The following is a 60,948-nucleotide window of genomic DNA, read 5'->3' as shown; positions in this document are numbered from 1 at the left end:
GGCAGTGCCCTGCATGTCCACTCTCAGTTTCCTGGCTTGGGAGACTGATTTCTGCCGAGTGAACGCTCATGTATGTACAGTGCTGATTTAATCTTTGGCTGACTTGCTGATAGCACTGACAGAAGGGCAAGTTTGAGCCATCTGCAGTGGTCACGTTCTGGTGGACAACTTTGCTGTAGGGTCTGATCTGAGATGGCCAACTCATTTCACACAGATTACCCAACAGCCTCCAGACAGAGCAGTGCTGGTTGTTATGGACCTGGGCTGCATTCAAGCTGGCGCTTAAAGCATGAAGGGCTCCATATGCCAGTGTGTCCCCTGAGCCATCAGGTGACATATGGTTTCATTCTCAGAAAAATGATGCTAAGCTGATCTGAAATTATGTATGCAAAGGCTAAAGGCGTCTTTTGCCGTACCTCACGGGAGCTTTTTACAGATATTTATATCACAAGGGAGAGATCCATTGTGTGGAAATTATAAATCCCATCATTCATTTAGTATGCCTATTCAGGTTAAAATGAATGAGCGTTGGTATCCTCAAACAAGTGAAGAAGCCTTTAGGCCTTACAGTAGGTTAGCTTAAGTTTTTTTGTGAGTGTTTTTTTTTTTTTTTTTTTTGGTGTGTGGTTGTGTGTGTTGTTTGTTTTTTGTGGTTTGAGGCTCTTATATTTTTTGTTTTCTTTTTTATGTTGTTTCGTTTTCGGGTTTTTTTTGTGGCTGGTGAGAGTAAAGATGTTTGCTTTTTTTCTTTATTTCATTCAGCTATGTAAATTGCTTATGAAAAATATGTTTATTAATTTAGTTTTTATCTACAGCTGCCATATCACCTGCAGAGAATTCTTGTATAATCTAGCCGGCAACTCCTAAATTCACCTTTGCTGCTTTTAGCTGATAGGCACAGCTGAACTCCTGTTTTTGTACTAGTCCAAACACATTCAGAAAATCTTCTGAGCAATTTGTCAGAGGTGGCTGGGATATGCTATCTACAATTGAAGATCATGTTGACATTGCAATTTCTTCCAGACTATGAATAAAATTTAAAATATTAAATTCTCTTTTCCCATTTGTGTGAGTCCTAGTATCTAGACAACACAGAGATTAGCTTCACTTAACTTACATTTCACACAGTCCAGCAGAAAGAAAATCAGCAGACTCTTTTCCCTTCCCTCACCAAACATTTTAGTAATCTACTGAAATTGGGTTTTAAGTATATATATCTTTAGAATAATGTGACTTCATGGCTAGGTCTTCGCTGCCAGTCTGAAAGACACCAAGTGGGGAACAAACCCAGGTTCATCTACACCTATGGCTAGATTTGCAAGGCAAAAATTCTGTTGGAAGAAAACAGAAGATTAGGAGAAGGCTAGGATCTCTACTCACAAAAATCTGGTTGCAGACTAGATTTCCAAGCCTTTTGTTAGCACCAGGCAGTTGCTGCTGCGCTTACCCTTACTAGTTCTCACTTAAAATGCTTATGGCATAGTCATTTAAGTCAGAAATATGGCACAAAACCTGAAGCAGGCCTGGTGAATTCACTGAGAGTTTTGTGGTGTTTTTATTCTCCTCACATTTCCTTCTTCTTAGTAAGCAATGTAAGTGCAGATACTACAGTGGGCATAGGAGACATGTCATTATTATCAGATGTGGGTCTACAGCTGTTGCACCAAAGAAATGTTACTTCTGATGCCCCTAAACTTTTGTTGTAAATATGTCCCCAGAAGAATAAAATAAGATTGTTAAAGGAGGGAAGCTACATGTGAGGGCATGCCTCAAGAGGAAGCAGAGAATGATTGAAGTTTCAAGAGAAAGCTATAGGAGAAAAAGTCTTTTATAAACCACAGAGAAGCCTGGAGCATACTCTGTGGGATCTGGAGGAAGAGATAAAACCAAGGAATAAAAATGTGTTCACTCATAGAATGATGTAAGCTACGAGGAAAAGAATAAATGGTAGTAAAGAAAGAAATTATGTATCAGATATCTACTAAAAATCAAGGTGAGACAGACTAGGAACTGATTTTTGAAAGTGATCCTGTCTATTTATACACTGTCAGTATATGTATGTGTATATACATACATCTATCTATATATATATATACACACTGATTTATAAGCAGCATAAATAGAAATGGTGTTTTTAGCCTTTATTGCAAGTAAAAGTAAAGAGCATGTGTTTTAGTAATTCATTTTTGTAAGCATATTATGAAATACCACTAAGTCCAAAATTTGAGTTGAAAATTTTATGCCACCATGGACAACTAAGCAAACTGAAAATCTGGCTGCTGGAATAATTCTGAGGATTAAGTGTATGAAATAGCCCATATCCAGTGCCTTTTGCTTTACTTTGTTTTTGTGCCATGTCACTCTTTTATTCCTTTTTCTACTCTATGCTAACATGTATAATTAACTGCAGTTTTTTCTGTTTTGTTTTTTTTCCTGGAGCAATCTACAAAAGCTACCACTCTGTGTTTATGTAGCTCTCTTTATCATAACCATGAAAAGAGCTGCTACAGAAGCTGTCATGAGCTGGTCAGGGGTCAGTGCTAATTAACAGAAGAACTTCTAAGAGGAATAGTGTGACTCTGAGATTAAGGCTGGGATGTTTGGACAGAAAAGAGCTGGGCAACACTTTACTTCTTTTAGTGTGAAAGCTCATAAAGCCACAGAGGAGGAAGCTGCAGTAGTAAAGATGAGGAAATTAAATGGATGTGTTAGGATTTCAGTAGTGATGCTCTTCAGGCAATGACCCTCCCAGTCTGCTCCTTGGTCAGTGATAAAGGAGGAGTCAGGGGAGACAGCTTAAGGATCAAGTTCAAGGTTCAAAACTAGGCCATTTTTTTCAGTTGCTTTCTGTATTTGAGTAGTTTCTTTTAATTTTAAGTGTAAATCAGCATGCTTTCCCTTAATAGAAATGCTGAAGATATTGCACAGAAAATAGTGAGGATAAATCCATAAATTTATCTGTTCATGGGAGACAGAGAGAAGTCACTTATGTCATTGCCTGAGTGTGATAGTGGAACCCTGGAAAAAGTTAAAGATAGAATCTAAAATGTTAGGCTTTGTGCTTTCCCAGATCAACTGCACCTGCGTAAGCAGTATGATAAATTATATAATTGTTAGATGTGATGATTGTTTAGTAATTAAATGTAATTATTATATAACCATAAGAAGAATAGTGAGAAACTATGTTGGAAATTCAGAGAGGGGCTAAATTTATGTATACAATAGAACAATATAAGTTTAATAATTAACATGAAAGTTATGTAACGATAGAGTATAAAACATGATCATTTCAGATGTATGGTCGGAGTCAGATTTGGATTGAATGTACCCCGATTCCCAGAGCTCTTAATAAAAAGCACTGCATATAATCCTCTGTGATTATGTGTTTTTGAACGCTAACATTTTGGCGACCTGAAGATGGGACCCTTGTGTGTGCTGCTGAGCGAGATCGCGACTCGATCACGCTCCAGCCGGCACCGAGGGATTCTCGGGGAGCCCATCGGCCGCGACCGCTTCTGCCGCTCACAAATGTCCCCGGGAGAAAGGTAAGGTGCTTTTTACTTTGGTTTGGATACCTGCCAATAAGACGCAGCGAAAGCTACGCTTGGTTGGGCTAAAGGAATTCCTGTTGGTGTAAGCCTAGGCGCTGTTCCGTAAGACAATCGCGAAAGTGTTGCGGGTCGGCATTTGTGGTATTTTTGAAATGGAGAAACTTAAAGGGATTTTGGGCAGTAACACCCCTATCCTGCATAATTCTCCTTTGGGGTGCTTATTAGCACATTGGAAACAAGGTAACTTTGGGGAAGGATTATGGAAAACTAAGTTGATTGATTATTGTAATTCATGGTGGCCAGAATATGCCTTGGAGAACGGTGAAAAATGGCCAAAATGCGGTACTCTGCAATATATCACTATTTCGCAGTTAATGTCATTTTGTAAACAAGAAGGAAAATGGGATGAAGTCCCATATGTTGATCTGTTTTTCTACTTACGGGGAAAGCCAGAATGGTAGAATGAATGTGGATTATTAATGGTTAAAACATCTGCAAAGTGTGGGGTTTGTGAGGAACGTTGTTTAGAACACTTGGCGTTAAGAGAAAGCTTGAGTAGGGAAAATTATACGAATATTGATTTACAAGTAGCTCCAATAGGAACAAGAGAACCTAACCCTATCCCACCTGTTTCATCTGTCCCTATCCCACTACCTGCTCCTCACCCACCTACCCCTGAACCTGTCTCATCTAGTACACGTTTCCCTCTTTATCCTCCTCTCCCATCATCACCCGATCCCTCTTCCTCAGAAGATGAACAAAACCTAACTGTGATAGAAAGGGGATAGAGGTATGTGAGTGAAAAAGATAGCAATGGTAATGAATCAGTGACCCCAATAGCCCATAGAACCCGGGGTTGGGCAAAGCTTGCTCCAATTGTGCATAGAGATGGCATAAGGAAACAAAAATGGACTGTGATTGCCCCCTTGCGACAACGTGTTGGAGTGGAAAGGCCAGTATTTGTAAAAGTGCCTTTTTCCCCGGCAGACTTAGTCATTTGGAAACAGTCAGCCGGAACTTATAGAGAAAATCCTGATAAAGTGGCATGCGTAGTAAAAATGGTTATGAAAACTCAAAATCCTGACTGGGATGACATACAAGTAATATTAGATACTCTGATGGATTCTACTGAAAAAGAAATGGTACTTAAGGCAGCCAAATAGAGGGCAAGAGAAGATATTAGAAATGGGCTGGTAACAGGGAATTTAGATGTGAATTTCCCGATTGAGAATCCAAATTGGGACCCTAATTTATTGTGTGATATGAGGAGATTATGGAAATACCAAGAGTGGATCCAAATAGGAGTTCAGAATGCTGTGCCCAAAACTATAAATTGGTCCAAACTATATGAGGTTCGACAGGAAAAGAAGGAATCTCCCACTGCGTTTTTGGAGAGGCTTAAGGAGGTAGCAAGGAAATATACAGACCTTCAAATGGATACAGAGCAAGCAAAGGTTCAGCTCGCTCTCATATTCTTGGGTCAATCACAGGATGACATTCGTAGAAAATTGCAAAAATTAGAAGGGGAAGAATTAAGGAATTTGGATAAATTACTCAAGGTCGCTTGGAAGGTATACAACAATCGGGAAAAAGAAGCTAGTAAAAGGCAGCAGCAGAATCTTTTGGCAGTAATACAGGGGAGAGGGAACCCTCTCCCAAATTTCAGGGGGCGTAACAGGAATGGTCAGGGTAGAAGACCAGTTACCCAGGGGTTAAGCCTGAATCAGTGTGCATATTGTAAGCAGGAGGGGCGTTGGAAGTGAAATTGCCCAAGTTTGAATAACCAGCTTGACCAGGGCAATCAGTTCCAGCAGGCTACCAAGGAGATGGTCCTGGGGGAGTATACCAGCTGACTAGACATAGAACCGGGAGAACAAGTTAAGGAACCTGTTGTAAATATACAGTTAGGGCATAAAGAGGTCAGATTTCTAATAGATACGGGAGCTACTTTTTCTGTATTGAATGATTTGCCAGGACAAATTGGAGACAAGGAAACGACAATAGTCGGCGCTACAGGGAAAGAGGAAAAACGGCCTTTCCTGCAACCCCTAGATTTGTGTTTTGGAAACAAGGTTATAACACACGAATTTTTATATGTACCTGAGTGTCCAATTCCGCTTTTAGGGAGAGATTTGCTAGCAAAACTTGATGCGGTAATAACCTTTGAAAATGGAGAGCTTATAATGAAAATACCTGAATCAAAGATGGGACAGATATTAATGATTAAAGAAAAACCTGTTCCCTCTATCCCTAGAGAGGTAGAAGATGCAGTGATTCCCTCTGTATGGGAGACAGATATACCAGGGAAATCTAAATTGGCACAACCAGTGCATGTAGAGTTAAAAGAAGGGGCAAGGGCTGTACAAGTCAAACAATATCCCATAAAACCAGAAGCATGGGCAAGGAATAGTAAACATTATTGAGAAATTCTTGAAATACCGAATTTTAGAAGAATGTGAATCAGAATTTAATACACCAATATTTCCAGTAAAGAAGCCAAATGGTGAGTATAGATTAGTGCAGGATTTGAGAGCAATAAATAAAATAACAAAGGATATTTATCCAGTGGTAACAAATCCTTATACATTGCTAACATCCATAAAGGAGATATATAAATGGTTTACTGTAATTGATTTAAAAGATGCCTTTTTCTGCATCCCCCTTGACAAAGAAAGTAGGAAACTGTTTGCCTTTGAGTGGGAAAACCCAGGGAACAGAAGAAAGACCCAGCTCACCTGGACATGACTCCCACAAGGCTACAAGAACTTGCCGACCCTATTCGGAAACCAGCTGGCAAAGGAACTGGAGATTTGGACTGAAAATGGGCAAGTACCAAGAGACCAATACTTATTGTTGCAGTATGTTGATGATATACTAATAGCTACAGAAGAAAGAGCAACCTGTATAAAGGTAACCATTGAGATTTTAAATTCACTGGGGATGGGAGGCTATAAAGTATCCAGAGGAAAGGCACAAATCGCACAACAGACTGTGATTTACCTGGGATGTGAAATTTCACAAGGGCAACGAAAACTAGGTACTAACCGTATCCCAGCTATTTGTGATATTCCAGAGCCCCAGAATTTACATGAGCTGCGAGTCTTCCTCGGGATGGCAGGATGGTGTCCATGGATCATGGACTATGGACTGATTGCGAAACCCCTGTATGAAGCTCAGAAGACGTAGCCATTCACGTGGGGCAAACCACAGAAAGAAGCCTTCCTAAAATTAAACGAAGCACTGACAACTGCTCCAGCATTAGGGTTACCTGATTTGTCTAAAGATTTTCAGCTGTTTGTACATGAAAGGCTGCGTCTAGCACTAGGAGTCCTGACACAACATCTGGGAAGCTGGAAAAGACCGGTGGGCTACTTTTCCAAACAACTCGACAACATAAGTGCCGGGTGGCCCCCATGTCTGCGGGCAGTTGCAGCTACTGTGATCCTGATACAAGAAGCCAGGAAACTTATTATGGGAAGGCACATAGATGTCTATGTACCACACATGGTAACCACTGTCTTAGAACAAAAGGGGGGCCATTGGCTATCTCCCAGCAGGATGATGAAATTCCAGGTAGTCCTGACTGAGCAGGATGATGTCACATTAAAAACAACTAACCTTTTGAATCCAGCTTTGTTCCTAGGTACCACAACTGAAGAAGGCCCATTAGAACACGACTGTGTAGAAGTAATAGAGTACACCTATTCAGCAAGAGAAGACCTGAAAGACGTCCCACTAGAGCAGCCGGAGTGGGAGCTGTTTACAGATGGGAGCAGCTTCATGGAAAATGGAATCAGATACGCTGGATATGCGGTAACAACAGTCAATACAGTAGTGGAGGCAAAGGCATTACCACCAAATACATCTGCCCAGAAGGCAGAACTGGTTGCTTTAACCAGGGCACTAGACTTAAGTGAAGGGAAAAAGGTAAATATCTGGACTGACTCAAAATATGCTTTTGGAGTGGTGCATGTACACGGAGCACTGTGGAAGGAAAGAGGACTGTTATCTTCTCGGGGTACGCACATTAAACATCAGGATGCAGTCCTGCAATTGATAAAGGTAGTACAAAAACCTGAACAAGTAAGTGGCAATCATACACTGCAAAACACACCAATCAGGAAACTCCAAAATCTGTGAGGGAAATCGAAAGGCAGACTAGGCAGCCCGACAGGTTGCTCGAGAGGTACAAACAACAATGGCATTGATACCTTTGAAGCTTAATGTATCCCAATTCAATTTGCCTCCAAAACCAAAATATTCAGTAGAAGATGAGAGAAACTGGCACGTTTGCTAAATGCACAAAAGAATTCAGAGGGATGGTATGTAACTGCACAAGGACAAATAGTGGTACCCCCCTTGATAATGAGAGAGGTTCTACAAATTAAACATAACGAATGTCACTGGGGAGCAGAGGCATTGGTAAAATTGCTAAAGCAGAGTTTAATTTCAGTACGGATGTTAACAATGGCAAAATCAGTAATGTCAAAATGTGATATCTGCTTGAAAAACAACCCAGTGGCCAGGCGACAGGCACAGTTAGGAAGAATTCGGATAGGAATAAAGCCAGGAGACTATTGGCAGGTAGATTTTGTAGAGTTACCAAGGACTCGAGGATACAAATACCTGTTAGTGGGGGTTGACACATTCTCTGGGTGGCCAGAAGCCCTTCCCTGTCGCACAAACCAAGCAAAGGAAACAGTTAAGTGGTTACTACAGGAGATTATTCCCAGATTCGGGGTACCCCTAGGGGTATCATCAGATAGGGGACCCCATTTCATAACTACAGTAGTAAGAGAGGTAAGTAGATTGCTGGGGATAAATTGGGACCTCCACACACCATGGAGACCCCAGTCAAGTGGACAGGTAGAGAGGATGAATCAGACACTAAAAAGGCAAATCAGTAAAATATGCCAAGAAGCCAAATTGCAGTGGCCCCAGGCTTTGCCAATAGCACTGTTGAGGATTCGGATAAAGCCTAGGAGTGGGATGTCAGTCAGTCCTGATGAAATATTGTATGGGAAACCATATGAGTCTCCTGAGCCTAACCCTAATGTACATGTCACAGGAAAGCAGGAAATGTATAATTATGTTCTGTCTCTTGGGAAAACTTTAGCTCGGCTCCAGAGTATCCTCGTGTGGAATAGACCACTGACGCTCAAGAACCCAGTCCATAACATACATCCAGGAGACGAGGTGTACATCAAGAACTGGAATGAGGAACCGCTGAAAGAAAAGTGGAGTGGACCCCATCAGGTACTACTGACCACCTTTACAGCAGTCAAAGTAGCCGGCGTGGAACCCTGGATCCACTATACCCGAGTGAAGAAAGTCCATCCTGGATCACAGACTGTATAAACTCTGGAATGAACAAAGGCTGCAGATAAGACGTGTTTAATTGCTTTCAGAATGCTATCAGTAATTGTGCTAACGTTATGGTTATTAATATCTTTGGGATGTGGAATGCAAAATGATAACTAACCACTCTTCATTCTAGAATGAAGAGAGAGGTACAAACGGAAACACAGGTGATAAAGGTTTCTAATGCAGTTCGGGCTGAGAACGTAATGATCGGATTAGTCAAAGATTTTGCCAAAATGCAAAACACCAGCCGAATAACTGCCTGTCTGCCAATACCAAAGGCAGCAGGAGACCCAGTAAATTGGGGAATCATAACATCAAAACTACCTGAAATACAAAAGAACAAAACAATTACATGTAAACTGGTACCCGAATCGAGGCAAGTTACAGAAACAACTCTGGTATGGGAACGTGAGGCCAAGGATAAGAAAGATCAGATAGAACCTTGGGACAGTGCGTGGTCTGTGAGTATTCTTCAAAGATTCCAATATATGGCAAACACCCCTTGGTGTATTAAGTGGGAAGGCCCCGAGAATGAAACAGATCCAGCAATAACGAACACTGACACTAGTAGCAGAACGAGGGCAGACAAAGTAAGTTGGTGGGCATGTAATAAAACTTACGACTGCACTTCAGATGATGAAGAGATAAAACGGATGCCACCCCTGGCAATAGCCCTACAAATTGGTTGTGCTTGCAGAGGGATCAAACATAAACAAGGCAGAGTGAATTATAAAGTAATTATAGGGTGTACCAGGATTACAATCCGAGGTCCAGGACAATTTGTATGGGCAGCAAGTGATGGTACCTGGACAACACATCTGCCTATAGATGAGAAAGTAAAGGAGATTACTTTAGGCCTCCCAACCTTATGTCCAATTTGGAAAAAGTCCCCATTTAATGGAAAACATGGACTTCTGCAGATAAGAGCAAGACGAGAAGTTCTAGACAATGAAAATCCAGATGACACCTGGCAAGAACCCTCTAGTGGAATGAAATTTGGATGGGCCCTAGAGTCATTGCTTGGTCCTATAGCAAACTATAAGAGCAGAGAGATGCTGTACAAACTTACAGGTCAGGTAGGTAGACTGGCAAGAGTCACCCGGGAAGGATTTAAAGAATTAAATACACAATTACAAGCCACCACAAAAATGACTTTACAAAATTGATTGGCCCTAGATACGTTACTCCTGAAAGAGCATGGAGTATGTGGATTTTTAAAGGGACAAGTTGATCATTGCTGCGTTCATATCCCAAATGTAACTGCAGATGTAGAATATGACATCAATCACTTGAAACAAATAGATCATGAAGCACAAGAAGAGCAAAAGAATTTGGCTACAAGCTGGTTAGGAAAAATCTTTAAAGGATTAGGGTGGAATGTGAGTTCATGGATTAAATCTATCACTGAGAGTGTGATAATCTTAGTAATCGTATTCTTAGCAATTTGGTTAGTTTACAGCATCTTAAAGGGAGAGATACAGAAGAAAACATCCTGGAACCAGAGGATAATAAAGGCACTAACACGAGATCCACGCCCACCATCTTCTGGTTCTCCAGTTCGTAGCAGCATCCATGACAACGTTTACATCAACCCTGGATTTGAAGAACCAAGTACGAACTGAGGAATAAAGGACTGTATCAAGTGAAAACATTTACACCTATAGTGAAGTGAAAATGCTTTCAAAGGGGGGAGAATGATAGCAGAACCCTGGAAAAAGTTAAAGATAGAATCTAAAATGTTAGGCTTTGTGCTTTCCCAGATCAACTGCACCTGCGTAAGCAGTATGATAAATTATATAAATTGTTAGATGTGATGATTGTTTAGTAATTAAATGTAATTATTATATAACCATAAGAAGAATAGTGAGAAACTATGTTGGAAATTCAGAGAGGGGCTAAATTTATGTATACAATAGAACAATATAAGTTTAATAATTAACATGAAAGTTATGTAACGATAGAGTATAAAACATGATCATTTCAGATGTATGGTCGGAGTCAGATTCAGGTTGAATGTACCCCGATTCCCAGAGCTCTTAATAAAAAGCACTGCATATAATCCCCAGTGATTATGTGTTTCTGAATGCTAACAAGTGTCTTCTGAACAGAAATGACAGCTGAAAATCTTTTTATTAAAACTGCTTGTACTGTCCCAGACTGATTTGTATGTTCTCCATGGGAGGTCAGGGCTGTTTTATCTCAAGGTGACAGTTTTCCATAGGGAAAATCAATAATTTATATTCAGAGTCTAAAACACAGCTGAACTATGTGAGCCTAAAGATTACATATATTTCTGCAGAGTGAAAACCAGGATCTGATGTGAAACTATTTACACTAGCCATGGATATACAGCTTAATAAAATGAGTCAGATTTTAGGCAGGTGATTATTCTTGCAATTCTGCTCTGGTATTTGCTATTTTATAGTCCAGGGATATAAATCTTTGCCACTTTCTAGTGTTTTGCTTTTTAGAGAGGTTGATTTTTTTTTTTTTTTTTTTACATTAAAAGCTGATCTAAATTTAACCATAATTACAAAAGGAACTTGATTTATAAGCATTTAAAAGCCTCTTAACTTGATCTAGTTAAACCAACATTTGGGTAATAAATAATTATTTTATTTGGTTAACCAAGGTTTTTCCATTTGTACATCTATTTCCAATAGGTGGCACTCCAACAATTTCTGAAAATGTTATGCTGTTTGAGTCTGAACTCTTGCAAAAGCCAAGGAGTCTGTGCAAATAATAAAAAATTGATTTGTAATTATTTTTTTTTAGATGTCATACAAAAAATTCTGTATCTACAAATTATATGTTTAAGGGTGTAAACTAGGGAAATATTTGAGGAAGAAGAGAGAGAAATTTCTGAAATTGTTTGTTTATAAAATTCTGTGAAATGTGTTGTGACAATTTTATTTTGTATTCTCCAATTATCTCCCAAAACTACTGCAGTGCTTGCCCAGGATGTCTGGAGTTCCTGGCATGGAGACAGCTCTACTGCCTGCAATACTCTGGAGTTTGATTCCACAAAGCAACAATTCTTCTGTTCCTTAAAAGAGCTTCTGCCAGTGAGAGAAAAAGGGAAAGAATAGAGTTGAAAGAGATCAGCTTACAGGGAAATACATTAAGTGATTATGAGTCTGGATTTACCTAAATGCAAAATAATGGTAAAATATTCTGAGTCAAATGATGTGGTTGCCCCTAAAGCTGAGCTGACTCCAATTCCCTGACATTCTCTGGCTGCTGAATAAAGCTGGGGAGAAATCCTGGCAACACTGAACACAAAGCAAAACTCCGTTAAATTGATAGAAGCTGAGATTTTATTTTGTAGTTCTTATCTTCCATCCATTGTCATCTCTTGTGATACAGGGAATAGCAGAGCTTTGGGAAAAAACATAACTGGTTCTGAATGCTCTCTAAATCTAGTTTAGCCAAGAAAACAAGTGCATGTTCTTCACTTTCCATGAGGTAAATTTGGTGACTCAGTGTGCTGAATAGAGTCACTTACAGTAAAAAAGACTGGGGCATCTCATTCCTGAAAACTTGATCTGCCAAGCAGCAGTAGTGTTATGACTGAAATCTTGTCGTGCTGCTGGTACTTACACATGCTTCACGTGGATCTTTATTTTTGTTCAGGATTGTCAATCTTGCACAGCACACCTTTGGTAAAGTAAAGATAATGTCTTGATGATTTCTCAATTAATGGGTGGTATTTTGGACATTCTGCTTGTCATTCTGGGCAACAGCTCATCCTTCATTCTCCCCAAAAGCTGTCAATTTGAAGGTAAAATACAATTTTAGTTAACTTATAGTCTAGTAACAAACATCTAACTCAATTTCCTGAGGGGGTTTGGCATGGCTAATGGAGGTCTCAACCAAAATTCCTGAAGGGTAAATTCCTGGGGTTTTTTTTAGCTAAACTTGCTGAAATCTGGCAAGACAAAACAAGATGTAGTATTAATTTAAAAGTAATCATTGTGTAGAGTTTGTTTCATGTTTGCAATAAATGGCACAGGACTTGCCTTCACTGAAAATTTACCTGGAACACAGAGGTGTTGGCTCTATATTCAATGAATATTTTTTGTTTTGATGGGATGTGGGAACATAAGCATGCAAACCAAATACATAACTACACATTTTCTTATTGTGAAGAACTGTTAATAAGCACATACTAAAGAACTTTTCTGAACTTTAGCTGCAGTGTAGAAAGATTTCCCTCAGCTGTTCCTTTACCATGCCCTTCAAATCATGTTTGGCCAGAAAACCTCGCTGCCTTTTTCTGCTGTCTGTATTTGTTTTGATCAATCTGTCAAAACAAGTGGCAACAATATTAGAGTTGGACTATGCAATACTCTTTAATTTTAGGTTTCTGTAAAAAGTATGTGTCCTATGTAAGAACATCATTAAGGAGGAATCCTAGTTGTAAATTGCACCAGTTAATTTTCTCCACCCCAAATTAGCAATATAAGGTAAGACAGATTGGATTTCAAGAGCTGTGACACTCTTCCCTGTGTTCTAGTTGACTTGTTTCATCTGGAGAGAAAACAAGCATGTTAAAAGGCAGTATAAAGCAGATAATCTTCATGAACAGAAAAGAACCTTTCAGCATCAGGAAGGTTAAAAAAATCCAGATATTTATCATGTTAAAAAAATCCAGCTATTTATCATTGCCTGATTTCAGATATCAAAGCAATATGATCATACTTTCAGGCAGAGAAGTGAATTTTTAGTTGTGTCTTCCTGAAGGTAAAATACAATTTTAGTTAACTTATAGTGTAGTAACAAACATCTAACTCAATTTCCTGAGGGAGTTTGGCATGGTATGGCATGAAGGGTTCAAAGTTTTAGCTCCTCTTTTGCATCCCTTTCTAATCCTTTTGCCATCCTAAAAGGATTAAGATTTGGCTTCTCTGATAATCTACGTCCCTTAATAAACCTGAAAAGTGGCTGACTGGATGGCATAGACTAAACTTGACATTTCCTTGTTTCTTTTTTTGGTTTGCACAGAGGCTGGCTTTCTGTGACAGCTTCAGCCGAGGATAGGACTCAACATATTAGCTATGTCATATTTAGCTGCAGGAGTTTTGGACATTTCCACCCCCACCTGCCCATTTCTCCTTACCAGCTGCAGGTTAGTGCGTTTCATAGCCAGGATGACAGAATGGAAATTACATCTGTACTTCAATTCTCTCAGGTCAAGGACTCACATTTCAGTGTAAAAACTACTGGTTCACCAAATTGTACCTGTATGCTCAGATGGGCTGGGAGGCTGGGAGCCAGGAAACTGGTACCAACAGTTTGATGTTGCAGTACTAAATCTGCCAAAACATCTATGAAGGAGCCCTAGAAAACACCAAAATTGAAACTTCTACCTTCTGTTGCATCAATACAGCAGTTTTTAAACCTCAGAGCATTTACTTTTAACTTCTTGGAAAAAAAAAATTCATATTTATGCAGAAATTCTGACTCTTTGCTTTCCTTTTGCTTTGAACTCATCAAAACCCATGTGTATTTAATTTTAATGTGGCTATGAAGAAATGTGTGAAATCTTAAGTGGGCTAAATCTATATGTATAATTGCTAAAATATTTTTGCTTATCATATGCTGTCTTTAATATTGATGTTTGGTATATTATTTTAATATACTGAATATACAGATAATATTTTCACTAACTATTGCTCAGCATTTTACTTTGTTCCCATGTATTTATATTTTTTATCACATCTAAACAAAGCTAATTTGTAACAGAAAGCATATCTTGCATTTACCTGTATTGAAGATCTTTGGTGCACAAATAATTGTGCTATAGAAAGAAATGTTGGGTGTTTTTTCAGATATGGAGTTTTCACAAATACAATTTAACATAAAACTTTAGGATCTCTTTTGGATTTCCTCAAAAAACAATATCATGCATGCTCTGGGAATTCTGTATTATGATATAACAAATTTTTTCTTCAGGGAGTAGGTAATGTCACACTATTTCCTGACAAGTGAGTCAAGATGGCAGGAATTAAAGCATGAATTTGGTTACCTGTGCTTATTAGCCTATCACTAACTAATGAGGCAACAAGCTCTTGAGTTTTGGGAACTGAACTACATTGTGTTAAACTCTTTTACCCTGTGAGAATTGCAGAGCTGAATCTTTTAATGATGCTTCTTCTCTTTGGAGACAAATAAATGTTAATGTTGTCAGTACCCTCCTTCACAGTTTCTCTTTTAGCTTTGTCTGAATAGCTTTCTGCTTTTTCTTATTCCCTTGATGCAAATTTTATTGAAATCTCAGTTCCTCGTAAATTGGATCTCAAACTACCTTTAGAATTTTATCTAGAGGAAGCACAAAGCTACTGAGAATGACTATTCCTCTTTCTCTTTTCACACATTCTCAGTAACTGCATAGACAATGAATTATTATTTTATTCACTTCTGTGGCCTCTTCGCTCTTCTAGCTGACAGAGATATTTATGTCTTATAGTATGACTTGGAGAATCTGGAGCTGGACTCTGAGAATTTGGCAAGGAACACAGAATCTTTTAAAGTTAAAGGCTTTTAAAAGTCAAAAGGCTTATTGCTGATTTGCTGGACAACTTAATCAGTGGAGATTCATTATGAATTTTCTGTATTTCCTTTGCTGCTAGAGGTAGCCAGAGCAAGACTCAGAGTTTTGAATCCCTGGAAATCAAGGTCTTCCCAGTCAACCTTCAAAGCCTTGCCAGGACTACAGGGAGAAAAGTTTAGCTTCAAGGCAGCTGCTCATCCTCAGGTCACATAACTCATTGAATGAAAGATGCATGGTGGCAACATGCCATGGTTGCATGTTCACACTTAGGAGCATAAAGCTGGAATTAGGGAGCTATATGTTTTGCGTGTTAATTTTTGAGTGTGGGGAAATTGCTTGGTATGGGGGCAGCAGATTGCCCCTGGTGAGGCGTGGCATTAGCCAATCTGAATGTGAAGGTCAGCACATACCTCTTCTCTGCCACAATTCCACTCCCAGTTTGACTCATGTGATGTCTCACTGTGTTCAGCCAAGGGTCCTTCTCCTGAGCTGGCCAGGTATCCCTGACCCAGCAGAAGTCTCACCCAGGAAATGTCTGGCTGGAGTTCTCCGGTATCAGAGGATTACATTAGTGTCATGTTGGTAGTTAAAAATTTAACAATTTTACTTAAAATTAGCACTGAAAGATCTTGCCTTGACTTCAGCTTCTGTCTTCTATTTCTTAGACATTCCTTCTCCTGTCATGGAGCTGCTAGGGAGCACTGAAGAGAAACATTGACTCATGTGCACTGACCAGGGTTTGTCCTGTGACTGTCGTGCTGCTGCAGATGGTTGAATTTGGAACTGACATGAGAGCAGCCAGCAGTTCTCAAGCAGCTTCAGTCAAATGCCATTTCAGGGCGACAGAGAAGAGAAAATCAAAAAGCCTTTAAATTCCTGTCCTCAGGGCCCTTTCCCATGTTGCCAGTCACAGACCTAGTGGGCTGCTGCTGCTGCTTCCAGTAACAGAAGGAGAGCTTCAAGTAGCTCGGGAAGGCCATGGAAAGTGGGGCCAGGAGGTCACTTTGTACCAGCCCTGCTAGCCGAGCGCAGTCTGTGAAGGCAGCTGTCTGGGTGGGCTTCCCTCTTGCATGGCCTTCTTGCAGAGGTATTTAGCATTTGGAGAAGATGATGGACCACACCTGCCCTACTCCCCAGTCGCCCTCAGTGATACAGAATAGAGGTGTAAAACAGGTCCTGTAGGAAAATGCAGAACCTATTTTCAGACTGAGGAAGCAGAAGCTCAGCTTGCCACCGCCAGGGACTTAAATGTCGCTTCTTTGTCCCTACTTCTCTGACAGATTCCCATACCCTGCACAAAAACCCCCCCATAAACAAATGAAAAACAAACCAAAAGAATATTTTAAAATATTTTGCTCTGTAAGCAGCTTTATTTTGTGTTTAGAGTTTCCTAGAATCTGTGTGCCTGAGGTTGCTGGGGATGTGCTCAATCAGTGTTTTGTATTCCCTAGCATGGTGTTGCTCTCTGACATATTCCTCCTATAGTAGGGAAGCAGCCAGGTGAAATTGTTCAGAACACCAAATATTAAGAGACCAGGAGACAGAGTATGTTCACCATGTTGACATGGGGTGTTAGAAATTGACATTTTCCTGAAATTGAGATTAGAATTGCTGAAGCATTTAAGATAGTATGTCTGCATGTAGTTTGGAACCAAAAACCTTATCTTTAACTGTAATTCCAGTCCCCTATGTAGAAGGCTCTCATTGTTTCATTTATAACTTATTTAATGCCACTACTGTAAAAACTGTGTTTCCTGAAGGCAAAATTCACATCTGTTTTATTTGGTTTACATTTTAATCAGCATGTTAATCTGAAGTAATTTGGAGCATCAAAAAGTATTATTGATTACTTTTGTTTCTATTTGTTTCCAGCAATTAAAAAATAATTTTCTGAATCAAGTAATCCAATTAGAATTTTCTTGTTAGGATATACATACATGTGCAAGTCAGGAATTGCTCTGCAGCCTAGGAGATGCAGCTTGGAGAATAGGGACAGGAAGAAATTATATGCCTGACCAGAACAAAGCTCCTGAAGTGTGTCTAGAATTCAACAGAGTTGCCTAGAATTCATGCTGGAAGGCCATATTTTTCCCAATTCAAATTTTGATTTTGTTTCTTGACAACATGAAAACCCAAAAGTCCTCTGTTCATGAGTCCTGCAGCCTACTTGTACACTCTTGTTGCCTACTTGCCAACCAAAATACCAGATTTTCTTAAGGCTGGTTAAGGACTGTCAGCCAGAGGCATTTGCACTTGGATTGTAGCCTTTAAAAGTGAAGTATCAGTGATTCCAAACAAGAAAATACCCCAAAGAGAAGATAGCACAGATGGAACTAGGCAGTGTAGCTGCTCAAATTTACTGGTTTTTGTTGAAAATATTAGCTCAAATCTAGCAGTATTTGGGCTAGTCAGTATTGTATTTTTTTTAAAATTAGCTTGCTAGAAGAAGTGTTAGTCTTATTGTCAGGATTGGCTGTGTTCTCTGGTGATTCCAGAGCATGTAAAGCAGTGCTCAAGTTAAACTATAAATATAGCAGCTAAAGTAGTTCAAGGTATACTTATTTTCTGCATCCTTAATCTTTGTAGTGATACATAAACAGAGTGCTGTCAAAATCTCTGCAGTAAAGCTGTAAGATATGTTTGAACCTACTTGGAGATGTTCTCCAAAGGTGCCCTGTAATAAAAATAAAGCCCTCTTGGTTTTGAGATAAAGGGATACTTTTAACTGCATCCACCAATTAAAGCAATAAAACATCCCATGGGACAATAGTATTTTGTCTGAACATAGTGGGGAGTTAAATATTAATTACTTCTAGGTATTGCTCCTCATTAACTGTAGTGGCCAAAGGTAACCAAAATTAAAATAAACAAAGCATATGCGGAAATTGTTTTCACCAAACTCATGCTACAAAAGTTTGAAATTACTTCAAAGGGGCTTTTTATAGGTTTGCAGCACTGAAATTTGCCAGTGATTTAGGCAAAAAATTTTTCAAACATGTGTGCACTCTGTTAGTTTGTTGATAGACTCATTCCACAGTCCTCTAGTACATATAATAGAGGGGTCATTAGTTCTGAGAAAATTGAGTATTTTTCATCACTGTAGTAGAAGTGTGTACATATCATAAACAGAGCCTGAAGGGATTTAGTTCCAGGTTATTAAGTGTTCATTTGAGATGGTGGAAAATAGCTGCTGTTTCTGATATTTTAGATTAGATGGCTCTTATTGCTTGTAGGGTTTATTTTCAGTGACTGTTAGTCTTATTATTACAAATATATATTTAATGACTGAGGCAGCATCAACAAAATCGGTAAACTCAGGTGCTATCCAAAAGCTGAAAAGTATTGATTCATTAGTTAGGACTTTATCATTAACTGAACTCTAATAGAAACTCTGCTGCAATGATATCCAGCAATTAATGAGACAGAATTGTTATTTGAAATTTTTACATGTAAAAATGAACAATTGTGTCAATTTGTTCACTTACAAGGATACATAAAGGCACTAATAAAAATCTTACTGAAAAATTTTCCCTAAGAGAAGCTGCAGTGGAATCACCATCCTGCTTGGGAAAAAAAAAAATTAAGACATCAGGGCAAACATAGGCAATTTTTCAAAAGGTTTTTCAGAAATAACATTCTTGACCACCCCAGTAATGTTGTGTTTTCCTTGCCTAATTAGATTCATTGCCTGTACTGCAACCTCAAACCCTTAACAATAATGATGCAGTTGTTACATGGAATAACACATCAGAAGAAAAATAGCATAACTATTCAAATAGTAAACTCTATTCAAAAACATAATTTTCTTCTGCCTGTTTGTGAGAAGACAATACAGACGAAGGTTTTGTATCAGTATTTTGCAGATACAATTTCTTTTATACTAAATCTAATAGAATCAAGAACTTTTCAGTATTAATTCAAATTTTTTAACTGTTCTCTATGACTGAATCATCAATGTACATAGTGAACTCACAGTTCTGATTAAATGGTGTCAATATTTATGTTGGGCATGTAGTACAGTCACGCTGGAAATCTAACACAAAGGGACTATTTCTTTAAGGATTGGCCAAATAGCTAAACCAAATATATTACCATTCACATTTGCGGCTGCATTTTTTTTCTGCCTTTTGATTCTTGTCAGATTTTTTTTTTTATTAGTACCATAGCTCTCTTTGATGCTGCTGCTGTTTGCTATGGAAAAAGACAGTGACCCTGATTATGAACCACTGAAGTCATATCATTGAGTCTGAACATTGATGTTGCCTACTACTAGTCTCTCACCTTCCACTAGATGCTAGTAGGATATTAGCTCCTTTAAGGGGCGGTGTTTGAGACCATTACAGCTGATTATGAAGGTAACACATGATGACCCACTGTTAAGTCTGGCTGCCCTGGTAGCATAATCCTTTTTCAATCTGTTTGTCAGTCTGTCATTTTTGGAGCTTGAATTTTCCCTGCTTTCTGTCCATTGTAGCTTGAAATATGTTTAAAACACTGACCACTAAATAACACACAGATAAATACTGACAGCTGAAAGAACTGGCAATAGTAAACAGAACCTTGAATTGTCTGTCCTGCCTATTGAATTTTTTTATTCCATTTTGTCTTAAATGTGTAATATTATGGGTAGATACTGTTCTTGGTAAGAAATAAATAATATAGTAATACTTAATTCATGAATGGAAGCGTTCTCAGGATGTATAAGACTTTCTAGAGCTACTCTGTGGTTCATTCTTATTTATCTACAGATGCCTTTTTCAATGCAGAAGTATTTTATGTAATTTACTATTGTTCACACTCTGGCACAGTTAAGTGCTGTTTATTAGGAGGGTAGAGAGCAGCATCCCTCAGGACACAGGCAGTTTGTAATTAGTAGGAATATTTGGTCTACGAAGTTGGTAATTATCCTCATATTCCTATAATTTAACTCTAGAAATGAACCATACATGCTGTTTAGTGGTTTCAGAAGCCAGATCTATTCTGAGTTTTGTGTAGGGAGGCTCTGTTCCATCACATGCAACTCCAGTGGGTGAGTTGACTAAACTGTGCTTAGTTGTGCATGCTAGCATATCTACATGGCTAATTAAATTATCATTCCTGAGCTCAGCTGAGGTCCATCTTCAGATCTATATGAAATGTATTATTGTGCTTTGATCCCACTTTTTATTTTTTGGTTGGGTTATACTCATCTACTTTAGCAGGTGACTGAGCACATTACCAAGCAGCTCAATAGATCCAAGTGGCTGCTGCTGATGTCCCTGCATTAGACTATGCATGGTCCAGGGGCTACATCAGACTCAATTTAGTTTGGTTACTTGGACCAAATATCCCCTTTATGCAGGTGTCTCAAAACTATCTGAAAAGCTAGTGCTTGTCTCAGACCTTTAGAGGCCAGGGTTCTCCCATATGCGCTTGGAACACAGCTTCTGGTCTGGTTTCAGTTCCTCAGAAAGAAATCCAGTTTGTATGCATTAAATTGGCTCCAAACCAGTATGTGGTACATGCAGACAGTCAAGGGTTTAACTTAAAAAATACCTCTCCTGCTCTGAATTTAAGTGCAAATTCAAGCGGAGCAGCTCACAGGTGTTGAGTTGCTGCATCCTCCCTATAACTGATTGTGTGAGTGCTTTACCATGGTGTCCAAATGAAGTCAGACTGCAGATTAACTAGTGTTTACAGCCACCCTTTAGACTGCCTTGATTTAAGTAAGCCAGACTTCAACAACTGGCCAGAGCTCAGAGTTACTTAAAGAAAGCAAACTGCTGTTTCTCAGACATTAGTCACTGGTTCCTGGATCAGACAGCACTTAAGGACTAACAATGTGACTGGACACAGATTGTGCACACCATGTCTGTCATGCACATAAATCCGGGCATGCGAAGTGGGTGCTCTACAGCTGACATCAGTGCGCCAGCTTGAGTGCATGATCCACACCTATTGCATCATATATCATAAAGTTAAACTCCCATGACCAAAATTCTAGCTACTGACCTATGCTGTACAAAATTAGTTGTTTACTGACTTAGACAAGTGCCCGGGCTGGTTTATGTGCTGATGCGAGACATGGTAATGTCTTGCTAGTGCAGGGTCACGGTGGTGCTGATTATGCAGATTATTATTCAATTAATCTGATTATATTCAATATGCATTCAGTTAATTTTCTATTAGATAAATAATAAAAATAAAAATTAGGGCAATTATTTTCTAAAATATATAGCCCAACTTTCTTAATATGGTTACTGTAATCTAAATTTTCCTTTTTTTTCCCCTTTGAAAAAATGGAAAAATGGAAAAAACTAGAGAGACAGGAGTTAAAAAATTCAGCTGTATTCAGTTGAAGTGGCCTACTCTCCTAACAGATTATGCTCACTGAATATCCTATTTTATAAATGGCTGCCATGTATATGAATGAGACAGTTCAAGTTGAATTTTTATATTTTAAAAAACTGACTTTTGTTTGTTTGGTTTTTTATTGACAGCCAGTTATGTATGAAATGTCTAAGTTCAGGCTTGAATGTCACCAATTCAGTGAAAAAAGCAAAATGACAAAGCATTATCTGCCACCTTCCTGTCTGCCTTCAGCTTTGCAATTTGCAAGCAGCAGATCTGACTACATTGAACTGCTAGACTTTATTATTTCTAGTACCTGATATCTGTCTCAGTCTGGTTGTATGTGCAAGTAGCAGTGAAAATTGGATGAACACCTGCATATGGTGACAGGAACACCTGATGGTGTTAGGTTACTGCTGTCATGTGAAATGTGTGCTAGAATAGGTAACCATGACTAATGCATGTGCACTTAAGCAATGCAAAAGGAAATGGTTTTTGTTAGGTGTGCAAGCATTTTGGTTTTTCACACTTGTGATATGTACACTCTTTTCTGCATCACAACTGAAATAGGTTCTATGCACTTGTGAAGGTAAACAATGCTTGCAACATTCCTTTGGTGTGTAGCTAATATGATACCAACTGCTTGCTGTGAAAGTCATTTCACATATCCCTGGATGCCCTCAGAGCTCCTTACAGAAAACTACTCCTCAGAGAGCTAAGGTTGGTTTTGGAAGAGTGCTGAAATTTGCTTTGTGTGAATTATGTTTATTTTTGTTGTCTTTTTCATATCTTACATAACTTCATAAAAAACCATGAAGAGTGTAATAAAAGTGTTCCTAATAAATAAAAAACATCTACATTAAGTGTAAAAGAACAATAAATGCTCATTGAGCCTGTTTTTCTTGGATCTTCTCTTGTCACATTGACATGGAGTAAGGATAAGCTGCACTGATGTGGGTAGCATTACAACACCATAAATCAGTGGTTAAGCTAACAAATCTAATAGATCTGGTTTTCAGAAGTGGAGACTCTGGCATTTCTCCATTTCAAAAGCCCATTTCTGTTTCCTTTAGTGATGACTACAGTAAGGTAAACCAGTCCAGGTTTTTGGTAAGTGGCAGCTAGTTCAGGTTGTGTCATATTTTAGGAATGATATTCCTCAATTTAGTACTCCCACTAAAGAGAAAACCACAAACCTCTGGTGGCAGATGAAACACAGAGGTTACATCTTGAGATAAAAACAACTTACTGGAAGCTGTAATGAGATGGGAAAACAATACTAATAAGAAAAGTACTCAAAGAGAGGGTGATGTACATGCAAAAATTACGGGCCCGACATGCCCTACGCCAAGGCAATGAACAGTGGCCGATGAGTTCTCCACCCAGACTGTTCCCACATCCCAAGCCACTCACACATTCTTCCCCAAAGCATCCTGGACTTCCTACCTGCAGAGATGGCAACAGGTGCTGGAGAATATCACCCAGACATGGCCATGGAGCTCCAGGTTCCAATCCCTCACCGCTACTGTGAAAGGTTAACTCAGTCCTGGCCCAAACGAGGTTACTGGGTTACAGAAATAACTTTTTAGAGAATAATGGGAAATAAGTGGATACAGAAGAGAAACACCAGTCTTGCTGGGCAAAAGCAGCTACAACTTTATTATTTTTTCAGCATTGCTTTTCTAATGGAAAATAGCCACTGAAAGAAACAATTACATGCTTTTTGGGTCAGTTTTTAAGAATAAAACTTGATACTAAAATCCCTTAATTTTTCAATAACAGAAAAATATTTTGTAAGTTTTTAATTGTTTTAATCCTTCATGGAATACCAACATTTTTATGACAGCTTTTTTTTTTCCTGTGGCAAAATTTCACTTTGTAAGAGTGAGAACATTCAGTAAAATTTTGTGTTTAATGAAATATCATTTTCAAAGGATTAAAAAAGCATTTCTGTGTGGTCAAAATTATTTAATTTTTGTTGTTTTGAAATATCAAATGTTTTTCTACCTACTACTTTGGCATCAATGTAGATTCAAAGTAAATTTTTGTCTGGCACAATACTCTTAGACAAAAACAGCTGTTTAGACTTATGAGTCTTCTCTTGTGTTCCAAAGTTTATTTGCAGAGAAAACAAACAAATGTTTTAATCCAGAAGACTAGTATTTAGATACACAGACATATGGGTAAATAGGGCACACTGTTACTACCCTGTGTTTTGTTATTCTACCTTTGTTTCACCTAACCCAGAAGAAGATGCAGAAGTTGTTTGGATTAGTGCATGTCAGGTATGGCAAGTGATACTTTGCACAGCATTTCCTTGCTGTTATGGTTCTCTGCCTTCTATTTCAAACTATCATACTGACTTGCTCTTACTATTCTACCATTTGTCAGACTGGCTCGCTATGAAGACTACTGGCTCAGTAGACTTTTTCTGACATTCCCCAAGAAAGTTAAAGTAATTTTTTGTATTTATTTAATTATTAAGATCTGTAAATGTTCTTAAATGTTGATCAGGAAAGTTGGTTTTTTCCCCCCTCATTAAAGCATATGTTTCTCGTCCTGGCCAGCTGATCAGGCTAATCCTTAACTCCTTCTGCTATGGCTCATCAAGACAGAATCTCTTATGTGTGCATTAAGCCAGACTCTCTGAACTGTGTAAATGGAAATGTGCAATTTTGCATGCAGCTGTCTGAATGTATTATTCCTATTAAACAAGCCACCCTCTTTCCTAGGAGTGTCTTGTTGTCACTTTGAAATGCAGTTAAATAAGAGAATCCTGATACATCACAGAAATTATATATCATGGAAAAATTAGAGTTGTCTGCTTCTCATCTATTCCTTTGTGCTTTTTTTCCCCTGTGGCATAATTCTTACATGGAATTTCAATAGGACCTTAATAGTTGCTCTAGTAAATAGTTTGGAAAAAGGGCAGAATCTGAACTTTTGGTTGTTCAGCAGCATAACTGCTGGCTTCTAGATGCAGGTCAGAATCAGTCCCAGTGCTTGCTGTGTTTGCACAGCAACAATTTAAGCAACAGTTTTATCTGGTGAGGGAAGAGCCTCGATAGACAGTGGTGTCATTTGTTCTTGCTGTGCTTTCATGTGCGCCTGGACCTGCCTTATTCGACCTTCCAGCCGCAGAGTCCATTCCTGGCGAAGTCTGCAAAGAGAGTACAAGTGCTTAGCAGTTATTGAGCCAAATCCTTCAAATGTATCCAGGGCTTTTCAGCAGGGTCGAAGCTTACCTCTCTTTCATCACCAGAGCACTTGTCCTGTATTTATTTACCAATTACACATCCCTCTAGCTTGCTAGATTGGGAATGCAGGGGAGAAAAGGATAGTGCTGATATTATCAGTGGTTGACATTGCTGGATTCCAAATGAGTCAAACAACTGCTGAAATACTGTCACTGTGAAGAACTCTGTTTTTCCCTCTGGGGTATTCTCAAAGCCACACAGATGTACTGCCTATGCAGTAAGGTCATTCAATGTGTAAATTAAAAAATACAGTTTTTCCTCCAGCCCCTCAAGTTCTGCTGTAAAATGTTGTGGAGAAGAGCAGGCTGAACTTAAAATATGTCCTTTTGGATAAAAAAGAAAACTAAGTCAACTCTGTAGACCCTGTACATGTTAAATGAAAGGAATTGATGTCACATGCAAGAGGAGCCACATAGCTTCAAGACACTTGCATAGTAAAAACAGAAGAGAAAATCTCTAGGGACCACTGCAAGATATTGTTGGCTGGGCTGTTTTCTGAAGGAAATGTTATGAAACATCTGACCCAGCAATGTTATAAGATTAGATATTATATGGTGATGCAAAATGCATCACAGAATATATGAGATTTTAAATTACCTTTGGTGTGGTGTAAAGAACAGCAGCCAATGATTTCATATGAGAATAACTCAGCAGTAGCTCTTTCACATGGATGCTTGTGTTATCTGATTCTGAGTTTGGTTTTACATTGTGTTTTAAACTACCTAGTCTTCAATATCCTTTTGTGCATATAGATAAGCCTCAAATGAGATGTGAAGTGAGTTAGGAAAAATCTGCCATTGAGAATACTGGTGTTTCTCATCAATGTCCTACTGTCAAAAAAGGAGCACTCACCTTTATGTAAAACCACACTATTCTCCCAAGTGCCTCTTACATGAGGTAGTGGATATGTATGTTTTGTATTGATAGTGTCTATTCCCTCCTGAAAGTATCACTTTTTTTCAAATTATAGAACAGTTTGTGAACATTCTGGGCTTTGACTGGGCAAGTGACTTTGAAGGAACCTGCTTGGGTCTATTTCAGTTGTGATGGGTCAGTTATGACATATTGAATATGTAAGTTAAAACATATTCAAGGTTCTTTCACAACATCTCTTTCTTCAGAGTAGAGTTTTTAACATTTTCAACTTTGTGAAGTCAAAAATGTTATCTAAACCACAAATTGCATTTCATTTGCACTGTCTTCTCCTGATAGTCTTTTGTGATCTAGGGTGATAAATGTTTCCAGTGAAGCTGAACACTTTCCTGGATTTTATTATACATGTTTTTTCTCCAGCAATTTTGTGATTGGGATTTGAAAATACTACTGAATAGTTGGAGTAGGATACTGGAAGAAGGATTGTCCACATCCAACTTTTTTGAGATACAAGGCCTGCCCAGATCTTGATTTCCAAGTATCTAAATGATGACAGTACTTCCTTCTTGAGGACTGGGGTCAAAGTACCTAGAATTTTTTCCAAGAAGTAGTCCTTTAGCAGGACCTTCCAATTTGTTGAAGTCAAATTAGTTTATGTGAATGTCCCAGTTTTGAGAAAGGTTTATGCAGAAAACCTTTGTTAGCTTCCGGAGAAAAGCACAAAAAGAAGCCACATGAGACATGGTATTTCTTGTCCTCTGTTTCTGCCCATTAGTATTCAGGGAATTCATTCAGTGTGCAAGAGACCCTGGTTTAAAGTTCTGAGTTTTCACAAGTTGAACAACACTTGTGCAGAGTTATCTGTACCACAATACAGCTATATAGCTCTCTCTGTAGGCAATTCCTGTTGTTTTATACTGCTTTGTAAAGCTCTCCCCTTCCCCAAACTAAAACAAGCAATAAACCCCCAAAACAACAAAAAGCCCACAGCATTTTCCATTGAATGGGAAAATCTCATTGTGTCATTTTTACCTTTGGGTTTATATGATGTGAAAGGCTGTTAAACATGACAAAGGTGCCACAGGATTTTTATTCTACAGATTAGGTGGGTGGTTGTCCCTTTAATGTAATACTGTTTTGTTTATTTGTGTTGCTCTATCAGTTCCAGGTAAAATTCCTGCTATTTTCTGGCTGTCACTATCCATAATTCCAAAGTGCTTTATTTTTTCATGGCTGTGCTCCAAGGCCTTTGAAGAATGCTCATGAGGTTTAGGGGTGAGGGGTGTCTGAGTTTCCATGCAGAAGAGCCATGGTAATATGAGACAAGCAGCTGTGAGAGGAAAAGTGCCAAAGACCCAGAACACAATCTGTGCTATGAATAAAGCAGTACAATAACAGGTTACCTTATTTTAAAACACGTGACAACATGCCTTGCTGTCTTGTGGAAAAGAAAAAATACCACTTACTTGTTCAGGGCACTTTTGCTTAGCCTAGACTCTTCAGCTTCTTGTTGCTTAGTTTGCTCTTGGATGACCTTTTCCCAGAAGTTCTTCAGCTCTTCCGCATCATGACCACCCATCCTGTGGTGTCTAGAGTTCGTATGCTTGCTCATTTTCTGAAAAGCAATTTGGAGGTCAGAGCAGTCAAAAGCCTGACCTGAGGCAGATATTCTCTTACTTAGCCCCTTGAAATTTCATTCTCGGGAAGTGCTATTAAAATAAATTATGTCACCCGAAAAGAATAGGTAACTGGTGTGTAGTCTGCCTTGAACCAAAATATAAGGCATTGAAACAGGCCTTAGGTGACAGTTGAATGGCATAACGATATTTTTGCTGCTGAGTAATGACTGTGCATGGCACAGTTCACTGAAATATTGTGGATGCCTCAGTATGTGTGATATTTTAAGTAATTTTAGAAGAACTTGTGAAAAATGCTTTCAAATATAGTGCCATTGTCACTGGAGTTCAGATTAGATGTGAAGGACTTTCCTATTTTCTATCTTCCATATTCTTAAAACAGATCATAGATGCTTTATCTCAGGGAAATGCACCACTCCTAAATGATTCCTTCCGCTACTCCAAATGATGTCATGCACAAAATATACAAGGGAATTATGAATCTGAATTGAAACACGCAGAGTGCAAAGCCCTGGGGAGCTTGTTATGGTATTGTTCTATTTTTTATCAAAATTCAGTCTTAAATGCTTTTAAAAGTATAGCTCCTTGAAATACAGGGATCAGTTCCAATAAATTATGACAGAAAATAGGCGACTTTGTCCTTGCTAAATGCATGCTATTGAAACATTAAAATTCTCATCATGTCTGATGTCCTTGCTGATATTACTGTATTGTGTTGATTATCAGATGGTAGTGGTACTTTGAAAAGTTAGGTTCTGTAGCCTATTTCCTGAATCAGCCTTCTCCATTAAGTCCCACCAGAAAGTAGGAGGATACAAGAAAGAAAAACCCCAAAAACCTAAACTTCAGAGTTTTCTGTGACTAGATCAGCACTTAATTTGAGGGTTGCTATGAAATAAATCCCTTGCTTCCTTGCATTTACCTGCGTTCTGCTATCATTAGATACTTTTGCCAACACGCCACTCTGTAATGGTGATGAATTAATGCCTCATAGACCCTGATATGGACTTGTGAATCTTCTTTCTTGATGATTTCATACTTTAGGAGCTATTCTTGATAAACACAACAAAGACTATGCTAATGTAGGCCAATCTGAAGAAACTTTTGCTTTGTACAGTGCTGTAAAGTAGAAGATCAGAGTAAACGTAAAGGACTGTCAGATGTAATACAGTTAATGCAGATTTCTGAAAGATTGCTATAAAATAAAAGTAAGTTTTAAGCTAAGTTCTGGGCATCTTCCTAAATTGAATATTTTAGATTTGTCATAATTTTCATGTATCATTTTTTAAAAAAAGATTTGTAATAGCAAATAATTTTGCCAAACTTGGCACAAAGTCTGGCTGGAATGGAAAAACTATTTAACAAAAAGAAAAATCTCTTTGAGATACATTCTTTTTCCATTGAAAATCCAGTTGCTTGAAGACCAGAACAGCCCAACTGGAGTGATAAGCATGATCATGTAATATAACCTTCCGTGTGATGGAGTGCCTTGAAAGGTTAGAACACTGGTCCTCTTCACAGCAAGGCCAGCAAGAGCTGCACTATCACAAAAACAACCAGATATTTTTCTCTGAGGCAAACACCATTTTTCTAGTGTTTCCCTTGATATGGACTGGGGATGCTGTAGATGTAGCAGTGTGATACAGCAGCAATTGTTGCATTGGTGTGGATAGAGCAGTTCTACTAACACCTTTTGCTAAATGTGTTGTGTTTGGCAATGAATATGGTCTAAATGGGATTATGAGTAATGTTAATAAAGCTTTGTCTCACTCTGAGGTCCCAAAATAATAGCATTATTTAAGGCATCATCTTGCAAAAAAATATTCCTGTCACGGATGCACTGGAACATGCCCTATCTGTGTCCTAATTCCATAGGCCTTGAGCAGTGTTAAAATAAATGCTCTGGTAATAGCTTGTTACAGCAAGTGATGGAATCTGATTATTTCATCATTCCTGGATCAGCAGGTCACATGGGTCTTCGCACCATTTAGAGGCTCTTCTATCACTAGCAGCTGCCCACTTGACACTCTACAGATAATTATCCCATTGCCTCAGAAGCCAAGTGCAAGTTGCTGACAAACTGAATCAGCGTGCCCTCCAAACCCTATTATACTTTGCCTCATATAAGAATCTGCCATAACACATTAACCTTTAATTAGAGATTTAATTTTTATGATTATTAAACTTCTAGTTGATGTTCTCCAAATGGTACAAAGATGATCTCCAGTCTTTATCTGAGATTTAAATTAGTTAGATTTTGGAGGGTATATCAGCGTTTTGGCTGCCTTAAGCTTTGTCCGCTCCACTGAAAAGAGCACATTGTGATCAGAGAGATGCCCAAAAGATGGAGGTAGTTCTGCAAGTTTCAGTCTGCTAGGTTTGTGGGTTTTTTTGCAAGACATTTACTTTTAGTTCCTAGGAATGCCAGTGACAGTTAATATTTCACATGGTATTGCTGTGGTCCTTGCTAAGACGGATTCTTGATGTAGAACTTTTGAAGACAGTATGGTCTGCATTGCTGGCCAGCCTCTTTCATGGTATGATGTGTGAAAGCATCATATTTTTCAGCCTGGCATTGCGACATCTAGGTGTAGAGACTAGGGTCCATGTGTACTGTAATACCTGCTTTTCTTTATGCTAATTGAAAGATTCTTCTTAGGAGCTTGGTTTGAATTTCTGAGTAACCCTTTGTATAAAAAAAAAATCTTTATTATTGCTCTATTGATAACATTTTTGTTGATGTGTGATATTTTATTTTTTAGATGTCCCAATAACCTAAATTAAATTTACACTGGCGACTGGACTTAATACTGTCAAAGTTCCTCTTGATTCCTTCACTCAGATAGCTCAGGGCCCAGTAACAAGTAGAACAATTAGATTTTCCCTGTAAATAAAAAGCACACTTTCTTACAGTCTCTTGGCCAGTTTTGTCTGGGTGGAGAGAGGGCAAAGAAAATAGGTTCATCATTCCAGAGATATTACAGTAAAGTCAGGGAGGTGTCTTTCTGACTCCTAATGGCAGGTTGTTTTAACATGTTTATATACTGATATGAATGTAAAATAACCAAGAGCAAGCACTTCTATTAATTTAAGATTATTCATTCAGAAGACTTGAAATATTGTAAGTATCATTTATGAACTGAAAATTTATGCTATAAAACTTTCTGCAATATATTTTCTATGAAAGGTTACTAAAATGTGTGTAACACTGGCGCAAGACAGTCTCTTATTAAATATTCAACTAAGATAGTTAAGGAAGAACTATGATTATATAGGTTTTGCTGTCCTACCTGCCCATATGAAGTATAGTTTACTGCTCTTTTAGAGAGCCAAGCTGATAAAACAACATTTAAATTAGAATGAAATTAGATCTTGGTTAAAGTGGTTTATGCATTTGGCAGTTCTGAACCTCAACTGTCAAAAACATGAAAGTATGTACAAAACAGTTCTTACAGCATTCATCATTTACAGAAATTAATTTATATGCTACCATATTATTAATTTATGGAGAATGTCCACAAGAAGAAGTAATTGTAAAAACAAAATTAATGGCACTGTAAAAGAAAAATCTCCTACATTTATAATCAAACCATAAATCAGAGGGCCATGCAGCAATCTGTAAGACAGCAAATCACTTATGAAACACAGCACCTACATATAATACATTGTTTTAAACTCATAAAATCATAGAGACACCGACTATGCTGAATTGAAAGGGACCCACAAAGATCACTGAGTCCAGTTCCTGGCCCTGCACAGCACCATCCCCAGGAGTCACACCATGTGCCTGGGAACATTGTCCAAATGCTTCTTGAACTCTGTCAGGCTGTGACCACTTCTCTGGGGATCCTGTTCCAGTGTCCAACTACTCTCTGGATGAAGAGTCTTTTCCTGATAATCCAGCCTAAACCTCCCCTGATCCAGCCATTTCCTTGAGTCCTCTCACTGGTCACAAGAGTGAGGAGTGATACCTGCCCCTCTGCTTCTCCTTGTGAGGTCACATCCCAGAGACAGTTTAGAGGAGGTTTGAATTGTGAATGATGAACAGCTTTCCCTCTACAGACTTATCCCATAAAAGGGGAGAAAATTTTGCTTCTAGCTGTAAGTCATATGCACAACTTTTGTTCACTGACAAAAAACTAGTATAGAAAAAGCCAGTGGTACAACCTTCTCTCATTTAATCTGATCTGCATCTGAGTGTGCTTTGGTAAGGTGTTAAATTAGTAGGTTCCCACATGCTCTGGTCTTAGTCCCTGCCTCATCTGCATGTATTGAACTAATGCAATCTCAGTCTACCTCTGCTGAGGCACAAAAAGGAGTTTTAAAAAGTATCCAATGCAAATAATTTCTTTTCTGCGCACTTTGTAATTTCTACATTGGACTCTTTCTGGAGAAATTTTAAGGGCCAGAAATGGCTCTTGATGTTTTGAACAAAATTGCTGTTTGGAGTTACCCTTATGTGAAATAAACAAGCAGGAGAAGAAAATATTTTCTAAAGTCTCAGGAGCCATTTTTTTAACCTTTTTAAATCTTTCTATTTGACATGTGTCTTAAGATATCTATAGTCGTTAAAATTCAGTGTTTTATACAAATGGACTTGTAGGCAAAATATTTGTGCTTTTGCTTTTTAGTGAGAAGTATTTCAATATATTCAGTAAAACTGTTAGTTGAACATATGTGGAGAAAAATATCAATGTGATTTTTAGTCTGAATTATGCATAATTTAAAGAATAATTGGTTTGGCTAACAGAAGGAAAACCACTTTATGCTTTACATTACCAATAATGTAAAACAATATTTGAATATTTCCAAAGTTTATTTAGAAAATTTTTGCTGAAAGACAGTCTTTAACAATAATTATATTTTCTATATGTATATATACATATCTTAAAAATATTTCTTTTCCAAAAGATGGAGATAAGTCTAATTTTAACTCTTTCCATGAACCTGATGATTCAGCCAATTTTAATATGGAACATAAGTATATTCCTGGAAGAATTTCCACAGTCACTTCAGAGATTATCTTTGACTTTAACTAGACTCAGTCCCTTGGGTCATATCATGACCATGAGCTGGTTTATCTTTGTCAGGACACTAATTAATATCCTATTCCTTTTGCCCTTCACCAGGGTTTGTTTGCCTAAGCATGGAATGTTTTCCAGCATTATAGATCTACTACAGTACAGTTTGAAGCCTGTTTTTAGTGGTCCTTAAAAATTTTTTTAAAAAAGCTCAAAGCTCTGAGAAGTTTTAAGTTACGCATAAAGAATATATAATTTTGATGAGTATCCCCTTACATGTTCCTTTTATGGTGGTTTTCCTTTCAGTTGAAGTGTGTGTAATACAGAAGTTCTTGTAATACGAAAAAAGATAATAACAAATAATAGCTTAATAACTCAAGTTATGACTAGAGTAAAATGTAACAGTGGAAGGATACTTATATTTTATAAATCACAGAGGATCAAAATAATTTTCTAAAGGTATACTGAAACATACAGAATTCCAGAATTCCCTCCAGGTCATGGAGGGAACAAGAAGAAAACATTGTTCAAATTCATATGATTTAACAAAACATATGTATATCCATATGTATTAACAAAATTAATGTATATCCATGTATATCTAGGCAGGTTTAATAATCAAGACAGGAAGAGAAAATCTTATTTTGGCCAAAATACAAGAATATAAATGCTTACTTTGATTGTATAGTAGCTTCCTCTTCTGTCAAAGTGTGGTTTTCTTGAGTGATTACTGAATCATGTCAGTTTTACCCCTGGGTTCCCCTTTTCAAGAGAACTCCAACTGCCAGGAATAACTGATGAAATCTTTTCATCCGTCACTCATTTTTATTTGGGAGTGATGACATCTGCTATTATGAATTAGCTTAATGGCAGCAGGGGAAAAAACCCCAAACCCACAGTCTCATTTTGTGAAGCCTGCAACACACCACGAGTTATGACCAGACAGTTACAGGGCACAAACTCTGAATACCACGTTTGATCTGTGCTATAAATTTTGGCAGGTGCCACTGATGTCATAACTTGGCTCTGGAGAAAGTTACTCAAGTAAGATCCCACAAGTGTGGATCACTGTAGCATAACCTCCATATGACTTGTGAGAATTCAGCACCATCCTCTCCAAGAAAAAGGATAGATCTGAAAAGATCATGTTGAATAGCACATCTTGTCTCACGTTCGTGCTTCTGAGTGACTGACAGATAAATAGATTTCTTTTCCACCTCTTTTGAAGTGTTGGTCTGTAAAAGCACCTGGTAGACTACATGACAGGATTCCAACTAAGCTGTTAATACACTCAATAGTGCAGGAATCTGACCAGCTGCAAGCTGAATCATAGCGTATATAATTTGTTACCGAACTTAGCAATTCCACTTGCACATATTCTTCCTCCTTCCACTGGCAGTCCTGGGTGAACAGAAAAACACAAGCGAGTAAGGTGCTACTTACTCTGACAAAGGGAGAGCAAATAGGGACAGACTTTCTGCTCTCAGTTTTTTTTTGGCAACCTGAATGCATAACCTTTTGGTAGTTTGGCAAGTTCCACCTTGAATTTAATTATACTTCTTACTCCAGGTATTTTTAGTGAAAGCTTGCTCCAGGCATTTCTGTGCCAACTACTGTAAGTTTTCTTTTAATCTAAAATCTGAATGTATTCAAGAGACAAGTTACCCTTCTCATGTCTTCAAGCTATGTACGGCAGAAATCTCTTCCCCTCTCCTTCCTTGTTTTGATATTACAGCATTTAAGGATTTTGGAGTCTTCTCATACTCATTCTCTGGATAGACAGATAGGTATCATGACTCTTTTCTGTGGTCTCATTAAACACAAGCACTGAGAACAGTATGTCACATTCCAGCTAAGTATTAGTCCCTTGTATGCCTCCTTATTTTGTTTGGATAGCACAATTGGAATCTAAAATAACTTTCATCTTTTCCAGAGAAGTACAATGCTCATTACAACTTTCTAATTGATTCATGCACTCATCTAGTTCTCCTCTTATTTTTTGCAACTTACAAGGTTCAACTTATGGCAGAACTTTTAATTAGATCTCAAGCTCACAAACTGCCTCTTGTGCTATTTTCTCTATTCCAATCCTTCCAGTAATATCTTTCTTTTGTTTTTGAAATTCAGTTCTCTATGCTTATGACAACCTTTCTGTTCTCCAGAAAATTTATTTAACTCACTGCTTCATTTTGTGCCAAATGCTGTTGCTCAAAACATTGTTTCTAAGACAGCTCTGGATAAATTCCTTTTTTAAACTTCTCACAGTTAGGGAGCTTTCACTAAAAGATGTCAGCTCATTTTAACAACTTCTAAGTTTAAATAGATACATTCTGGTGAGATCATAAGAAATAAAAGCTGGTTCCTCCATAGAGAAGAGAAGAAGGGTAAACAAGAGGCATGTAGTCAGCCTTATCTCCTAACATAAAGAGTAACAGGTTATTTATTGTCTGCTGGATGTGGTTAGTAGACAGTGAGAAAGGAAGAGAGAGGGAGATTGCAATGTATCATTAAGTATCCTTATAGAATCCATAATTAGTTCAGATGAACAGCTAAATTAATTTTTCCACTAATCAATCAGTAAAACCTCAGCATTGCTACTGTTAGTGTAGGTGAGCCATGAAATGTAACATGAAGCTGGTAAATCACCGTTCCAGGACAGACTGCTCTGACTGATGGCTGATCCTGAACCCTAGACAAATGCTCAAATTGCTGATGATGGTGTCAGACTCACAGTTTCTCATCTTAGAGCTGCTCCTCTTCATATAAATAATGCAGAACTCTGGGCTTGAGAGGCAGTACCAACAGCATTGCTTGTTTGATCTCCTGTATGTCTCAGAGGTGCGTTTTGCACTTTCCAAGACTATCAAATATACTGCTCACATTTTCTCTACTAGGTATCCTAAGGCATACTTTTTCATGGCAAACAAGTTATGGAATTTTTTTGAAAAATCTGAATTTCACTACAGCCCAGACATAAAACAGATCTTGAAATCCCACTTATATTCTTGCGCTGAAACTGCCCCAATTCAACATCTCAGAGAACTCACACACAGTTCCACTGTGCAATGTCAGTGGTGCCTAGTGGTAAGAAAGCGTAAGAAACACTAGGGAGAGGATGAGGCTGCAGCAAAGCACACAAAAATAATCAGACATTTTTGATCATTGTAAATAAAGTGACTGACAAATGGGAAGCAAGACTGATTGATCACTGCAGTATCAGTCTGATACCATGTAGAGATCAGCAGTATAGTCTACTCCAGCCTTCTTGCTGTTCAGAGTCAGTTGAAACAATGTTATGTGACTTTAGAAGCAGCATAGATTTTCTCTATAGACTTGTCAGACAAATCAATATTTTGAGTAAATTATTTCAAGTTTATGAAGCACACAGACACCACTATATGATCAAAATTTTACAGCCTAACTTGACAGTTTCACCTAAGAATTTGACAAGTCTGCATTGTAGCTCTCACAGTAAGGCTCTGACAGTTGCTTCTGCTCATTTGTAATGATTTAAATCTATAGGTATCAGATAGTATTGTCTTGCACTGACACAGCCTTTGTTAAAAATGACTGTGTTTTGGATGCTGTATTACAGTAATTCACTTTGTTACCCTTTCACCACCTTGTAATTTTTGCCAGTTGGAGCTGATATAGTAATTTATATTTCTTTTGCTTTATGTGAGCTATTGATGCTGTCAATAAAATGCTTGATTGCATCAGGTAACTAAAACTTATCCTTCATTAAAAGGAAGAGAATTAATTTGTTAAAGTCCATTGAAGATTTCAGTGGGCAATTAACTACGGTGATGCCCATATAGTCTAACACTCTACAAAACATATATTTCTTTCCCTCTGTTTTGCTTGGTCATATACACTTAACTACCAGAAAAGGAGGTAGCCTAGTCTCAGATTTTTTTACTTCCATTTCCTTATCAGGACTGTTTGTATTTTGTCTACTGCACATTATTTTCAAGCATGAGGGGAAGACATCAAAAGAAATGAAGGCTAAGTTGGGCTACAGCAGCTGATTCCTGATTTTCACTCATATAAAGCTACTGCCAGCTTGCAGAGCCTGTAGCACATGATGTAGGCTCCCTCATGGAAGGGCTCCCTAACTGATTCAAGGTGCATGAAACAGTCGATGCGGGAGGTCATGATGAAGTATAGATGGTACTGCAGGTTTTGTAAGCTCCAGAAAGAGCTCTTCCTGTGTTATGAACTGGTTTAACACAGAAGGTTTAAGACAGAAGACCAAAGAAAGCTAAGCCTCTGTGAACAAAATGGATCAGACCCAGAAAAGCTTGAAATATACTTTAAAAATGTGGTTAAAACCAAACGAGGTTAGATGTTGCTGCCAAAAAATTGAAAAGTTTTATTTAATAGTAAAAGAGGCAAAGAGAAAGAGAGAAAAAAAAGAAAGAGAGAAACAGAGAAAGAAGAGAGTGTGGGGGGATGGCAGGACAGGGAAAGGGTGATGGGGTTAGGTAGAAAAACTTCTGAGGGTCCCAATGACGTCTCGTTGCTCCCCTCCACCTGGTGTTCTTGAGGCTCCCCTGCGGCTGCCGTGCCCCCAGGGCACACGGACTGTATGGAACCCCGGGGATGGATGTACCTGTGGGCAGTGGGGATGTCCAGGTGCCTCCCTTGCAGGCCCGATCTGAAGGCGTCCCTTGCGGCGCTGCGGCTCTGTCGCACCGCGCTGCCGTGCCCCGGGCGGGCTCTGGGAGCCCTCGGGGGATCCTGTGGCAGCCCACGGCACCCCCGGGTCCTCGGTGTGGCTGCGGCTTCTCCGGGGCGAAGGGGCCCCTCGGCCGAGCCCTCTGCACAGCCGGCACGGGCGGCCACGGCCTCTCAGCAGAGGCCTTTTCCCCACAGCCCAAAGCCTCTCCCGCAGCTCTGTGTGAGCTCTGTGCGGGCCTGGCAGCTGAGAGCCCTGGGGCTGTGCTTTCCCTTCCCAAGGTGCTCAGCTTGTGCGCTGTGAATTGATTCTCCTGCCCCAGTCCTAGTTGTTACTTTATTTTTCTTCATCAGTGAGCGGTGTAGGGCCTCAGTCAGGGCCCTGTTCAGGGCATGGTGGTCTTCTCTGCAGCTTTTGTAATACAGTTTTGGCGTAACAGGCAAAAGTCCTTCATGAAGATATTTAAGTCATAAACTATAATATTTTAGTATTCAATGTACTGTCTCGACATTTTTCTTCTATCTTTACTACTCAGCAAATGCAGCCACCAATTCAGGAAATTTCTGTGGCGACCACTTGCTGAATCTTGTCTTCCACACTTTCACCTATGCTGTGCTAATTGTCTTTAGTTGTTTGACTTTAACTTGAAGGGTCAAGCTTCTTTAAGCTTGAAAATCAGGATGATCTTCAACTAGACAGAAAAACAATCCTCAAGGGTTTAAGGGTTCTTATTAGATATTGTCTGGGGACAAATCTGCTAATGGTAGGGTTTATTTGAATGCTCTGTGTCTGCACCAGATAGGGAGACACAGCATGAATAATCTGTGGGATAACATGCCAGAAACACTGAAAAGGTAGGGGGGGTCAAGGTAGAAGCACTGCATCTGGCCCTGTGAATGATATCGCTAAGCTCATGCAAATAGGCATCATGCTAGAAGATGTGTTATTATTTCATCTGTATAAGCTGGAACGTATTTATCTCTAATGAAGTCAGGCGTATTATGTCACAGGTCCTATATTACATCACATTTCCTGAAGAAATGTAAAATGATTGTACAAGATAAGCAATTGGAGTAGCCTGATATCTTGAACATGAGGGCTGTATGGTGTAATACTACTTGATCTACAGCTTAAAGAAAGGCTTGTCTGTGAAATGTGCAGCAAAAGTTTAGGAACAGAAAAAGTCCAGAATGGAAGACAACACAGTGGTCCTATGTGAGGGAGGTTGGATGGTCCAGAGGGGAGTGAAAATGATGTAATACCATAAAATCAATATTTGTGACAAAGCTAATTGAAATTTGGCGTGAGCAAACATGAGGGGACCAATATAAAATCTGCTTGGGGTAGGAAATTACCCTGTCAAATTCCTTCGAATTAGTCTGATTTTGCAATCTGAGTTTACAGCTGGTCAGTGCTATGCACTGTGGAATTGTATTACTGGAACTGAAAAGTTGACTTTACTATCCTAAGGAAAAGGAGTTTGGAAATGCTCTCCCCAAGAGGTTGCATCAGGCTACCCAGTTTGTTCAAGATTCACTCTTAATAACTCTCCAAAGTAAAGAAGCGGGTTATTATACCCATAAAGTCTGGAAAAAGATCTGGTGTATTTCAGCTGGCAGTGTGAAAGAACTTGTATAAGAACAAGTCGATGTTTTATTCATATTAACATGTTCAGATCTACTAGTTACATTGTGACTTGCTAAAGAAGTAGTGCAGTATTTTCTTGTATTTTAAATTAATTAGTTAATAAAAAATTCTGTTGGTATATTATGGAATTTTACCACAACTTAGCTTCGTGGTATTTGCAACCTTTTAATGTTCTGATAGCATGATAGTCACTTCATGGACTTGAACATTCAAATTTTAAATAATTTCTAATAAATAACGGAGGTATTCCCAACTCCATATGACTTATTGCACTGAGCTGTTACTTTGATTTGTTCCTCTAATGATTTATCACATCCTACCTATGTTATTAGGGCACCAAGGTTTTCAGGACTATCTTTTAAATGAGAGAATGTAGCAAAATCCGTCCTTAGTCCTATTAGGCTGTTTGGTGCTTGATAGTGTAATAATATTTCTGTTTAAAAACTTTATTTCCTTTAAATAGTACTTAAATATTAACCTGCCTAAATCACTTGACTGTTGTCGAGAAATATCTTAGAGTTTAAACACACAGACAAATCACCCATGATATCCAGTATTTTTTTCTACTTGTTATTTTAATCTGTTGCAAGAATGAAGAGCCGCAATGTTGCTTTAGAGCAAAAGGCAGTCTAAGTAAATTTCTACTGTAACAAGGAATGGATAAGAAAAAAACAGCATTAAGAGAAAGCAATTGGTGGTGAGGCCCTGAAGTTCAGTCAGTGCATTTAGCAGTAGTCTATGACAGACTACTTCTATTCTGGTCGAAATTCTCTCAGCATTTGTTTGATGTGTACTGGATGGGTTCTTAGAGCATGCCTGTTATTTTCTCTTACCTGAAAGTAAGTTCTTCATAAGTGCCCTTTCATTTCAAGCACCAGTGCTGAAGAATACATGAGTGTATTTGAACTACTGTTTGTTGTGGGCTAAGAAAGTGGGCTCACAGAACATGAATGAGATGATGTATAGTAAATTGCAACCCCTAGCAGCATGTTTATGTATCCAAGGTATTGAAACATTTTCTTCCTTTTTTTCAATAGTAAACTGGGTTAATGACAATATATAAGAACACAAATTATGTAAGACTATAGTTTTCTGGCTTACAATTAATGCTGAAAATTATTTCTTTTGTTATGGGAACCTAGGATCAAAATGTCATTGCCTCAAACATTTTAAGTAAGACTGAAAAAAGCACCACCAAGTGCACTGAAGAATCAGAGTAAAATGGCAGAAAAATGTATTAAATTACCCAATTAGTCTTTTCCATTTATCATTTTTATGCTTCTGTACCCCTATATATGCTTCCTTATACCTTTTATTTAATGACAGACAGACTCATGTGGAAGAGCCAAAAGCCATTCCGTGAGGCCCAAAACTGAATAACGGAAGGATTTTTACCAGGTATAGTATTTCACAACTGGGTAAATGAAAAATACATTTTTTAGTTGTTTTTGATCTTGAATCTTGGCGCAAGATTTGATGAAGGAAATCTCTGACCTTAAATAATTGCAACAGTAAGACTGAAAACAAACTAATCAACACTCTGAAATTGTGGGGAAGATGTGTTACTTTCAAAAAGCAGGCCTTCTAGGTGAAGCTGCTGTACTTTCTATAACCGTATTGCACAGCTGTTCAGTTACTCTGCCAGTTGCCATAATTTGCATCGCTTTTTTTTGAGGCCTAATGAGTACTTCTTGCAACTAAGACCCATCTTACTGAACATTTTCTGGGTACCTGGGTCCTAATTATTTTATAAACAGATACTGACAGTGTTGAAATTTCTGGTGGGAACAAAGCTCATTTTCTCACCTTTTATCAGGGACCAGGATTCCTTCTTCCTCTATGGCAACACCATAAAGAGAGGCATGACAAAGTAGGGACGCTTGCTTTTGGCTGCCATGCAAGTATCAAAATATACCAGAATAGCTTTCTATCCCTTTCTAAATAAGCATTAGGTATCTCAAGTTAGAAGGTATTTTGCTGCCAGCAGAGGATTAAATTTTCTGTCATGCCTTTGTTTTGGCTCACTTTAAAATAGAATGTTTCGTTCTAGAGCTTCCTACTACCTTATTAATGTCTCCTGGGCTTCATTTTTACTGCATTGCTCCTTTCTGATTTGATTCAACATTATCTGTCAATGTCAGAGGTCCTTCTGACACCCTGTTATGACCATTCACCACTTCCACACCCCGGATGCAGCTGCACAGGCTGAGGCAGTGGCCAGCACCTCTTGCCTCAGCTAATTATCACCTCTGCCATGCTAGCAGCTACCTGCTGCTCCTCTGCTCTGCCAGATGCAATGCTGAAGGAACTCCCTGAGCTCAGTGTTCAATGCACCCCGGAGGTTTAAAGAGTCAGAAGAGTAAGTCCCTGCTCATACACATGTTTTGGTGGAAGTGGTTTGGGGAGAGATCGCCTGAGAAACTTAGGTGGCAAGTTTGACAAGAGGAATGCTGAGGACTCTCACAGCTCTCTGTAGCCAAAACATACCAGTTTTATCCTGTGTTATCTCAGACATGAAAGAAAGCCTAGCTTTCATTAATGCTCTCATTTGCTGTCTCTGGTTACACTGATGAAGTACAGGCCATGTGTCTCTATTCAAATATTTGTCTTTTGTCCCAGTTAAAATTTATTTTAGAAAATACTTAACCCCAGGGAACTGGACAAAACGGTAAAAGTGGCAAATATTTTTAAAATGAGAAAAACAACATCTGAAGGAGGCAGAAATAAAACTGATCACAAACATTTAGAAACAACAAATGTCCATCATGATGATGGACATTTCTAGGTGGGAGAAAGGCTATGGGTGAGAGCATTTACTTCACTGGGGTTTGTGCACATGTCAAAAGATGGTGACCATCCTGTTGCCAAACTATCTTTAGTTTAAAAGAAGTGATAGCCTAAAGGCTGATAATAAAGATGAAGTCACACAATTGAGTGGGCTTTCCAAAAGCAGATGCTGCCTGAAAACATATTTAAGTGTTACCATCCATTCATTCTCTTTCAAGGCACAAATTGCTAGTAAGAAATTATGTCTTCATGAGTATAAGAGACATTTGAAAATGTAAGGATTTTTTTGAGAAATAAAAATATTTTAGTAATTACAGAAATAAAAATCAATTTAGACCTTAGACTTGGGAAACTCCAGGATTCTGAACAGATAATTCAATGACCTGTCTTCAGTCTGCCAGCAGGTGAGAGCAAATTGATTCAACTTTACTAGTCTTATGAAATGGCTCCTGGGTTTTAAATCCAGTGTTTTGTTTTGGGTACCCTACGGCTATTTTAAAGAATCTGTTTCCTTAAGTTTTTGTTGGGAGGAAAAAAAGTTGCCGCAAAAGAGGACAAATAATTCTTTAGAAAAGATTTTCTGCAAAATATGTTTTCCACAAAACAGATAATTTTAACTTTTGGTCTTTTATTAATTCAGCTTACTTGTAATGCTTTCCTGCATCTTTGGAGTACGGGTGCAAGGTTGCAAGCAGAGGTGTGGACTTCAGGGACTTCTGTTTTGCAGCAAAAGATCTCATCAGGTGCCAATGACTGTCAGTTTTTCTAACTAATTTCCATATTAATTATGTAATTAGTAAACTGCTCTAGAAGAGAAAGGTTACAGGTATATTGGGAAGCACAGTGAAGGAAAAAAAAGCATTTAAAAATCAAAGGAAATTACATTTGTCAATATATGCTAAAAAAGAGGAAAATAAAATCTCACATTCTGATAATTAAGATCAATTTTGGTTGGGTAAGAAATATGTTTGTGCTGAGATGTTACAGGTTAATTTCAAATGAGGTCTGACTCTGGTTACATTCTGCCCAGCCTACTTTAAATGCAGTAATTGCCCTTTATAATCAAGCTATTAGAATAACATTAAAATGTAGTCCTCAGAAACAACATAGTAATTTATCAAATATTACGTTAGTTTCCTTGACATTTTAATTTACAAGCTCTTTATTATTAGTTTGGTCTCTCAGTTATTAATTACTTGAAAAACATGTCATTTTTCATGTCTTATATAAACAAATACAAGAGAAGGGTCAAATCTTAATCTTCATGAAACCAGCATAAATCAAAGATAACTGCACTTAGTTGGTGAAAAGTGTATGACAGAGACACTTCTCCTCTCATATCTAAGCAGACACAAAGGAAAATAGGGAAGTTTGTTTTAAGCATTATGTAGAATATATATAATTTGTTTACAATAAAAGAGATGTTTTTCCCCTTTCACTTTTCAACTTCTTCAGTAATAAAATATACCATTCAATTTCTCAACTGTTTTGTTTCTTTCAGTCAAGTTATGTCTTGAAATGTTTTCTGTAACATCTTGGATGTCAGTAGCTGAAGCCTATAAAGAAGGAATTCTCAAGCAAGAAGAAAAGAAGGAAAAAGGAAAAAAAAAGTAAAATCACCTTTTGCTTCTGTTGGAAAAGCAGTCAATCTGTGCTTGCTTATGAGCTCATATTTGTGGCATGTATATTTATTTTATTGGAAACCAGTAATTTTGAGTTTTAGCTGAGAAAACCTGGCATTGACATAACTCTTATTGTCATTTTATTCCATTGCTAGGACTGTGATTACTAGAGTACTTAATAATTGCAAGCTGAATGTGAACAAATTCACCAAGACCATCCTGTGAAACTGTCAGTGTTGAAAGAATTTTGAGCACATATAACCAGATGATCTGGAAAATACAGTACTGTACATCAAGTCAAAACTTGCCCTTTACATTCACAACTTTTCTTAGCTATAAAGCTAAGAAAAGAGATAAGCTAACACTGCTGAGGTGATACCAGAAGAGATCTGGCTTTTTTTCAGAAATTTGCAGTATGCAAGGCTGGAACATCAGTAGTGAAAGTATAAGTAATGCTTTTTACTTACAAACGTAGCAGCATTTTATGTGGAAAGTAAGTGTTAATGTTTTCATTTTATAGATGGAAAGAATGAGACTTTGAGGAGAAAGTAATTTGCTCAAAGCAGCTCTATAGCTGATCCAGGAATCCATTTATTATATAGCTGCAGTGAGCCTGCATTATGCTATGCTTAAACTGGAGATTGAGATAAACTTTTTCTGAGTTGCATCTTCTTTTTCATCTTAATGTGCTTTCTCTGAGTCACTGTTGGGCATGAACAAATACTGGGATGAAATATGTTGTTTGTGATGTTTCTAATTAAGGAGAAATCAGAAAACATCAGAGATCTTTAATATTCTGCTTTTGCCATAGATGTTCAGTATCCCTGTAAAAAAAGGCTAATGTGGCTGTGTCACTAGTGAGTAACAACATTTTTCTCTATTTATTCTTTTATTTTGTTAATCTTATTTTATGAATTTCTATTTTATGAATTGCCATAATTAGATGTTGATAATTTGTTTTACTGAGAACAAACCACAACCCTATCAACATAATATCTGGCTGCCTTCAATGACTATTGCCTTCACTTTTAATGTGTATTTTAGAGAATGGTCATGTGTATTTTAAAGCAGCCTTATTCTGCTCTACCAACAAAAGTCAGGACATGGAAGAACCAAGATATTATTGTCACTCTATATCTTCTACAGACATAGCATGAGAATTTACTGGCTTCTTCTGTAGTTTTTCCTTAGTGTGCTCTTATGTTTCTATGTTCTTACTCTACTTTTTTTCCTCTCCTTTATCTCTAGGCAGTCTTAATGATCTTAATTGAAGTCACCCAGTGAAAGAAATTTATGTAACCTTTTAAATATTCCTGATGGCACCTGCACAGATGGAATCTACACATTTTGTTTTTGTTTTGTGACAGATTTTTATCTGTCTGATGTCCACAAATCTGCAATTCTTGTCTACATTTTTTTTTACTTGGTAAAAAAGAGATCTCCAGCAGACCTCTCCTAAGCAAACAAGGGCTTCTTAAAGACTCAGCCTTAAAACTCTGGAAGTAGGAGAATCCAACAATATATTTTATTATAATTGAAATTCACTGTTCAATCCAGATTCAATGCACAGTATTATGTGAACATGTGAATGGATTTGGTCTGAATGTTTTAAATATGGGAAACTGTCTCTTATGGATTTCCTGGACCAGTCCAAATCCTGTATCACTTCCCACCATAGGCAGGAGATACTCATCCTCCTTTTCTTTCTTTAGAAGAGAAATTTCTAGGGTTTAGAAACAAGATTAGAAAGTCATACATGCTGGAAGGTATTTGAGCAGCAAGGATGGAAGAGAATGGGACACAGAGATGGAAGAAAACAAAACTATGAGAGTGGAAAAAGTGAAGAGAGTGTTTTATTTATATACCCTGAGTATCCCATGTGAGGCTTGGAAAATGTATGTTCCCAGCTCCTCTGTTTTGAGTTGGGTTTTCAGGCTTACTATAAATGACTGAACAGGCAGTTTTAATTATAGCAAAAGATGACAACAGAAATGAATCCTCATGGTTAGCAGATCATAAGACTGCATTGCTGTCCTCAGGGACTGAGCTGGCAAGGACTCAAATGCTTGTAAATAGTGCAGGTGTTGAAAACCAATATGAGGTTATATAATTTCTTGACCAGAGAAATGCCAACACATGTCTTATAGCATCGTGGTTTGTGACAGTACATTTATGGTGGCAATTTACAGACAGGGAAAGACATCTTTGATCTCACTACAGCTGGCAACCTTCACATTTCATAGTCACTCATCACCATCTCAGAATGTGCCAATTTTCAGGAAGAAATAATAACTATGAAAAAGTGGCCAGCTGTGTTGCCAATTTTTTAAGAAGAGATCCAAACCATTTATGTAAATAATTTCCAGCCCTTTATATATGAAATATTACTGTTATTAGTTTTAATTTGTTAATTACTCTCATGTAATTAGGGATCTTATTCCCCAAACTCTTTATCTATTCCTTGATGAAATGACCAAAGCTTGACAGAGGAACAGAAAAAAGATGAATGACTTAAAGACTAACAGTCAAAGATAATTGGTATTAAAATAGTAACATTTCTGTGATTGAGAAATAATCCATTGTCCTATGTCCATAAGACAAATTGTCTTCACGGGTGTCAAAAAACTGCGTACCAGTAACGTAGGTTATTACTCTTTCTCTGAAGAGACTTTTGTACTATGTTTTTTGGTGTCTGCCACTGTAATTTCTTGTCCTTGCTTAAAGCTGAGATAGTTTTCTCATCTAGTCCAACTTGATATATCATTTAAGGTGATCTTTGGGACTCAGTTCAACCATAAGAAACAGCAGATTTTATGAGATGATTGAAAATACATGCAGTACTTCCAGGGCAAGGTTTTCAGGAAAATTGTTCTGGTTTTAGTTTTAGTTTTCTGTAAGTACTTGTGTTTCTGTAGTGCTGCACATATATTACGTCTATAATTGCTCACTCAAGCCTCCAAAATGTTACAATAATGTAATTGAAAGTCAAATGATAAGACATTTCATTTAAACCACATTGTTGCTGTAAGCTGTCCTCATGTTCCTCTGTAATCCAGATTTATTGCCCTCCTTACTCTCAGCAAGCATGAGCAAACATGAAATAGTTTTCTATAATTATATAAAAAAGAAATATAAGTAGTGTTACAAAATCTTCTATGAGATGACAAGGTCAGCCATATGCCACTGAATAATTTCCTGAGCATCTGTTCATTCTGGCTATCGCAGTGTCCAATAGTGCAGATATAGTATAAATAATAATGACAGTACCATTTATTGAGGTCTAAATCTACAACTGTATGTTTTGCAAAAGTCCTGCTGAAGGACATGAAAAGTCCTGCTGAAGGACATGGAGTTTTGAACAGGGAAATTTTGTGAAGCTGGGCGGTGCCTTTAGACCTATTATAAAATCAATAACCTGCTCGACCTTCACGGCAGCAGCATGCAAGTACAGCGTGAAATCAGACATGTAGATATACAAAGAGAAACACAGAGAGTTAGTATATCCTGGTACGGGGAATTAGCTGTCCTCTTCAAAGATGGGCATTTCAAAGGACGGGGGTTTGAAATGCGATGTCTGCAACACTTGGCAGCTGTCAACTGCACAATAAAAATCTGATAGGAGACCTCAGTCCTAAGGGTGGCTTCTCAAATAACTTTCATAGGTTGTTTTAAATGTTCATAAAGGACATCAAGAAACCCAAGTCCTGTTAGTTCATGACCCCATTTCGGAAGAAATGTCCCGGAAGAAATGTCCCGGAAGAAATGTGACAATAATTTTTTTGTTGAAATTTCTGCTGTTCCTGATGTGTCAAGTAAGAGAGATGTTCTCTCAATAGCTTTTCTGATGAGAGCTCCAATCTGTGTTCTCTTACAATCCATATTTTTACAAAATTGAGAGAAGAGCATATGTCAGACAGAAACACTGGGTCCCCATTCAGTATTTTGTAGTTGCCAAGCAGCCATTCCTGTGTCTGTCCAGGAGATGGACACTCTCTACAGACATCAGCAGCACACAGATCTTGTGTACTGCTGCCCACACTGCCTTCCTAACCACAGACTGTCTCTGATGCTGTCTCAGCAGACAACACTGAGCAGGGCTATTTGGTGTCTTCTAAATGCTGTAAAATTGCAGGTTAATTTACTGATGTGTCTGTTCCAGGGTTGCTGAGCAAACCAGGAGCTTTGGGATACCTTTGTGGCCAAATATTATGGTAACATTCTCCGCTAGAGAATGCAGGAGCTGGCATAAGTCTGTGTGGTTGGCAAGACACACACAGATGTTTCTGTGGTCTAAACCCAGATCTGAGCCTGTTAGTTTTCTAACCTTGTGCAGGAGAATGATAAGCTGCACAGACAAAATGGTCTCTGTGCTTCTCTGAGAGAAAAGGAGGATGGGTTTCCTGCTGAGGACATAAGGCTTTGATTGTGACTGTTGTAGTGAAATTTGCCTTTTCTCACAGTCCAGAGAGAAGTACAGAGAGAAAAAAAATAAGAATAATAGACATTGAAAAATGCCCATTATTTCAATATAGCTAATACTTAAAGTAAGATAATGAATAGAAAAATAGACATCTTTCAGAGGAATAAGAAAAATGGCCTTGGTGACAGAAATGTTAAGGAATACTAGTTGAAATTAATAGATTTCTTGAGAAAAGTCAAAGTACATTATTTGCTGTCTTATGACTAACACTTTGCTAATCTTGTCAACCTCTGCCCCTTCCCCTTCTGTTGTCTAACACAAACTAATGATCACTTCCATGATGGAATAGTGTATTGTGTACTATGTAGAAATGAATTTAATTGTGACTAAGTTAAACAGCATTTTTTCTCTCTGTTAACTCTGATTCTCTGTTTGTGATGAGAAAAAATAATGTAGACTACACCCCATTGAACTGCCCTTCCCACATTTACATCTAATGAACACTGGATGGAGAATCAAGTGTTCTAGTTCCTTTCACATTTTGGCTTATTTATACAACTATAAGCAAAAATATACATAAAATATAACCCTTTAAGAACTTAAACCTTACTAGAAAGAACGGGGGAAAAAAGGTGGAAAAAGGGTTAACACAACTTTCTGCTGTTATATTAAGTACATGTCAGTGGTTGCTATCTTATAACAAGGTAAGATGTGGATGGACAGCTGGGGTTTTATGGGATGCCTCATGAGGTGCTGGCTTGTTTTGTTTAGCCTGAAGCAATGTAAATCAGTTATTAGATTAGTAAGATTGGGAATATTGCTACGTGTTTGTGTGGCTGGGGATGGGGAATGTAGAGCCAGAAACTGTTGGCAAAGTTAGTTGAATGCAACTGTATACGTGTGTCTGAAAATCTAGCTTAAAACAGAACTTGTCCCACACAAACAAAGAACTTATCCTACTTTAGACTGGGTTGGAGAGGGTGGAATCAATTTCCAAATCCACTGCCTTAATGGAGGAAAAGACAAAAACTCTTAAGCCCTATGGGGAGGCAGACAATATTTGACAAAAATGTTGGTTAAGATATTTGTGACCTCATTTCTTTACATCTGCTCTCTCAAGATCATCTAACATGTTCTTAAACAAGATTTCTACAGGCCACATTAGGAACAAAATGACTGTTGCTGTGCTTGATAGAACTGTGCATGAATCCATTTTCCCAGCTGTGGGTTATACCTGTGTTACTGGTGGTCTGTACAAGAGCAGTTATGTGTCTGAACTTCGGCATGTAGGGAAGACTTTTGGAAGAGAAACCATTGCTTATGCAGCAATCCCTCCTCAGTAGGAACATAACCTAACCTAAACTGTTTTTCAAACACCTCCCTCACTGATTAATAGGCTGTCAAACATGAACTTCTAGTTTGTGTAGAACTTGATTGAGGGATATGGTACAGTTTTAAGTACATTGAACTATCTCTATTAGGATTGGCAAAGATATCTTATTATTTCTTTGATTTCTTTCTGGGAAAAAAAGGGGAAAAAAAAAACAAAAACCACCAAAGCAGCAAACTCCAACCCCCCAAAAGCCTGCTCTTGGGAGTAAATAAATCAATCACTGAGTATGTTGAGAATTAATGAAACAACCAGGACTCAAGGATATTGTGTGTGCTCTGGATAAATATTAATACTATGAATCCTACATACTAACTATGTGTCAACAAGGACACATTCCTAAGATTTATGGAAAGATCAGGTTTTCATTCAATTGGTGCCAGTTTTGAAGGCATCAGACTTAATAAATAAATTATAATAAACTGTCATTGGGCATATATTTTAGCATTTGACATCAATCATGCGCTAGCTCTGTTGTGATGGGCATAGGTATAAATCTACTCTGCAATAAATTCAGACTCTTCCCTAGATGAAAAATGTACAAAAAGTGGAAATGAGATTTAATTTTGTGATTCTTCCTCTCCTATTTTTAGTTTTAAATGAAATTCTTTGAGGTAGAAGGAAAACAATTTGATCATTTAATTACTTACCAGAACTGAAAAGCCTCTCTGAGTGTGCACAGTAAGAATAAATATATCTTTATCTTAAGGTGTAAGTACTTCTTTTGTGAATTTTCTAGCTCTGAAGAAATAAAATAAGTGTTACTGAGTAGAGACCCCAACAGAAAAATGTTAAAGGTAAGAAAATCAATAATGTTATTTTTGTTTTGAAGGAAATATCTGGTAGCTCAGAATCTCCCTACTCTGAATTGTCTGGTTAAACAAGCTGGGTTTTACATGATTCACATTTTGAAAATGCATTTTAAATATTCTCACAAGGACCTGATGCTTTAAATTTTTAAGAAGTAGAATATGCTAAATCTTAGAATTTGTTTTGAAATAAAAATTTCTTTGCACATGTAAGAAGTAACTAGAAAGGTCAAATACGGACCTAACACCTTGATAAATATTTAAGATACAAACTTTAAAAATCATGACTTAAAAGGAAAGTTTTCCTCTGGGAAAATAAAATCGAAAAATTCAACACTAAAACTCCCCACAAAACGAGCCAATAATCTTTAACAACAAAAACTTTACACAAAAACTATGAAAACATCTTCAAGTTCATATTTTCAGAGGCTGAAATAGGCAACAATTAAAGCTAAATGATAAAAATAAATGATGAAATTTTTTTAGTATGTGTAACTTTTTAGTATGTTAAATAGCATGTGAATTATTTTTTTCCACTGGAAGAGCTGATCTTTCAATACCGAACCGTATGCCAGTTGCTGGATGCAATAAGGCCATTTCAAGGTGCACAGAACGAGGGGGGTTCCAGGGAATGTGCCCTCCGGTGTTGCAGTCCTGCCTTTTGGTGCGAAGGTGGACATGGAGGTGTCCTGCAATCCTCCCACCACAGACAGATAATCAGTCAGGTTTGGACCTGCCAGTTCTCTGAAGCTCCATACACAAAGTGTTCCGCTGTTCAGGGACCACGGTCCTGCTGCTGTCTGTCCCTCCTTAGAAGGAGGGACCAAAGGCTCCCACTTGCCAAAGCGGTGGGAGTCAGCTCGGCAGGAGACAGGCGCTCAGCTGAGCGCTCAGTCCTTCAGGCTTGTTTCCAACCTGCATCCAGTCAAAAAGATTCTTTTTGTGAGACGTGAACAAGCAAAAAACCCTCAATTTAAATTGCTTAAATTAAGCAGAAACAAGAATGATTTGCCTGTGTTGTTTCAAGTTCTTCATTGCTCTAAACTGCTTCCTTTCAGCCCTCACAAAAAGTACTTCAGCAGAACAGGCAATGATGGAGGGTCCTTAAACAGTGTTCACAATTTTGAAAGAGCAGCAAACAGCGGCACTCAGAACATTTTAGAAATGACTGATGAGATTTGATGGTGCTTAGGAGAGAAAATATCTGAGTATTCATATGTAAATCTCAGATATTCTCTAGAATGTTGCATTTTAAGTACTGCCATATTTTTCTCTGCAAGTGCATATGGAATAAGTAGCTGGAGGTAATGTTCCCTCTAGAGATCTGAAATTTGTTTTAATGTGAAACAAAAATGTCAGAGTACTAAAGCTCTCAGGCTCTTTTTCTTCTTTTGCAAGGAAAATTCTCAAGGGAACGTGGATAGAAAAATTAATTCTAGAGAGATTAACAAAATACAATTAACCTAGTAAAACCATTAAGTAAATTAGCAAATTTAGTAATCAGAATGTTGTTGGGATTTTTTGTTTGCTTAATTCTTGCATTAATAGCTTAATATGGTAAATGTTCAACAAAGAGCCCTCTTTGTCACAACTTAAATAAGTTCATGCATTTAGAAGACTTTTGTTTAAATTGAAGAAGCTCTGAAACAAGCTCACCATGCTGGTCATGAATCAAATTTGTTGAACATCACTCTGTTGGGATATAGTAAGTCAGGGTTTTTGTATTTCATTATGTTCTGGTTGTATTTCAGTATATTGTGTGTATATATACACTATCTACTGAAGTCAATACAAACTAACTTTGTACACATCTCTGTATATGTATGTATTTTTCTTTTTCATATTTATGTGCGTTTGTATGAACACAAACATATACTCATCAGATCTCATTCTCAAATTTCTGGTAAGCCAGATAAATTAGAATTATTTACTAATGAACATGGGAAAACTGAAGTGTTTTCCGCTTTCTTTCTAACAAAGGATTCAAAGTTCAGGAGGGTCAAAAGACATGGTTTGGATTGTACAATATTTTATAAATTAATAGTAATAATTAATAATAATATGCACGAATTCTCTCTACCATATAATACAGGTCAAATGAGCCTATTGTAAAAAAGTTTTTTTACAATAGGCAAATTGTAAATTGTAAATTTTACAAAAGGCAAATTGTAAAACCTGAAGGAACTAGTAACAGGCTGGCCTTTAATAGGACTGATGCTGGCTAGTGCAGCCTGTCCTCACATCCCTGAGAAGCTCTCTGCCACTTACACTCAAAAGCTCCAAATCCTATCTGCTCCACTCTAATTTGCCCCAAGCCACATCCACACTCTTTTGTGGGGAGAAGCAAGTGCCACTTTTGTAGGAATTATAGCTTTCCATCATTTTGGTGGTCAGTGTCAGGGTCACCTGGGTATGGGGTGGGGGTAGAAGCAATTTAAATCCATTTAATGCTTTGATGTGAAGGAATCTCCGCCAATAGTCTGTCATTGTTTTAGGCGAATTGACTCAGGGGTACTCAGTCATGAATAATATGAATGGAATTCTGGGTGCTGGTTTAAGGATTTCCAACATGCATGGGTGTTCTGTGTCTCTCACCGCAGCCATCTCTCATACCGTGAAGAAAACAGAAAACACCCCTTGGGCACACTGACAGAAGAGGCAGCTGCCCTTGGTCTACTCCCCAAGCCTCACCATGCCAGAATCTACAGAGTTAGAAAATTAGAACAATAACAAAAATCATGAAGATGAGAGTAATAATAATAGCCTAGAAAGTGGAATCACATGTGTTGAAAGTAAGTTTGTTACTATTTCTGAGGTTAAAAAACTCTCCACATTTTGCTCACTTCAAATGTTTATCATGTTCCCAATGACTACCAGTAAAATACTTTGGACGTATGCTAAAAGTCCCCAGGAAACTGTTCCTCCATTTTGGCAGCCGTCCTTGCTTAAGGGCTACAGCCAAAACTCAGAAGTTATTGAAGAAAATTTGCTGAGCAAATAAGGTACCCACTTTAGCTGCAGACAGATATGCCAGCAATTTAAGCTTGATGCTTTTACAATTTGTTTTGGTTGTCTATTGCAAAGATTCTACACAGTTATTCTGACTTGTTAGCACATTCAAAAGGTCAAAGACTAAATTAACCAGCATTCTGATAAATTTTAATTAATCTTTCAGTAAGAAATACAATTGCCTTCAGGCTTTTGTTGTTCCTGTGCTTAATCAGAGATTAAAGCTTGTAGAGGCACTCATTCAAGGACCTGACCTTTCATATGTTCTCTAAAAAACACAGAAGGAGTTACTTTCTTTGATCCAATTTTCTGGCTACCAAGTCTGGAAAAGGCTTGCAAACCCTGGTGTCTGAACAGATGGCTGCAGCACTCAATTATATCCATTCTGGGCTAGCAGAAAAGTCACACCAACTCTCTTTACCCGTGTGTCTTTTCAAAAATGTTTTGGAAGATGCTTCCAGATAGTGAAGAGAGACAAAAGTCATGTGTGTCTAGGGAGCAGGCACTGCATGTACATCTGCAGCTGAAGCTGGTAACACCCATCTTGCTTCGAGTACAAAAGCATCAGTTCTTTACACTCTCCATGGGAACTGGGGGAAATGTTAGGAAAACTGAAATGAAATAGCTCTCTCTGAAGCAGGGCAATAGCTTTCAGCATAGATCCTTTCGTTGTCCAATGGCAAATAATGGGCTCACCTACAGTAATAGCACGGATAGCAGGCATGGGAGAATCTCTATTACTGCAATTTTCTTATTTCCTCTGGAAATTTAGAATCAAAAACTTTGAATATTAGAAATTGTCTTCTCTCCAGGTGAGGGGAAGAGGAGATTTTATAGGTGGTGATAACCAGTGCTGCTGGCACTCATACCAAGGCAATAGGCACTGACCAGAGGGTGTCTGAAACTGGCATTTTGGGCCCTGTGTATGAAATACAAGCAATTGTTCCTCAGCAGCTTCTAGAGTCTGAAGCTGCCCTCACATCTCAAAATAGAAGCATGAGGTGAAAAATGGTTTTTTGATGAGGTACAGGTTTTTTGATCAGATACATATTCTTTTTTATCAGATTTTGTTGGCAGTACAACCTAAAGCTGTTGCATCACCTGTGAAGTGGGGAGCATTTGACATAAGTTTCTGAACTCTGCTTTTACTTCCTGTTTTTTAACAAAATTGTCAGCCTTTTCTAACCTTCTCCACCAATTTTCAAAAATCAGAAAATAATGATGTTTCATCTCCCATCTTTTCCACAGGACCAGCATATTGCAAGTGATTCTGTGGATGCTTTAGCTGGCATTAGCAATGACATGAGGGGCACAGAAGGGTGCCCTTCTGCTCATGAAAGGACTTGCTAACTGTGATGCCTGTGGCTTCTTGCACTCTTACCGGGCTTCGAGGGCTCTTGGCTATTTGCTAAAGAAGCCGCACTGTGGTGTCAAGGTCCTTTGCACCGGGTCTACATGCTTTCATAAACATGTATGGCTTTTTGTCTATTGGGTTTTGGCTAATATTTCACTATGCACCAGAGCCAGTCTATTGAGGCCTTCAAGCCCTTTTCCTCTGCTAGAAACATCTTCACAGTGGATGTGAAAAATCAACTTATATACTCCTATGATGAACAATTTACTATGGTTAACTCAATAGAATATGTCAGAAGGATTTCCGCTCTTTTCTGCTTGGAACAGAGGAATTTTCTTAAAGATTGTTTAAAGGTATGCGTTGATTTTCTTGGTTTGGGGAATTGTTACAGTTTTCCCCTTTACACTTGTTTTATCCTTTAAACACATAAATTAAAAGAGTACAGTAACATTCTGTTACAACAACTAAGACTCAAAATTTACATACATCACTACTTAGAAAACTGACAATATGAAATTATTTCTAAAAAGTCATGAGCATCAAAGCTGACATTTTAGAAAGTGATAGAAAAGCTTATATCTGTTTAAATCTCATATTACCTTTTTTCTTTCTGCTTCACAATTCAAATCAGTACTGTTATATTGGTTCAGAAGATGGAATGGTAAAATAAAAAATACTAAAATGTCTAGATTCTTACTTTTTTTTTTTATTTGCAAGAAGAGTCACAAGGGATCAAGACACACACTGTGACTCCTAAACAGGCAACAGAGACGACACAACCAGATTCTGCTCACTCTGAAGCTTAATGTGGGAATCCTGCGTCCTTCTTGATGTGAAGGAGCCTGGTTCCCTGAAAAAGTCAAAGAGAGCAATATTAGAGAAAATAATAGCCCTATGAACATGAGGCCAATGCCGCTCACACAACTAACGCCATTTATGCATGAAGGTGCCTGAAAACTGAGGCTATAAGACAGTAGTGAATTTAATGCTTGATATTAAGAGGAGGTGAGGGAACACCAGCTTAATAAAAGCGAAGTATTTTCTTTGCTTGGTAGGACTATCACCTATAAAAACGCAACAACAAACACCCCCCCCCCAGCAAAACCAAATCAAGAAATAAAGATTATGTCTCACTAGTTTCAAATTTGTGCACTTGAAAAGATATTGGTGTACTTTATAAAACTCTGCACTGCAAAGATAAAATTACAGGAAAAATGAATTCACAAAAATATTATGAATTTACCTTATGAAGTTAGTGAAAGATAATTATAACTATGGTTTTGGAGCACGTGGGGGAGGGAAGTAAATAATTCTCTGTAGATAGCATAAGTATTAGGGGAAAAGTGATTCCCTCACCCAGTTTTAAGTAACTACTAGGAAAGGAAATGTGAAGGTACAATATACAAGAATTTACTAAAGAAAATTACCAGAGTTTTTTTTCCCCCCTGTAAACAGTATCAAACATTTAAAAAACTGCATTTTCATTATTTTAGAAAAGTATTTCCTTACCTAAAAAGCTTGATATGTTTTCTCTCTGATCTGCCTGTATTTCACTCCTTTTTTGCATGTGAAATTCCTCTACCATAACCTTACACTGCTGGGTACGCAAAAATGAATTAGTTTGAGGGGGAAGTTTTGGTGAAATATAGTTATGAAAGTGAAGTAAATCCTCTGCTTATCATCTAAGAAAAAACGATGTATTTCACTCTCTGAGCTTTAACATCGTATGCCCTGCAGCAAGTAATTTACAGATGATCGGCACCTTGCTACTCTCGCCTCTCATTTCCCTACTTGAACTCCCTTCATTAACCCAGCAATTTGCAATGGCATTGGGTGGTGGATTTATCACAGGACCTGCTCCAAATTGGTCTCTAGCGGCAACAGAGCCTAAAGTAAATTGAATTTCTCGTGTGAAAGTCTCTTTTTCTTTCTTCCCTTTTTTGTGTTCTCTTGTCTTAAAATGTAATATCATTGTCATGACTCAGATCTGGTAAATGATATAGCTAGATGGTCAACGTACTGTGATATCTAGAATAAATGAGAAGTCGATTTGAAAGGTAATATTTTACATTAGGTTCTATTAAAAAATATTTTCCATGTGGCTTCTTGGTTTAGAGTACATTTTTTATGTTACTGCAGTATTTTTAAGATTCGTTTGTTTTTGCTTGATAATATTAAGGTCTGAATATTACTGTCCTGGGAGGTTTGAAAAGAATTTTGAACCTAGTCTATTGTGATCTAATCTAAATCAAAATGTCCCAGGACTTGCTATGCTTTTGCTCAGCAAATGTCTCTAAGCCGGGGCGAACGTTTTTGTGGAAAGGAACACAATGAAAACTGTTACCTTCCTGCACAGCTGCATGCCTCAAAGTGCATCTTTCATGGATCACCACAGTAATGAAAAATCTCCACTTTCTGAAGCCAAAACCTTCTTCAAGCAGCTGAGTTAGGCCCGAGTGTCCATCTTAACTTCGTTTGAATTCTGATTCTTGATACTGTTTTTTTTTCTTTTCTTTTTCACTTTTTGAAGATTACTCTGTACTCACAGAAAAACCAATGGCTGAATTATTACTCAGTGCAGAACAGGATGGTTATGTCACCGTGTGATGCCAGGAGTTTGGATTAACAGCCGACTGACACACCCAGGAAGAAGGCCCACGGGCTTTACATACAGGTTTTTATGAAATACTAAAAAACCATTCTTTTTGCATGGACTCTGGGAACTTGATCAGGGAGGGAACCAGGATAACAGCCCTACTGATTGTTTGGTTTTGTCGTTGAAGCTCAATAGGGAAAGAGCACGTATTTAAGACTCATAGTGAGCATAGACTATCTTTGCTCTACTGGAATAATGTCCCTGAGCAATTCCTTGTTCCTCCAAAACCGTTGCTATCTCTTCCCACCATACCTTCTGCATACACCCATACAAAGGACTTTGAAGCAATTACCACCCTTAACATGCTGGAACACTTTAAGGAGAATAAGGCTTGCAAATTAAAATAGTGGTCATTTCTATCAACTTTGACTTAGTTCAATGATTGCAAATAACAATTAGTAGTTGGTATTTGAACACATTATCATTGAAAACTCCTCAGTGATTACAGTACATCTAGGTCGTTTAGATGAACAGTGTCACCTATTCCAAGGCAAATGAGCAGGATTTGTGGCTGAAATCCAGGGCCTTTTGCATGCCTTGAATAATCCCTGGAAGTGATTCAGAACCCTCTTATCACATCTCTCTTGTGTGAATTACTGGCTCACCATTTCACCTCTCAAGAAGAAAATTCTGCCAGCATGTTTGATAGACGAGTAATTTCAAATCCTTAAATTTCCTTTTTTGATTCTTTGCAACATCTGTCTGTTTTTAATATTTAATTAAAAGTTAGGATAAATATGCAGTTGCTGCAGTGAGCCCTGAGGAGTTTATGGATACCACCGGAATACTAAGTGCAAAATGAGCTTGTGTACTTACCAGCCATTATGAAGACGTTCAAAGCCCTTGATACACTAATTGAATTAAATTTTTCTCTAATATCTATCATTTCTTTTAAGTTTGATTTTTGCTAAGGTCTGTTAGTAAAATATTTGTATTGATCAGCTATTTTCTTAGAAAATTTCGTGTAAAATCAGTATATTGAACACTGTTTCAAAATATTAACCACTATCTTAAACTCTCCTTTTTTTATATATATATATTTTTTAATAAACAAAAAGTAGCAGGAAATCTCAAAGATAAATTTGGGGGTTTTTTTCCTAATTTCATGTTAAAATAAAAATAATTATTTCCTGCTCACTCTTTTGATTGTTTTTTATTTTTCTGCAAGGCAAAATAGAAAGGCTGTGCTCTTGGATAGGTACAATTGAGATTTATTTTAAAATAAAGTTTATTTTTAAGCTTTATCAGCATGGTTTCCCAGGACCACAGATTAAATATCAAGAACTTTAGAACGTAGGGTAAACACATTAGTTTTTCCAGTTTCATCCGTATAAATCACAAATTTCCTTAACTTCATTCTTACATGAGTTTTGCAGCTTTGGTGCATTTGTATGCCAAGGGTATAACCAAATCTGGTATTCCTGTAGTGCAGTAGTGATTGAAACACCTCAGCTGCATTCTAACCACAACAGCATAGGGAGGGTGAGAAATGCTGGTAAATTGCACCTCTTCCAAAGACATAATTCAGAAAGTGCTGATGTCCTCTTACCTGCATGTTGTTCCATACTTCTGTCTGTGGTTCAGTTCAGATTTTATGAAAAACAGATGAAAGTGTTCTCTTGCAACAGAAAGATGTTATGAGGCTATATTCATTCATAAACACGATGAGTTACATAAAGATGTTCATAAACATATTGCTGAGAAAGTAGTGTTATAAATGGCTTCAGGATAATGGGACTGCTACCTAATGGATAAAACCATTTTCAAAACAGTTGCTAGGATTATGTTTTTCATCTTTTTGATACACATATTACACCAGGAAAAGATAATGTGTAATTCTCTCCTCCATAAGCTGATGGAAATTTTACCTGGGTCTCTGATGTCAAATACCAATTCATATTCTACCTTTGGCTAGAGATAATTTACTGACCTGCAGTGCATTTTGTGCAGCTCAGTGGCACCATTATCTAGGCATTTCTATGTGTGTTTTTTGAAGGCAATGAAGGCTCGTAGGATGCTGGAATCATTATGGGTTCAACAGAAGGAGAAGACAAAATTCTAAAAGTTGTCTAAATGCAAGTTCTTTGTGTTGGGTAAGTTTGTGGTGAAGGTAAGCAAAAGGAAATAACAACAAACCCCCAAAATGTTAAGGTTAATATTGACAGGTAAAATTGTATGTGGAAATTATGAATGATTTAGGTGTATTCTTATGTCTCCTCCTGTTGTCAAACTTTTTTTAAATGAACTGGAAAAATGTCCCGCCAGTGGGCTTAATTAATTCTTTCTGTGCATACTTAGGAATCTCACAGTTTTTTTCAGGTTTGGCTCATACTGCAAGTTTCTATCAACACTGCTCAGCCAGTCATTGTGTTTGATCCAACAGGACTTTACGATTAGACTAAAGAACAGATTCAATGATAAAAACGGGATTCATTCAGCCTGTACAAGGCCTCACTTTGTAAAACTGAACATGGTTTTTTCTGTGATTTCTTCTTGGAGTATATCTATTCTAAATGCAGGTAAAACCCAGGTGTTTCATTATTTTGTACCACACTGCCACAGTAGGTTAATGGCATTGTCCATTCAAACAAATATGAATTGAAACTTGCTAGCTGGTGTTTAGAAAAATCCATGTCCTGGTCGAGTTCAGAATGAGAATATAATGCCTTATTTTTCAAGAGCTACCTATTTCAAGGAGAGGTCATGCATGGTACTGACACAAGTAGAGTGAGAGTTAATTTCTTGTCAAAAATGTCAAATGGACAAAGCTTTAGGGCTCAATTATGTCTCTGTAGAAGCAGATGAGAGTGAAGAGCAATCAGTTAAGTTTTTTCCCTACCCAGTCATGTTTTATCACAGAAATGTCAATGAATTCCTCTTTTTGAAGTCTTTTGGGCTCACACATGCTGTTTCTAGAACGAATAATTTGTTATTTGAGAATGTAGATGAAAGGACTTTTTTTGAAATGTTTTAATACAGATTTTTTTTCTGTGATCTGTGTTACAATTTGATCCCACAAATGTTTGCATTGTTAATCTGAAAAGATCCAGATTAACAATGGAAACATGAAACACTCTGCAGCTCCACACTGTAAGTGGCCCCTCCTGATGCTACTGGGCACAGCCTTTGCCTCCCTAAGCAGTGTCTTCTCTCACAAATAATCAGGAAGCACAGGAGGATGCAGAAGACTATCTACATGTCTAATATAAGCTGCTGCCACCTTCGCCTCTGTCTGTGAGGGTGACTGGCAGAAACATGAAATGTGTCTCTCCAGGGCTATAGGACATGACACAGTGATCATGCACAAAAATTTTACACATACTCTGAAAGAAGAGAATGTAGAGGAGGTCTCACTAACAGCCTGTGTGAAAGTATTACAGTGGGAACTTTTTCCTCCAAGTGCTTTGTGCAATCTTACAGTTCAACTAAAATCAAGGTGTTCAGACTGTTCCTTCAGGGATTAATTATACACTGCTATAAGAGATGAAAGTAAGAACATTTTTCTGAATTCTCACTGTATAAACCTCAGTAGAATCTCCATCACTGTCTTGAAGTTTTATACCTATTTCCCTGGTATATTTAATTGCTCTTGTTTATACTTGCAGCCTTTGCTTGCTCATTCTTGTCTTTCCTGTTCTGACCCCTCCGCTCTATGCACTGAATCCCTGACCACATGTGTGCAGCAAATGTGTATTAGTGGGCCTGACAATGAAATATATCTCTTGGCATTATCTTTAAAGAACATGCAGACATAGAGAAAGATCTTAAATGGTAATAATGCCATCAAAAATACCCAAATATCACTAATGCAGAGAGTGTTTAAGAGTGGTTAAGATTCCACGAAAAAATTCTGAAATCAATATTGTTACAGATATTTTCAGCTTTGAAAAATGATCAAGGAATTCTGCTTATTAAAGCTGATAACAATGGTCTATATTTTCATAACTGTGAAAGGAAAATCTTTTTTTTGAGACTGAATATGCAGCCACT

The 60,948-nt window shown here is 37.8% G+C and overlaps 1 protein-coding gene across 1 annotated transcript; it reads right to left on the bottom strand.

The window, feature by feature from the left end:
• Positions 1-23,430: 23,430 nt before the first annotated feature.
• On the bottom strand, positions 23,431-33,507 carry LOC132086602 (protein FAM240B-like). Its single transcript, XM_059492408.1, has 3 exons — positions 33,262-33,507; positions 27,395-27,543; positions 23,431-24,958 (listed from the first exon to the last, which is right to left on the bottom strand). Exons 2-3 carry the CDS (start codon positions 27,538-27,540, stop codon positions 24,826-24,828), a joined length of 279 nt encoding a protein of 92 aa, XP_059348391.1. The 5' UTR covers positions 27,541-27,543; positions 33,262-33,507; the 3' UTR covers positions 23,431-24,825.
• Positions 33,508-60,948: the final 27,441 nt, after the last annotated feature.

Source organism: Ammospiza nelsoni, chromosome Z (assembly GCF_027579445.1).
Source record: "Ammospiza nelsoni isolate bAmmNel1 chromosome Z, bAmmNel1.pri, whole genome shotgun sequence".
Taxonomy (NCBI): domain Eukaryota; kingdom Metazoa; phylum Chordata; class Aves; order Passeriformes; family Passerellidae; genus Ammospiza; species Ammospiza nelsoni.
Note: the sequence above shows the minus strand (reverse complement) of the source record. Positions and strands in the feature narration are given on the sequence as shown.

What these genes read in the sequence shown, in the direction of transcription:
- LOC132086602 (XM_059492408.1), bottom strand. Translation starts at nt 27,540, where the DNA reads ATGAGCAAGCATACGAACTCTAGACACCACAGGATGGGTGGTCATGAT. An exon ending in AGCAAAAGTGCCCTGAACAA is followed by an intron (nt 24,959 to 27,394) that starts GTAAGTGGTATT and finishes CTCTCTTTGCAG; the next exon opens with ACTTCGCCAGGAATGGACTC.